Raw genomic sequence first — 72089 nt, 5'->3', positions numbered from 1 at the left:
TTGGAAAAATGTGGAGACTAAGTATGTTCAATAGACGAATGGTCATACTACTCTTGAAGAAGTTCAAGCCTATGAAGAAAATGAAAAGGCAAGGTATGCTACCTTTAGTGCATTATCAAAAATTGAATTGACAAAAGCTATCTCTTTGAATACTACTGAAAGATATCTATGAAGGAAATGAGAGAGTTGTTGGATATTATTGTTGATAGGATATGTTGTTGTCATTGATGTCACATTGAGTTGATATGGATTATTTATCTTCTTGGGATACTGGAATACTTCATTCCTTATTGGTTTTAGTGATCCAGAAGTTTACTTGATCATATTATTTGATCTGGTTTGTAGTTCAGTCTGTTTGTTATGTGGTTGACAGAGTTTGGTGTTTGATTTGGTGAGCTTCGGTATGATCATATCTCTGGTTGCAAATTTGGGAAAATGTTTTGGATGTTCATTTGTATCTTCATTTCAGATGGTTCATGATTTGGTGCTCCACAAGCTATCTTTCTAGTTTAAATTGTTGTTTTTGAGTGTTCTTGTTAGTTAGTGTGTTGATCGATGAAGATTCAAATAAGTGGTGTTGGTGAAGCTATTGCAAATGGTTCAAATGTTCTTGTTGGTGTTTCTTGATCGTGTCCTATTTATCTTGGTGGTCTGCATTGATCCTTGTGCATATTCTTGGTAATTTTATTGATCCAATGATATTCTTCGTGTTATGCAGTATTCTTGGTGGTGTAGAGTGTTCGGTTGATCTTGGCATGATTTTCGGTGGTGATGTGTGTTTGGAGATTTGATTTAGGTCCATGCTATGTCATATATGTCATGATTTTGGTCTAGAGGTTGATTTATGTATCATGAACTTTGTAATTGAGGGTTTGGTCAACTTTGTAGTCAAGGTTGGTGAATTGTATAAATAGGTGGTAAAGTCGTATAATTTAGGTGTTGATGTGGTGTTTGCATTTTATCAAAGAGTGGTGTATGTGTGCATAAGTGAATTTATCCTTCGGTGTGGTGTATTGAGAAGAGATTATTGCAAGGAAGACAAATGTGCTTAACCAAAACTATCATTAGGCATAAGGAGATGCTATTTTTGTAGTTCATGTAGTTTGGATTGTAGTCTGAATCTTATTGTAAGGTAGCGAGCCTTCCCTAAGGGTTGGAGCGTTTTGGGTCATCTTATTTTGAGCAGTGAGCTCTAGGAAATGTGCTTGAATGCATGTGCATTCCCCATTGTAATATTTACACATACTACTATAGAGTATCATCTTATTGTGGGTAGGTTCCCACTATGGTTTTTTCCTTAATTGGGTTTTCCACGTCAAAATCTTGGTATTATGTGTGTTGGTGCTATTATATTTATCTTTATTCTTGTTGTAGTTGTTTAGATCAGAGATTGTGCTTAATTTTTTTAATCTGGTGAAAATTGATTCACCCCCCTCTCAATTTTCCTTCTTGGTTGCTACTAACAATTGGTAACAGAGCTAGATCCTCTGAAAGAAGCTTGACCACCTAAGGAGATCCAGGATGGCAACTTGTGTGTTCAAGAAGGAGAGTCCTAGATTTGATGGAAGCAATTACACTATTTGGAAGGGTTGGATGGAAGTTCACCTGAATGTCCTGGATATGTGTATTAGAAGTTACAAAGAATGTTTACAATGTTCCTCAGGATGGAATGGTTACTGCTGCTGAGATCAAGGATGTTGGGCATAACATAAGAGCTAAGGAGATCTGGAAGAAGCTAGAGACCTTGTATGAAGGAGATGCACAAGTTTAATTTGCTAAGTTTTAGAGTTTGAAAGGCAAATATGAAGCATTGAAGATGGCAGAAGATGAAAATATATCAACCTTTATGGCTAAGGTGAATGCTCTTGTCATGAAAATCAAATGTACCAGTGGAACCCTTGAAGAATATGTATGATATGGTTGTTAAGGTGCTGAGATCATTGCCTCCTGCTTACAAACATATGATAGTTGTTATTGATGAGATCTAGAGTGTGACTATAGTGACTAGATACATGCTGGTTGGAAAGCTTATTGCATTTGAGTTCAGAGAATTTGGAGAATCACATGGAAAATCTAAGATTGCACTCAAAGCCTCTGTATTTGGGAAGAAAAAGTATGATTTGGAAGAAAGTTCATGCTAATTATACAGATTTGAAAGAGAAAAGAGAGATATGGAAGAACAAGAAAGAGAATTGGATTAGCTAGAATCCCTTATTGCCCGAAGATTTCCTAAAGGAGCCGGTAAGTGTGATGAAAAGTTACCTTTGAAATGTTTCTCTTATAATAAGATAGGACATTTTTCTTCTATGTGTCTTGAGAGAATGTATAGATATGATAAGCATGGAAGACATGATAGATCTGACAAGTATGATAGATATGAGAAGCATGATAAGAGTGATAGGCCCTATAAGCCCTACTGGAATTACAAAAATTAGAAGAGATGCTATTATGTTGTTGATGAAGGTGTGACATATGAGGAATTAGAGAATGGGAATTTAGAAGATGAATTTGTATTTATTACTATCAAGGAAGATGATCTGGTATCAGTGAATCCTACAAGTTGCATTGTTGAGGAGAAAGCTTTAGCTGCTAAGATTGAAGAGAAAGATGAATAGGTGATTGATAGTGGTTGTTCACATCATATGAAAGGTGATAAAAACAAATTAGTGAGTATGGAAAGGTATGATGGTGGAATAGTGATATTTGGAGATGACAAAGCTTGTGTGATTCGTGGTAGAGGTTTTCTAATTTTTTAATGGTAAGCATAATACTAATGATATCCTATATGTTGAAGGATGAAAGAATAACCTTTTGAGTGTTGGACAGATGGTTGATAAGGGATATGATTTTCAATTCAAGAATGGTAAGTGTAAGATCCTAAATGCCTCTAGTATAGAGATTGCATCAAGTACTAAGACTAAAGGTAATATCTTTCACTTGAATGCTGGTGAGAAAAGTTGTTTGATTGCTAAGATTGATAAAAGTTGGTTGTGGCATAGGAGAATGTGTTATGCTAATTTGGATTGCATGATAAGGATAAGTTCTACTCAAGCTATTATATATTTTCCTAAGATTGTGAAGCCTGATAATCCGGTATGTAAGGAATGCCAGATGGGAAAGTAAACAAGAAATTCATTTAAGAGTAAGTTGTATTCATCTAATGGATTGATAGATCTTGTTCATACTGACTTATGTGGTCATACTAGAGTAAGAAGCATGTAGGGAGATAAATATTTCATGTTGTTGATTGATGAATATTTAAGGATGATGTGGGTTATCTTCTTAAGGGAGAAATCAGAAGCTTTAGATAAATTCAAGATATTCAAAGCTAGAGTGGAGACTGAGACAAGATTGAAGCTGAAGTGCTTGAGATCAGATAGAGGAGGAGAATTTACATTAGGAGAGTTTTATACATTTTGTGAAAGGAATGGAATTAAAAGATGGTTATTTGCTCCTAGAACCCCTCAGCAAAATGGAGTTGTTGAAAGGAAGAACATAACTATCTCGGATGTTGCAAAGACTATACTGATAGAAGGAAATATTGCACAAACCTTTTAGAGAGAAGCTATTAGCACTATTATTTATACATTCAACTGGGTGCATGTTAAAGGTGATTTCGGTAAGACTCTTTATGGGTTATGGTTTGGTCATGTTCCTACAGTTAAATATTTCAAAAAATTTGGAAGTAAATGTTATATCAAAAGAGATGAGGATATAGGAAATTTTGATGCAAGACATGATGAAGGAATCTTCTTAGGATATTATACTAAGAGAAAGGCCTACCGGTGTTATAATAAGAGATTGAAGAAGATAATTGAGAGTGCAAATGTGAAGGTAGATGAATATCTTGGAAAACAAATCAAAGCATGCACATATGATTTTGATGATGAAGGTAATCCTAAGCCTATGCAGACTAAGATCAAAGCATGCACATATGATTTTGATGATGAAGGTAATCCTAAGCTTGTGCAGACTAAGATATTGAAGCAGAATGAAGCAGAAATTTGAGATGTCTATGATGTTGGAAACATGATGGATTTGGTTAAGTGTTGTCATTGATGTCAACACTATATCCTAGTTGGAGGCTATCCTAGTTAGACCTATCCCAGTTAATCTTGGTGATCATCTTGGTTTTGGCTATGGTTCTGATCCGGTATGATCAGATCTCTGAAATCGGTTTTGAATGCTTAATCTCAATGGTTATTTGTTTTCCATATTCTGTTGGTTCAATTTTTGGTGCTCCGATAACTATCACTTTTGTTCCCGGATGGTATTTCCTAGTACCAGTTGGCTTTACTGGTAAGAGATATTTGGTGTTTTGTTTAGACAATTTTTGTCTGGCTTACGAAATCAGTTTCTATCATTTTGAAGATGCTTCTTGATAATATTCTGAGTGTTTGGTAACTTTGCATTGGCTAGCGTGCTATTATGGTGGTCCTATTTAGATCCGATTAGACTTTTTGTGTTACTTCACTAAGGGTTTCTACCAGTTGGTGAAGAGTGTTGGATTTTGGTCTTAGCGAAGTTTCTGGTGGATGGAATTATTTGGTTAGTTGATTTAGGTCCATGATATGTAATGTAAATCATAATATTTGTCTGGTGATACCGTGTAATATATTTTTTGTTATTATGGGTTTATGGGCTTAGGGTTTAGCCGACCCTGTTAATAAGGTTGATGATCTGTATTTATAGGTGACTTATTCATGTAGTTTGGATATTGATGGATGGGATCGAAGGTTATGTCTGCATTATTAGAGGAAGGTTTATATGCAAATAAGTGATATATCATTCGGTGAAGGTTTTTATATTGTAGGGCATGCATATGTGCTTAACCAGAGTTGTATCAAGCATTAGGAGATGCTACCGATGTTTTTGTAAGTCAATGAGACTACTTTCTTTGTGATGAACAGTGAGCTCTAGGTAGTTGGCTTGATTGCAAGTGCAATCCCCATTGTAATTTTACATACTATTGCAAACGTATTATCTGATTGTGGGTAGGGTTTCCCACCATGATTTTTCCCTTTATTAGGTTTTCCACGTTAAAATATTAGTGTTGTGTGCATTGTGCTTTCATGTTCTATTCTTCATTGTGCTTCGGTTTAATGTTTTTGATATGCATTAGTTATGATTTCTGATGGCAAACTGATTCACTCCCCTCTCAGTTTACTCCCGATATCAGATTTGTCTAACATATGATAGGTGAGATGAAATTCTTCTTAGGATTGCAGATTACTCAAATCGATTAAGCTATTTTCATTTCTCAATCTAAGTATGTGAAGGAATTGTTGAAAAAGTCTGGACTAGTTGATTCTAAGCCTATTGCAACTCCTATGGTGACTAGATGCAAGTTGTCTAAGAATGATGGTTCTCATAAAGTTAATTAGGCTTTGTATAAATGTATGGTTGGTGGATTGTTGATGACTAGAAGAGCACTACCGGTGGAGCATTCTTTTTGGGAAAGAAGTTGATTTCATGGTCAAGTAAGAAACAAGATGTTGTATCTTTGTCTACAATTGAAGTTGAATACATTATTGTTGTTAGTAATTATACTCAGGTAGTTTGGATGAAGTAGATTTTGAAGGATATTAGGGTAATTTATGATGAGCCTACTATTATTTATTATGACAATTCAAGTGTTATCAATATTTGAAAGAATCTGGTGTTGCATTCTAAAATAAAGAATGTGTCTTTAAAATATCATTTCTTGAGGGAGAAAGTTAGTGATGAGGAAGTCAGATTGGAATATGTATCTACAAAGGATAAGATTGTAGATATTTTCACTAAGCCTTAGCTATAGATACATTTGTTTATTTGAGAGACAAATTAGGGATCTTTTCCCCTCCTATTGAGAACTAGATGCATGGAATTGCATCAATCTGGTGGATTTCAGAACCTTATCTTTTTTTCTAGGTTGATAATTTGGTGTTTCTACTCAACCAAAGTAGTCAGTGGCTCAAATAATCATTAGATTGAGTTATGAGTTTATCTTAAGGGGAAGCGATTGTCCTTCTTAGAAGATGAGTTTTGGGGAGAGAGCATAATCTGTATTTCATCTTTGACACTAATGTCAAAGGGGTAGAGAGTCATGTGAAAAATTACTTTATCTTTGGAGCTTTGTGTGCATGATCTTAGGGGGAGTTTGTTGTTTCCTTTGCATTGATTTTTTTCACATTCATATGTTGCCATCAATGCCAAAGGGGGAGATCATTGGATATTGGTGCTGCTAGGATATTTTGTTGTCATTAATGTCAACATATTCTCATGTTTTGGTGTTCCAGTGATTGCATTAAGTTGATATGGATGATTTATCTTCTTGAGATGCTGGAATACTTAATTCCTTATTGGTTTCAGTGACATCTTCTTGGGATGCTAGAATACTTGATTCCTTATTGGTTTCAGTGATCAAGAAGTTTACTTGATCATATTATTTGATCTGGTTTGTAGTTTAGTCTTTCTGTTCTGTGGTTGCCAAAGTTTGGTGTTTGATATGGTGAGCTCCGGTATGATCATATATTTGGTTGTGGCTTTGGAAAAATGTTTTGTATGTTCATGTGTACCTTCATTTCATATGGTTCATGATTTGGTGCTCCGCAAGCTATCTTTCTAGTACAAATTGATGTTGTTGAGTGTTCTTATGAGTTAGCGTGTTGATCGATAAAGATTTGAATAAGTGGCATTGGTGCAACTTTTGCATATGTTTCTAATGTGCTTTTTGGTTTTTCCTAATCATGTCCTATTTTTCTTGGTGGTCTACATTGATCCTTGTGCATATTCTTGGTGATTTATTGATCCAGTGATATTCTTCATGTTATGTGGTATTCTTGGAGGTGTAGCATGTTGTGGTTGATCTTGGTGAGATTTCTAGTGGTGATGCATGTTTGGATATTTGATTTATGTCCATGCTATATCATATATGTCATCATTTTTGTCTGGTGGTGAATTTATGTATCATGAGATATAACTTTTTAATTGAGGGTTGACGGTTTGACTGATCTTGTAGTCAAGGTTGATGAATTGTATAAATAGGTGGTAAAGTCATGTAATTTAGGTTTTGATGTGGTGTCTACATTTTATCAAAGAGTGGTGTATGTGTGCATAAGTGAATTTATCCTTTAGTGTGGCATATTGAGAAGAGATTGTTGTAGGGCAGACAAATGTTCTTAACTATAAGTGTCATCAAGCATAAGGAGATTCTATATTTTCAGTTCATGTAATCCAAATTGTAGTCCAAATATTATTGTAAGGTAGTGATCCTTCCCTAAGGGTTGGAGCCTTCTGGGTTATCATATTTTGAGCAATGAGCTCTAGGCAGTGTTCCTGAATGCATGCACATTCCCCATTGTAATATTTACACATACTACTATAGAGTATCATCTTATTGTGGGTAGGTTCCCACCATGGTTTTTCCCTTAACCGAGTTTTCCATGTCAAAATCCTGGTGTTATGTGTGTTGGTGTTATTATGTTTATCTTTATTCTTGATGCAGTTATTTAGATCTAAGATTGTGCTTAATTTGTTTAATCCGGTGAAAAATGATTCACCCCCCTCTTAGTTTTCCTTCTTGGTTGTTGCTAACAAGAGTTAAATTTATAAAGAGGCTAATAGCTATTTAAATGTATGAAAACCTAAAGATGGATGAAGGAGAAGACATTTTAACCTATTTTGAGAAGGTTAACAATGCTATGAATGAAATCAAAGAACTCAGAGGCACTTTGTGTGATGAAGATTTTGTTAAAAAACTCTTGATGACTTTACCGATGAGTTACAATGATAAGATCTTAGCTATTGAAGAAAGATAAGATCCAAAAAATTTCACTAGAGAACAACTATTTGCTACCTTGACTGCATTTGAATTAAGAAAGTTTGAAAATGACAAAGACAAATTAGAGACAACAATCAAAGCATCTGAAGATGGTCTGAATGATGATGCTGAGAGTCTAGATGAGATGGAAACAAATTTTGTGAGGAGACTAAAAAAAGGCACTAGCAAGTACAAAGGTATGTTACCCTTTAAATGTTTCAAATGTGGAAATATTGGTCATATAGCTACTAGATGTCCAAAAAAGGGAACTAGACAAAAGTTTAAGGAAATCAAGGGAAAGTTCAATAAGAAAGCTTATTATGTTAAGGATGATGCTGGTATGTTAGATGATGAGTCAAACTATGAAGAAGGTGATTGTTTATTTTTGGTAGAAAAGGATGTTCCTAGGTTTAATGTTTATAAAATTGTTGCTACTACATTTCATGATAGAAGAGATAAGAATGAATGGTTGATTGATAGCAGATATTAAAATCATATGATTAGTAATAAGAGTAAGTTCATAAAGCTTCAAAAGTATGATGGAGGTTCTGTTAGGTTCAAAGATGATCAAACAACATAAATTGTTGGAATTGGTTCAATTAATTTTGATGGAAAACATAACATTGACAATGTCTACTATGTGAAAGGTTTGCATCATAATCTTTTGAGTATTGGACATATGTGCAAAAATGGATACAATATTGTTTTTCAGAATAATGAATGTGAGATCCGGAAGGAGTCCGGGATGGTTATTGCAGTAGGAAGGAGGATGAATGGAAATATGTATTAGTTGGAAGGAGCTACAAGACACTATTTAATATCTCAACTTGATGACACGTGGCTATGGTACTAGAGGATGTGTCACATCAACTTTGATAACCTAGTATAGATCGATTCAATGAGTGTAATAAGAGATTTAACGGGATTGACTAAACCATCGAACAACATCTACAAGGAATGTCAACTAGGAAAACATACAAAGAGAACATTGAGAGGAAAATAGTACTCATCCACCAAATTACTCAAATTGGTTAACACATATCTATGTTGTCCGACCAGAACAAGGAGCTTGCAAGGTGAGAGGTATTTCATTGATGATTATTCTAGGATGACTTGGGTTAAATTTTAAGAGAGAAGTCTAAAGCATTAGAGAAGTTCAAAATATCCAAGGCAAAGGTTGAGAATGAGATTGATAGAAAAATCAAGTGTTTAAGATCTGATAGAGGAGGAGAATTTATTTATGATGAGTTCAATGAATTTTTTGACAAACATGGCATTAGAAGACAATTATCTATCCCCCAGACACCACAGTAGATGGTGTATTGGAAAGAATGAACCAAACTATACAAGAGGTAGCTAGAACTATGATAAAAGGAGCATAATTAATAAAAATATATTGGAGAAAAGCAATTCATATAGCAACATACACTCTTAACAAAATTTTGTACCAAGGGAAATATGGGAAGGCATCTTATGAACTTTGGTATGGTAGAACTCCGACAGTGAAATATTTCAAAGTATTTAGAAGAAAATGCTATATTCAAAGATATGAAGATAATCTTGGAAATTTTGATAGTAGAGGAGGTGAAGGCCTATTCTTGGGTTACTCAACAAAGAGAAAAGCATACCGGTGTTACAACAAAAGGCTAAATAAGATTGTTGAAAGTGCAAATATGAGAGTTGATGAAAGTACTTCAAAAGACTCAGAAATAACAGTAGGATATGAATATGACGAGTCGGGAGAAAAGAAAAGGGAATAACAAAACAAAAGTGAAGAAAAGTATGATCAATATGCTCTAGCATCTACATCCAAAACCACAAGGTATGTTCAGAGGAATCATTCAGAGGATCAAATTATTGGAGATAAGAGAAAAGGTTCCATCACATGAAGTAAGGCACCTCATGCATAGGTCTTGTTATGTTTACTATTTGAAATTGAGCCAAAGATAGTAGAAGAAACTTGTAATGATTAGAATTGGATGAAGAATGAAAGAGGAACTAGATCAGATTGAGAAAAATCAGACAAGGGAACTAGTTAACAGAGCAAAAGACAATAATGTGATTGGAACTAAATGGGTATTCCAGAACAAGTTGGATGAAGATGAGAAGATTGTAAGAAAAAAGGAAAGGTTGGTTTGCAAAGGATATACTTAGATTGAAAGAATTAACTTTGATGTGTCTTATGCCCTAGTTGCTTGAATGGAGGCAATCAGGATGTTCTTGGCATTCACAACATTCAAGGACTTCAAGGTCTATTAGATGGATATAAAATAAACATTCTTAAAAGGAGAATTGAAAGAAGAAGTTTAAATTAAACAATTGGAAGGTTTTAGGTTGAGTTGATGATCCAAACATTATTTGTAGATTGAAAAAGGCTTTGTATGGACTAGAACAAGCCCCCAAAGCTTGGTATGGAAGATTAGACAAGTACCTAATTGATCAAGGATTTCAGAAGGGTTCAACTAAAAGCAATCTATATTTAAAGACTAATTTAGGAAAGATCCTAATTGTTGTGGTATATGTTGATAATATTAAATTCAGAGGAAATGAAGATATGTGTAGAAGATTTGCTAGTGAGATGCAAAAAGAATTTAAGATGTCCATGATCGATGAGTTGAATTTCTTTCTTGGTTTACAAGTCAATCATAATGATAAAGGAATTTTCATTCCTCAGTCCAAGTACATCAAAGAGATATTAAAGAAGTTTGGATTGGATAATTCTAAACTAATGTGTACACTTATGACCACCAGATGCAAGCTAACCAAATATGACAAATCTCCTAAGGCAGATGCAAGTGAATACAAGTCAATAATTGGAGGACTATTATATTCGACTACTACTAGACTGAATATCATGTATGCAGTACGTTTGACAACTAGATTTTAACAAGAGTCAAAAGAATCACATGTTGTGGAAGTAAAGAGAATTTTTAGATATCTGAAAGGCATAGAAAAATTTGGTTTGTGGTATCTCAAGAGCTCAGATTTTACCTTGACAACTTATATAGATGCAAATTGGGCCAGAAGTGTTGATGACAAAAAAACAACAAGTGGAGGAGCATTATTTCTTGGCTCCTAGTTGGTTACTTGGTCAAGTAGGAAGCAAGAATACATGTCTCTATCTACAACAGAAGCATAATGCATTGTAGCATTTTCATGTTTCACACAGATCTTATGGATGAAGTAGACTTTCAAGGACATTGGTGTAAAGTTTGAGGACCCTATCTTAATCATGTGTGATAATACCGATGTAATAAATATTTCAAACAGAATCTAGTACAATATTCTAGAACAAAGCATATATCTATTAGGTACCACTTCTTGAGGGAAAAAGTGTTGGACAATAAAGTCAAACTTGAATATGTACCTGCAAAAGAGTAGATTGTAGATATTCACTAAGGTGTTGTGTAAAGATACTTTTGAGTATCTTTGATAGGAGTTAGGGGTATTTCCCCTTCTAGTTTGAATTAATGTGTATTGGTCTAGTGAGCATCTTGCATATTCTTTTCTGGATTGATTCTTGGGTGCTTCCTCTAGGGGGAGAACGAGTGAGTTTCATAGGGGTATTTTTTCCTACCTTTGTCATTGTTGTCAAAGGGGGAGAGAGAGTGTAATGTTTGTTTTGTCTTGATGGCAACATCCATCAACAATATCCATCATTGATGTTAAAGCCTATGGTCCAGATTAGGTCCGAATGTGGTATGTTGAGAAAAAGAATATGTATGAGATGGTATTGAGAATTTGGAGGTTTCACGGATTTCCTGGACGTCCTTGATTTTCAAAAGATGTGTTGCTAATATCATTCAGTTCTATTCTTGGGTCCAGTTTGATCCAGAAGTCGATATTGTGCTATGGCCTTTTTTTAGCATATGGATATTATTTTAGGTATGGCTTCGGTGATGTGTGTAGCATGTTGATATGTTTGATGAAGAATGCCATGATGAGTTCTAGTTATCATTTCTCCCCACCACCAAAATGTTTAGTGGAGACCTATTTTAGATCTTTGTCTTGTCTAACATTGAGGATCATATTTTTCTAGAGATAGTATATATAGAGGTTGATCTAGATGAATTGTAGTGTGGATTTTGTATGTTGAAGACAAGTGAGATTGAAAGAATCAAGTTCATAGTGAGTTGTGTTGCAATCTGATTCTAGAAGCAGTTATGGAAGTGCAGATTATGTTTCAGTGGTGGATTCTCTTGTATCTTTCTCTCTTCGATAGTGAGCCTCTTTTTGGGTAGCGAGCTTCTTTTTGGGAAGTGAGCCTCTTTTTGGGTAGTGAGCCCTTCGATAGTGATCTTTTCTAGTCAGTGAGCCCTCCTACAGTGAGAATCTTGGTAGTGAGCCATCCTTTGTAAAAATCACCTTAAATGGTGTTACCTTAACCAATGTTTATATCTTGAGAATTATCATTATCCATGGCTTTTCCTTCTTAGGTTTTCCACATAAATTGTGGTGTCTCTTGTGTTTGATCTTTTATGTGCATATGCTTTCATGATTATCTATTTTACTAATTATGTTAGTTATTATGGATCTCTAAATAAAGCTTAAAAGGAATTTTGGTTGTCAAATTCTTCACCCCCTTCTTAGTTGCCTAGATATTTAACAGAGTTTACTCAAAATCATGTATTCATTAGAGATATGGAGACTAGAGATATCATTTCTACAAGTGCATTGGATCATGCATCTCAATTGTATTCCTTTTCTCATTTTATTCTTGGTGATGATGTTTCACTGGTTGATGTTTACACCCTTCCATCAAGGGTGAATCATGTTTATGAGGAGAAGTTTGGTCACTTGAATCTTGGTGTTCTTGAAACTAGTGTTGAGCTTCCTTGTTCTCCACCTTCTACTTCTTGAGATTTGGAGATTACTTCTATTGAACAAGTTGCTCATTTTTCATCGGGTCTTGCTTTATTGGATGATTATTTGGTAGGTATATTAGACATTTTTTTGGAGTCTCATCTTGTAGATTTGGGAGACATGATTGAGGATATTTTAGTCCTCTTTGATGATAATTTTATCATGACTGTTGATTCATCTACATCTTCTTTGGAGATTAGCATTCATGAGTTTCCTCCTTCACTTGATTTGTCACATTTCTTGGTTGAGTTTGATCATGACCATGTGGTGGATTCCTCAAGCTTAGAGACTTCCCTCCTTTTAGGTGGGCTTGGAATGGATTCATCATCATTCGATGGACTTGTTTATTCTTAAGGGAAGATGTTTTTCATGTAGGTATTGGAGGATCTTTTGTTTATAGGCATACTTCATTAACATTAAAGCTTCTTCATTATGGGGGGTATATAATATCTCTTTTTTTACTTCATATGGGGGGATAATTATTTGTATATACATGATGTATGTGGTCCTTGGGGTGTACTAGTGAGTCCTCCATGCATCATCTTGTTTGTTTATTTTCTCTTTTGGAGAGAAGTTTTGTTCCCATGAGGTTTTCTCCTTTTCTTTGGTTTGTGAGAGATTTCATTTGCATTTGTACAAGGGTACCTAAATGGATTTGTTGTCGAGACTATAGCATCCTCAAACTGCACCCCTTGCAATTTTAATCACATTTTGGGCCCTCACCTTATCAGTCTCATCCCCATGCTTGATCATGACCCATTTATGCCTCTCCTATGCAGCTAAATTTTATTTTTATATCTTACAACTTGTATATCCCCTTGTCCCTAGCCTAAATAAGGGTAGGACCAGGGCACCATGCCCTGGTCCCCACCAAGACTAGAGCATGACACCCTGGTCCTCCCTAATTAGGACCTATTTTGGCCCCTAGGCCCTATCTCAAATGTGAGTGAAAAATTACTTCCCAATGTTGGCCTATGTCAAAAAATTAAACAATTAATGACAAACAAGTATATAAGGAGGTTTTCCCCTCCCATTTGGCATAAGATAATATACAATCATAAGAGATAGCATGACAAAGTGGAGAAGACAAGGAGACTACATTCAAGCATCAAGCATTCAAGTATTCATCATCTTGCATTCCTCAAGGCTGCATACTCTTCATTCATCCATTGGAGCATCATTACATCATTCATTTGTAAGCATGTTTGTGTGTTAGGGTTTTTCCATGTTCATGCCATTTCATACAACATATGTGATTACATCTAAGAAGTAAAGCATCATCATCATCTATTGCAGATCTAAAGGTATACCTTTCCATCAATTATTTCAAGCATTTGCAGTATTTCTTTCAAGGTTGAATCCAAACTAGGGTTTAACTTAGGCAAACCCCTATTCCCAACCCATTTTCTTCTTCTTTATGTGTGTAGGAAGTAGGTGTGTAGGTGTACTTCTAGAATTAAGCTTTCTTTGTAGAGACAAAAAAACCCTTTTTGACACGTGGAAAGTTCAAAGGACCAAGTTGGGGGTGCCCCTGTCCAGACACATGGTCCCTGCAACTTTTGCCCGATTTCACAGATCAGCTCTGAATCATCTCAAACTTCTAAGATCCAGGTGTATGACTAAATCTTGAATCTGTAGCTCACTGTTTCTACCTATTTTGTCTTCAATTCCAACACTTTATCTATTCAACTTACAAAAGAGGGTCAACCACATCCCAATTCCAATCAATCTACTTAGTATTTAGTCCTTATGTCATTTAGGATTGGATCTAGTGGATTCATCCCATCTTTTGAATGTAAAGTTTCTCCAAGTGAAAATTGAGCTTAGTGAATTTTCCCTTCTAAGTGGAGAATTTGCTAAGCTCCCAATTTTCTACTTTACAAAGACCCATATTGCATCTCTCTCATATTTCATAATAATCTCCTTAAGTTGAACTTAAGGGATGCATTGGAGTAAATGAGGTTCTTACACATTTACCTATGCTTAAGTTTTACATAGGAAGCCAATTATAGTATCATAAATTGTAACATTATATAATTCATACCTCATATTTGTGCTCCTACTTTAGCATGCCCTATCTTCATTCCTCTTAGGCCTATTTTGGTCCCTCCTTATTCCAAATCTAATGCCACCTATGTGCATGATTGGGTGGACCCCATCTTGGGGCAATGCCCATCTATTTGGTGGTCTTCTTGTCCTACTTTTGGAGGATAAGGGTGTTGTGGTACCCCTGTCTAGGTTAGGGTGCCATATCGCCCTGGTCCTCCTTAAACAAGACCCATTTCAAATATGGTTGGGCATTTCCACTCCCCATGGATTTTGGCCCTCGTGGCTTCATTTTATAGTTGTAGGTGATCCTAATCTGTATTTTACCTAGGGATCATTTGTGCATCCAATATCAATCATTTGCGGTACCATTCAAGGTAGTATTTAATCTCAACATATCCTTCATGCATCATGGAGAAAAGTCACATCAATCTTCATGCAAGCATGTGTGTTTGATTAGGTTATTCATGTTCTTGTTTTTTTCATGTTATTACATTCATTATACTTTATTATATCTAAAGAGCATTGCATCATCAATCTACTTATCAACCATTGCATATTTGAGGTACATCTTCCAGCATTTACTTTAGTATTTACATGTTCTACTTTAATTCAATCTAATTATAAAGCTAAGCTAGGGTTTGACCCAAGACAAACCCCTATCCACTATTGGCATTATGGATGAATTGATTGTGTGTGGCATTGATGTTTTGTAATTGATGTCAACACTAGTTGTTACCGGCAAATAGGTTTACACTGGCTGATATGGATGGTTACCGACATATAGGTTACCGGTATAAAATCTAGTGTTACTAGCAGAAGAGATTATTTGATTGGCACTTCTAGCATGTTTGGATCAGTGAAGTATATTGGATTTCATGTGTTATATGCTCTGTGAGCATGTTATGGTCAGTTGGTATTGGCTTGGTAATTGGATGTTATCATACACACTGGCAAACCCTTACCAACACTGGTTTACAGCTTTACTGGCAGAGCTTTCATTGAGGAATTATGACAGAATGCATAAGTGGTGTTGGTGCAACTTCTTGATGGATACTATGATACTGAAGATATTCGTTGATCATGTTTCAATTGCTTGAAGATGTTGCTTTGGCATGGTGGACCCAAAATAGGTCTGATGCCTATCTAGGTTATGGAACAGTATCATGCTAGCATGTACTCTATTGGTTCCCAAAACCACAAATTGGAAAACCAAAAGACGTACCAAATCCTCAAGTAGTCCAATCTGCCTTGGCCAATGAACAAGGATATTCAAGGACTATATCCCTCTACACTTTAGGCTCCACTGAACCTAAGGGTGTGCTCCTCTTCCTCTCAAGCACAAAAGAGGTTATTTATAGTGGATTTAAATATTTTAGCAAGTTTACACAACTGAAAAATTATTGTTCTACAACTATGCTTTATTATGTGCTTTAACTGAATGCTTTGAAAAGAAATGATTTTGAATGTATATTGAAAATGAGATTGCTTTCAGGACTTAAATGAAATCTACATAGATCAATTCATATAGGATTTGCGAAGAATGTTTCTCTATCAAGGACCTTGAATGCATACAGATCAAAACCTTAAAAGATCAATAATAGATCAGTGCCTCTATCGAGGGATATATATGACACTTTGTGGACAAAAATTCTTATCAACTCAAGAGACAATTTCTCATCAATTATGAAGGTTCAGTATGCATTACACAAACAATAAGAACTCAATCTTTCACTTAATGCAACAACATGTGATTCACATCATAGCAAATCTATAAACAGATTTATCAAGAGGACAAAGATAATCATCAACACCAAAGTGTACATAATATTTGGAAAAAGAAACAACGAACCTTGTATATTAATCTTCAGGAAATAATTGCATCCATAAGTTGCACTTGCAGATACTCCATTACAAATTTCTTGCACAAAATTATACTTCTTCTTCCTATAGACTTCCCTAATACAAAATGACATCTAGTCCTTATAGTAGTATGTTGTTCTCATGATTCCCCTCTGATTGTCCTCCCCTTGTTCTGGATGACTTCCCTTTTATACACATAAAGGATAGTTACAGACAATTGCTTCTGAAAGGACACACCCTTTGGTTTAAGCAATGATTACAAATGAAACCCTAAAAAATACTAAATGATGCTTAATAATATTATTTCTAATCTTTCACTTTGATAAAATTCCACTTCCGCTCTTGAACTCCTTGATATTCCTCATCACCAAACTTTGATAAAATATCCTGCACATAAACTAAACCAATCAAATTCATCGATTTAAAAAATTAATTACTCTTGATTAGGTTTTGCTTATGAAAGATTAATAATCCCTTTCCCTAATGCAAGATTAATTCTCCTTAATCAAAGTATATCATCAAGAGGATATTTTGCAAAGTGATATTTATACTTGGGACTTTAAAAACATTAATTCATATAATAAAATTAATATTTACCCTAGTATATATTTCCAAATAATAACAGAAGGTAAAATACTTTATACTAAATAATAATACTTCCCTTGGAAAATGATAACCATGGATAAATATTCCAACTTTGCAATACCTTTTCATCCTTTTAGGGCAACTTCATCTTTCTTGGGAATATTTTATCATATAGGATAAATACTTTGCAAAAATCAATCAAACATTAACTATATGATAAAAATAATTTACCCTAATGAACATATTCAATTTATTAACTTAGGAAAAATAATATCCATATGAAAAGATTGCCTCAAAACACCAAAATCCATTTTAATAAATGCTATTCATCATTTTACCTTGGGTAAAAAGAACTTTTCAAAATACATTTCTTTCTTTGAATAAAATATAATATTCACAGTTTGGTCCTCAAATACATTATTTATACAATCAAGAATAATATATACCCTAGTATAGATTTTCAAATAATAACATAAGGTAAAAGAGTTTATATCATATAAAGAATATACTTCAATATAGGTCTTTTGATTTTCACCTTTTTAGGGCAACTTCAATTCTTTTTAACATATTTTATCATATATAGAACATGTACTTGCAAAAAACCAATCAAACCATTAACTATGTGATATAAATAATTTACCCTAATGTACATGTTCAATTTATTTACTTAGGGTAAACACAAAAATCACCCATTAAATATCAAATACTATTCATTATTTTATTTGAAGTAATGAAACATTCTAAAATATAATTCTGAATAAAATATCATTTATCCTTTTAACAAAATATTTCTTTTACAATTCAAAGGATAAAAAATAAATAATATTGGAATATTATTTGCAATGTAAGAGTGCGATTTTCAAAATAATGATTTAAAATATTAAATAATAATATAAAAAAATCATTATATTGAACCTCTAGTGAGATACACTTACTGCCCGGGAGGAAATAAGTATAATCTTTCTGCACACAAAATGGCATAATCAATATATTGATGAATGAAAATTTACATTAGGGATAATTAGAAAAATAAAAATTTTAACAAAATAATCTCTTATGCAAATCTTAATAAAAATAATCTTTTCCCTTAGATAATTATGTTTTCACCTCCGTATATACATTAAAGCAAAGCTAAAATATCATATTTCGTAATGAAATAATTAAATTAATAAAACTGCTATAGTAAAGATTATAAAAATATCACTTTAATAATTTACAATAGTCAAGATATTGCTCTAAGTAATTTTTTGAATTTTACAATTTGAAAAAATCAAAACGTAAAACATTTAATTAATAATACTTACCTAATGGCAAAGAAAATTAAAAATAATATTACCTTAATGATCTCCATCGGGGTAGCATACCTTCTCGGGATACCACATTATATCCTACACCGATACCCGATGGCAATGAAGACTTCTCCTTTGGCTTTGTCAATGCTTCAAACTATGCAAGAAAATAAAAAAATTAATGTCTCTTGCTGCCTATTTTGGAGTAATTTGATTGCCGACTAACCAAGCATTTGATTACCATGAAACTTGGCCAAAAGTTATGATAATTTAAATAAAACATGGGTTTTATTTCAAATTTCAATTAGCTTGCCAAATTTTGATACTTGCTTTCTAAACTGGCCTGTCGAAGCTAGTCGCGGGCAATATAAATTTTAAATTAATAAATCAAATGACCTCTCAGCTTTGTGAAAATTAAAATGGAAGGAATTGACATAAAAATATTAGGTGGGTTGTCCTCCGATTGTTCAAATTCAAAAAAAATTCCGACGCATTTTTATGTCAAGATCAGTGAGGAAACAATTAAAAAGCATATCACAACTTCTTTGATCCTTGTGAAATCGCTCTGGGTCATAATCCCATATACCAACAAACCTTTCACCAACCGGTTTCTTGAAATCATTACTGAGTGCAAATATTTTGATCAACAAAGTTGACAACTTTTCATTTCTAAAAATTTCATTGGCGTAAACATTTGAAAACCGCCTTTGGTCTTGCTTTCAAAAACATATCAGATGGGTTGATGAAGGTTTGAAACCTCAAAATTGACCACCTTGTTCATGCATCAAAGTAGGTTGCAGGGAACTTGGAGTGGAATACATATTTGATCTCAATAATTGTAGAGAGAGATTTGCTTCCTAGTATGAATCTGGAACCTTAACTTTTTTTAACGGTCCAACAGTGGCTTTGTAATGCCTCACCAGAAACCCTAAAGGAAAACAATACAACTAGGGAACTAAAAGGATGTAATAATTTTTTTTTAAAGAACAAGTGCACTAATTATAACCATTGCACGTCTAATAACACAACGGAAGACTAACACATGATTTCCTAAGGGTTACCAATGAAGATTAATTCGCAAATTATGTTAACACCACAGTTAATCCAATTGTTCATCTAAATAGGAAAATCAAATGCTTAAGACAAAAACTACACATACATCCATATTCCATAATGAAAGAATCAAAGTACTCCAATGCATTCATTTCTCATAGATCATATATACAAAAGATTAAGGCAACTAAAATAACAAACATTCCAATGATTCCCTTTTACCGCAAATATCAAATAATATATGGTTACCGCAAATACCATGGATTACAAAGTTACAATATTAAGGTTACATAAAAGTTTGATACAATGACCACAAGGTCTCAACTGAACAATGATCACGAACATGAGCTGGTAAATGAACCACAAACCAAGAACACTAGCGAAGCCCTTCCTCACCTGAAGATACATTCCAGAACATCCGATGAGAAGTGGTACTACCACCCGACCATGTGATCCCGAAATGGAACCACCCCACCATGCTAGGAGATAGTAGAAAACCCTCAAGCAAGAAAAGTAAGACAAGTACGAAAGGACTAAAAGACTCCACAAACATCCATGTGACTCAACTCACAAACACTAGTGACTCTAAGGAGAGAGTGTCATTGCATAGCTTAAGATGGATACCATGGTACAGCCTCCTAGGTCTCGACTCTCTATCATGGTAACCTCTCCCAACTTTTGGCTCCAACTAAGTCTCATGCGGACCCTACCAATCCTTTCATGAAGACAAGGTGGTAAGTTTTCCATTCCAGGCCTTCTCGTAACATTATGAGCCCTCTACAAGCACTACACCTATGCACGAGGCACATCATCTTAATTAATATTTATTCTAACCACCCCTAATCAATTATTAGGTTATCACTTTTTATCTAACTTTCGACGGGTTATCTTGTCATTCACTTCAGGCATGGCCCCCGCTCAAAATCCACTCTCTCTCATAGGACACTATAGGAAAGGTCTCTCTATGAGAACTCTATAGCAAAACAGACAGCCATACCTAATCCTGACAAACCACAGGTGAAGGATACAAAATCACTAACCAAAGATTGACCATTTGGACAAAACACACAATGGCTCACATCAATAAGGTTATACATCAACACTTGACCAAGGAAATATAATAACATAGGACACAATGACAACTCAACCAGAATTGCAATGAAATTTAAACTTGACTAAAAACACCATTTACACAAGATCCTAATATAGGCAATCTTTCCTTAAAATAGTCAAAATGCATAAATAGCTTTTGATTTAAGACTTCCAGAAAATAAGAATTACAACTATATTAATACACTATTTAATAAGTCATAAACCTAATGTTTCATCTTCTCGTAGTTCAATTTCAGAGTTTCTCTCTCTATCCTCTGACTCTATTTCTAAAGGATTGGGTGATCTAATTTCCTAAGAGTTTCACTAAGTTTAATCTACCAACTTTCATGAAATATATCATTAATGCATCTATACTTTCATGATCGTAATAAATTGATTGATATTGTGACTCTAACTATTTCATAAATATAAATCTAGATCATTCTTAATCTCTTAAATCCTTTCAACAAAACATACTAGATTTGAGCCTACCTCGAGAAACATGATCCATGGCTATTATGATCCTTGATAACTTCAAACTATCCACAATATGTCTGGGTTCCAATACTTTCCACCTCGGTGCTCTTCTATCTCACGAGATCTCTATTACGAGTCCTTACCCTTTCTATATTTTGACAATTTCTCTGATAATAATAAAGTAATTAACACTCATTCAAGAGCGTAACCCCTAAGTTCGACACAAAATCGGAGATGATCATCGTTGATCTTTTACGACTTGATCGTAAACACATCAAAATCTCCACTATTCCATTCTCCCTAATCTCTTGTCACTCTTCTACATTCTTTCTCTCCTCTATCTTTCTCTCTTTTTCTTTATTTCTCTCTGCTCCAACTTGTTATTTGCTATATTCCTCTATATCTTTTCCTACCTTCTCTTCTTCATTTCATTCTCTAATCCTTCATTGCATCTCACCTCCCCCTTCTCTTCCAACTCAATGGTCTATATATAGTGTTGTCATCTACCCTCATTCCTACTTTCAGCTATCTCTCTTAGTGGTGGACTGATTCTAAATGACACCACTCATGGTTTTATTGCAACATAATAGTCCCAAATGGTTTTGAATTATTATGTGTGCATCATGTAACATTATCCATTACCTACTTCGTGACACCAAACCACTAAAGTTGTTAAGTCCATAATTATAGATTATCCATGTGGCCTTTAACTTCAATACTAAGTCGACTTTACTAAAAATGAATTCTTTAAAACATGCAAGTTATATAACTAACTTTATACATGTCGATCATGGTGGATATCGATGGGTTTACGTGGGCTGGTAAACCACATTATCACTAACACATGCCACATGTTTGGCAGCTTGCAACGTTGATGTCCTTTCATTAAAAAATGAGTGATCGGTGTTAATATTGCAATGTGGTTGGTGTTTGTAGAAAAAGGAGGAGTGGTCGGTGGTTGTAATCAACCCCACTCCTAGCTATTTTATTTGCAGTGATGGAATGCCAGGTTAGTCACTTCCTACTAAGGGTCATGGGAGAGTTAAGTCAACAATTGACTTATCTACTAATTCACCGAGGATCGGGGAGTAGGGCTAAGTCGACTACCTACCACAAGTTTCCTCTGCCATTTATTGCCAGTCATGGTGCCAGATCGACTACTTCTTTCTACACACGTCATTCATGGCATATATCGGTGGTTTATGTATTTTGGACATGGTTTATGTTTTAATAGTAGTGGTAATCAGTGGTGTTTCCCTTAAACAATGCCTATCTTAATTCAAACAGCTACCTTTGAACCTGCCTACTACCATGAAGGATCTACAATGTGGTAAGTGATTGGGGAAAATATTTCCCATCATGGTTTCTACTTGCAATAGATCTGCATTTCCTAAGTCTTGGTGGCTTCCCAATATATCTCTCTACTCATCGATTTCTGCATGCAAGTTGGTTGTTACGTGGGATAGCCATCATGGTGTCACACAATCCTTATTTCTTTGGAACTCTCAACGGTCTAAGCATATGTCTAGCCAACATACCATGATTCATAAGGCATTCCTTCCCTAGTTATATGACATAAACTTGGTGATGTAGGATGGTCGAGTCCCACTCGGGCTTCTTGAGCCCCACTCGAACTGCTTGAGCTTGATTAAATACATGAAGTTAATAAATCCCCCCCACCTTATGATATTTGATGCATAAATATGTAAATTGGATAATAATATAATAATCAACTATATTATAAGTTGCAAAGTAAGTCTAAACTTAAATGGTTTTAGATATAATATATAATCATAGTTTTTATATATGTATATTCATAAATACTTTATTATGAATATTCATGTTTATATAATAAGGAAATAATCACTTAAGCGTAATTTCAAATAAGTACACATAATTCATAGTCACCTACATATACATACATATGTACACACACACACACACACACACACACACACACACACACCCACACACATATATACGATCGAGTTCAAAGTTATCTAACTAATATTTATATAAAATTTGTATTATTGTAAACAAAACGATCCTTAAGAAAGATGCATTTTTTGTACAAAAGATAATAACCATTCAATATATGGTACATTAGGTCGTAAAATCCAAATTATTCAACTTATAAATAATCATATTAAGAATAATCAACATAATTAAACATGAATCATAATTACCTACACATATATATATATATGTATATGATCAAGTCCGAATATACATATAAAATACATATAACTATAGTATAATTTTGAAAACCAACATTGAATATAGTTTCGATAATTCACCTACTTCTACACGAAGGATGTTAAATCATAGAGTCACTATTTAATTCCCATTATTAACAACTTTTCACCCTTCATAGACAAATAAAATATAACATGCAATAATTAAAATCACTAAACACACAAATTGAGCAAACCTCAAGCAAAAACTCATAAAAGATCAAACAACAAAATACGAAAGCTGAACAAACTGATAGGATGACCAATTGATGACACTCACCCGAGTGTAACTGAATAAACTAGGGTCAACTACTATCTCCTCCACTTCCATCGGACAATATAAGGCACACTCAGACCTGTGAACCCAGGTGGAGATGATACCCCATACCTACTCGGTACTTGTACCTGCAATATCATGCATCACCAAACCACACATGCATATATACAATATAGAAAACATGGCATACACACCGATGAAGGAGAATCATGACGTTCCCTGACTCACCGAAGTGAGTGAAGGAAAATCGTCCCCTTGCATCCAATACACTTGCAGACACACAACTTATAATTCCACATTGCATAGATAAGTAAAGTGTCAGTACATAGCAGTAATCCATAAAATGCCATAAATCATAAGTACTAAAATACTGCAAATAAGTTATGCATCTCATATCCAGATAAAGCATGAAATAATGTCATATAAGTCTGAATAACAAATCATGGTAATGTATCCATTGAAAACAACCAAGAATAAAATATGAGTCCAAACGAGTAGGGGTACTACAGGCTCTTTCTGGGGACGTATGCTCCCTATGAGCATAGCAAAATCTTAGTTATCTCTGGAAAAGTAGACCACTAAATATCATTCACTTTTGTAAGTCATCATCTAAATTAAATTGGGTGGTTCAAAGCCCCCCAACACTTTACATCATTTCTTCCCTCTGTCAAACACTTGATTCCGGTCATGTAGTATATACATCCTCTGAAAACATCATTACCTTCTTTACCGTTTCTTAATGAATTATTCCTCTCCTCAAAATAAAACTCTTTTCCATTTAATTTTCATTTCATATTGATTGGAAAATAACACATGTTATCCCCTTGGCATTCTTTTAATAACTTTAATTGAGATAAAATAAAAGATTCACTGTTATATCTCAATAATATTTCATCTCCATTATGAAACCCTAACTCTTCATTATATCCTTTCTCCTTTGGAAAATTTTCAAAATCAACCTTGTTATCACATGAGAAATTTACTCGCATATAGTATTAAAAATTTTCAATGTCATAAATTCGATTACCCTCTTCACCAAGGAACCAATTTTTTGCCTGTGCATACTTTTGTAGGATAGATCTTTGGCACGTTTTCTTTACAACCTTGTTCTTGGGAAATATTTATGCCTTCCAACATAATATCCCAATTGTATTGCACATTATTTATTTTTACCACCTCCTCATTTTTTAAACATATTTTATATTTCTCAGATAGTGAATTGGGGCAGAAATAAGAATTCTTTTCACATATGATTTTATCATAATGTAAATTTGAAAAAACTTCCATGTTTTCTTTAGACATATTTTCTTCTTCCTTATGGTTAAAGAATATTTTACTTTTTTCACATAAGGATTCGAGACATGTATCCTTCTCAGTAATATTTTGCAAAAATATTATCTCCTTTTCACCCATACTTTTACTATATGATATTTCTGGAATATTATTTATGGATGTATTTTCCATATCCCCTTCAAGTAATGGACTTGAAATCATAGAACATGTATGCATATTTTTTGAAAACCCTCTTCTAGTTCATTACACAGAATATTATCATACTACATACCTTTATTGAAAGTATTCTCCTGATAATTAATATCTATCTCATTGATAGGAACAATATCTTCATTATTGCTATTTGTTGAAGTTTCTTCATGTCTGTATACTGAATGTAAATCTATTTTGCTTTCACATCCTGGATGATCAATGTTAATTTCATAGGATGGACTAAAAAATGATTCACATTTAAAAATCATTTCCTCATATTCATGTGGAGTTTCATGATACTGAGGATTTAAAATTTCAATAGAATTTTCAAGCACACATTTCCTATTACACTCCTCACTGTGTATATATTTCCTTGATGTATTATTTTCCTAGGAATCATCATTTTCTTCATCAAATAGACCCTGAATGTGCCCTAATCCATTAAACTATTTATTCTGAAGAAAAAAATTGGATCATTCTTCTAAACATATCTTTCATATTCTTTATCTAACAAATACAAAATTTCTTCTGGACCGAGGACTTTTCTTCTTTATTATTTATGTCTGTACCTACACATATGGATTCTTCCCTACTTAAATCCATAATTTCTTCATATAGAATTTCAAGTAGAAGCCTTACCTGTGGATCATGATAAATCCGCAACTCCCGCATTTTTTCTGACAATGAGGATCTGACATCCAAAGGTATTTTTGTGTATATGTTGAACATTCTCAAGAACAATTATGTTGCAAAATTCATCCTCATACCTTTTCAGATTCAATGGAGCCTAAAGTGCAGAGGGATCTAGCCCTTGTGTTCCAAATTCATCCTCATACCTTTCCCGATTAGATCAGATAGAAAAGAATGAAACTCAGTCTTTAGTTCCCCGACCTACAAATAAGAATGTTATTGGAACTAACTGGGTTTCAGGAATAAATTGAATGAGGATGGTCAAGTTATAAGAAACAAGGCTAGATTGGTTTGTAAAGTATATTCTCAAATGGAAGGAATTGATTATGGTGAGACATTTGCACCTGTAGCTAGAGTTGAAGTTGTTAGACTATTTCTTGCCTATGCAGCTTATAAGAACTATAAGGTATATCAAATGGATGTCAAATGTGCATTTCTGAATGGTGAGCTTAAGGAAGAAGTTTACATTGAGCAACATGATGGATTTTCATTGACAAATGATAAAGATATGGTTTGCAAATTGAAGAAAGCTTTATATGATTTGAAACGAGCTCCTAGAGCTTGGTATGCAAGGTTGGATAAATACCTTTTGAAGCTTGGTTTTCTGAAAGGCAGTGCTGATAGTAATCTATACTATAAGATCACTGATAATGATATTATGATTATTGAAGTTTTTGTTGATGATATCATTTTTGGAAGAGAAGATAAATTGTGCATGGAATTTGCTAACAACATAAAAAATGAATTTGAAATGTCCATGATTGGTGAAATGAATTTTTTTTTAGGTTTGTAGATTACTCAAACTGACAAAGGGATTTTTATTTGTCAAACTAAGTATCTGAGAGAATTGTTGAAGAAGTTTGGTATGGAGAATTCTAAACCGGTAAGTACTCCTATGACTACAAATGAGAAATTATCCATCAAGGATACTTCTACATCGGTAAATCTGACAAGGTATAAATCTATGATTGGTGGTCTGTTATATCTAACTCAAACTAGACTTGATATTATGAATGCAGTAAGTATCATTTCAAGACATCAAAGTAATCCTAAAGAAAATCATGAATATTCAGTAAAGAGAATATTTCGGTATTTGCAAGGAACAACAAAATATGGTTTATGGTATTCCAAAAATGATGATTTCACTTTATGTGCATATATTGACTTAGATTGGGCAGGTGATACTAATGATAGGAAGAGCACTTCTAGTGCTTTCTTTCTTGGAAAGAAACTCGTTTCATGGATAAGCAAAAAATAGTCATGCATTTCTTTATCTACTGCAGAAGCTGAGTATGTTGCAGCAGCAACTAATTGCACTCAAGTTTTGTGGATGAAGCAAATGTTGAAGGATATTAAGGTAAATTGTAATGAATTGGTAGTGATCTATTGTGATAACTCTATAGCTATTGACATGTCTAAGAATCTAGTATTTCACTCTAAGACTAAGCATATTTCAATAAAGTATAACTTTCTGAAGGACAAGGTAGAAGCAAAGGAAGTCAAATTGGTTTATGTGAACACTAAAGAACAAATTGCAGACATATTCACTAAACCATTGTCTAAGGAATCATTTGAATACTTGAGAGACGGGTTATGGGTTTCTGCCCCTCCGACAGAGACTTGATTGATGAAATTTGTCATCAGTTGGGTATGCATTATCAAGAACATTATTCATTCTGGCATTGATGACTAGTGCTACTACTCAAGGGGAGTAGTCGGCTTTGAGATTCAGAGGTTTATATAATTGCTTTGATATTTTTGTCAGGTTTTTGGCATTGATATTAAAGGTGGAGAGATATTGATGTGAAAATAAAAGAAAAGTTGTATACATTGGGGAGAGAGATTTGTTTTGAACCTTACAAAGATATCATTTACAGAGGGATATCTATTGATTGTTGGTTTTCTCCCATAGGGGGAGACTTGTTTTGGCACTTTTTGGTACTTATATATTTTTCACATCTAGTGTTATCATCAATGCCAAAGGGGGAGATTGTTGACATTATGGATGAATTTATTATGTGTGGCATTGATGTTTTATCATTGATGTCAACACTAGCTGTTACCGACAGACAAGTTTACACTGGCTGATATGGATGGTTACCGATAGACAGGTTACCAGTATAAAATCTATTGTTACTGGTAGAAGAGATTATCTGATTGGCACTTTTGGCATGTTTGGATCAGTGAAGTATATTGGATTTCATGTGTTATATGCTCCATGAGCATGTTGTGGTCAGTTGGTGTTGGCTTGGTAATTGGATGTGTAGCATAGAAATTAGGAATCATCAAAGCATAGATAGATCAATCAATCAAAACACAAGACATGCTAGCTCAATCAAAAGAACTCTCATTGAAATGAACCTAATTCCAAAGCACATTCAATAGAGGCACAAAAACAAAGCATTTAAAAGAAAATGTCATGCAAACCATATAACAATTCAGATGCTTCTTCCATGCGGCTCCGTTGTTGTTCTTTCCTCTTCAATGGGTTTGTGGATCTCACCTACAAGTGCTCACACAATTGAAAGCAAAAAGCTCAAGAGTACTAGAAACAAAAGTTCGGTAGTTTGATAGAAATTTGGGATTAAGGATTCGAAGGATTTGATTGAAGAAATTCATCCAATTTATAGAAGAATTGGATAAATGACAAGATTAGCATGATGCAATTCAAATGGAAATTGCAAATCAATATGACAAATTATGCACTTTCCATGCACAATTTGATTGATTGATAATTGATGACAAATTATGACACATTCTATGTCAAAATTAATTGATTGTCAATTATGTCAATTTATGACAAATTGACATGCCATTCCCATAGAATTAGGAGAGAAATAGGAGGAATTTGAAATTAGGAAATTAGAAAATTAGAAAAATTGAAATTGATGACAATTAGGAATTAGAAATTGATGGAAAATTAGAAAATAGAAATTGATGGAAATTAGGATTTTAGTGAATTAATCAATAATTTTTCATTTATTAATTAATTCACTCACAAAGAGGAATAATTAGCCAATTAAATAAAGATTTAATTGTAAAGAGAGGACTTAGGATTAATAAATAATTTAGTAATCCTAGAGGAAGAAATGACAAATTAGGTTAAATGACTAAATCATAAAACCCTAGAAGACGAATTAGAAATGCGAAAATGACAATTAGGTCTTGATTGAAGATAATTAATATCATGATTTTGAATTGATAAATGACCAATGCGACAAAATGATTTGATTGGTAAATGTGCCAATTGACGAGGAATAATGACAAATTGATCCAAATTGACATAATTGAGATAGACAATGATCGATAGCGAAATGATCGCAAAATGACAAAATCGACAAGAGGACAAGGATCGGCAACAAAATGGATTGCAAGATGACAAGATTGAAAATGACCATGGTCGATGACAAATCGATCACAAAATGACAAGATTGAAAAGAGGACAAAAATCGATGACAAATAGATTGCAAAATGACAAGATTGATAACGACCATGATCGATGACAAATCGATCGCAAAAATGACAAGATTGAACATGACAACGATTGATGACAAATCGATTGCGTGATGACAAGACTGAAAAGAGGACAAAACCCTAATTAGGATTGACGATGTCCAAAATGATGACATTGATGATACGATTGATAAGATTGATAGGATTGATGATAAGATTGATAAGATTGACAGGATTGACAGGAGGACAAAACCCTAATTAGGATTGACGATGTCCAAAATGATGACAAATGAATACGCACATTGATGTGACAGGGTAAAATTAATCAAAATCATGATTGGATAATGTTATCAACAAGACCAAATTCGAAGATGAGATGATTGAAGAATGTAGAAGAATGACTCGATGTTCACAAATGATAAAGACCAAGTGCGTGACATAGGAGAAATGTTAATGCGATGCAAAAACCTAAAATGAGGCAATGCGCAAATGTTAAAGTATGACGTTGCAAGCGTTGACCATTTTTGGGTGCCTACATTTTGCCCCTCTTTGAGACAATGTGATTCTGAGCGTTGTTTCAAAGAATAATAATGAAAATGCCCCAGACAATAATAATGACATATGCATGCCCCCTCGAGGAATTGGCCGAAAACATGCGGAAAAGAGGCCAATTGATCGATAAAAAAAATGATAGGATCGAACGGACTGAAAATCAGATATCAGATGCATGAAGGACAAGCAATTTAAGGTGCACAAGACCGCGACCAACATAAGATGGAGAGGACGCACGTCCATCTATGCAATGACAAAGAGCTATAAATGAGACCAAGAGGGTGAAAATGACTCATTTGCACTAGCTAAAGAGGAGGATTTGTTGCTCTGGAAAAGGACACTTGCAGAGAGATGGTGAACATTCAAATGGTAGATCAGCTCGGAGAACATGTACGCATGTACAAACGATCGGACGATGTGGGAGCAGCGATATGGATCTCAAAAACCCATGTTTTCAATTTGATGAATTTGACTCGTTTGCGGGACATTGCGGGGATGAGGAGGACGAAAGGAGCACCCAGTGACAGAGGCACGTACTCCTTATGACAGATAGTGGACATATGTAGTTTGACATTTGTAGTCAGCCTGCGGGCCATACTTGGGACGGACAGTCTGATTTTGTACTCCGATATTATTATGATATGTGATATGAAATGCATCGATATGATGGGATGCAATGTGTTATGACTTGTAGTTATTTTTCATGTATGGATGACTTATGCACTTTGTATGAACATGTATGGATGTATTTTTATGTATTTTTGATGCATTTATGAAATGAAAAATGCTTGATGTAATATGTGATGGAATGCAAATGTACTAACCAAATGGATGCAGGATGCAGCATATGTGCTTGGATATCGGAGCACTAGACCAAACTGACTAGCCGACCAGACGAAAGAAATGTTAGTAAGAAATGAGATAGAGGACAGTGAAAGATGACAAAAAAATTTGCTTTCAGTAATGCACTTTGTAGGTGAGAACCTTTATTTTTATTTAGCAAAATGGATGCGTAGCATCGTGGCATTGAAGGCCAGAGCTGAAATGCAACCCTATTTGCGAAAGACAGACACATTGCAGACCAACAATCACAATCAAAAAAAGAAAAGGACCATGAGCCATCCCGATCACTCTAAATCACTTAGTGACATCATCGAGCAACATAGGAACATGATCGAAGATAAATCAATAAATGATAAGACGCACAAATTCAAGCAAATCAAACAAACATCTTGATCTTCATTGTCAAAAGTTGAAAGTGCTGATAGGACGATCATGCTGTCTGGTTTCAGGAAATGCGGTACCCCATCTAAGACAGGACACAGTCTGGTTTCGAGTATACCACACCCTGTATAAGACCCATGATAATGTGACAAGGATGAATGAATTTTGATGCTGATATTCGATTGATAAGACAATTTGGATCAGTTTGAATGTTTGAGTTGATTGAAAAGGTTCATCTGTTAAAGCATGATTTCAGTTAAAGCACAATGTGAAATGGATTGCGAGTGTCGTTGGATGAATGCTCAGTGATCTTTCAATGCGTAAAGGGAATACTTTATTGCAAAATGCGTGTTTTTGTTTTTTTGCTTTGTTTTCGAGTTTTACAATTTTTTTTGTGTTCATTTTTTTTTAGGACTTTTTATATGATTTTTAGGGATTTTCATTTTTTTCAGGACATTATTCAATTTTTTTGGATTATTTCAGGACATTTTTCAATTTTTTTGGATTATTTCAGGACATTTTTAAATTTTTATGATTTTTTAAGACTTTTTTAAATTTTTTATGATTTTTGCCCCAGTGTCTAGCAAGGCAAGGAATATGACAGGTGAATAAATAGGCTTGCTGAAATGATGGTGGATAGGGGGAAGACAATGGCCTTTTATCATGGAGACAATATGGATGCAATTTCCAAGGGCTATGGCGTGATGGGACAAGAGACTGGATATGACAATGTAAAGCAGGAACATGGCATGAGGGACATGTCAAGAGGTGTTTGAAACCATGTTTAAATTTTGCGTCCTTATGTCAGATCAAGATCAAGGAATGAAACAGAGTGTATGGATAGTGATAAGAGATGGATAGGATAAGCAAGACCAAGAATGGATAAAGGACATGGATAGAAGGTCGGGGTAGGCTAAGGGATAGTGGTAGAAAGTCACAATAAGATAGGGAATATGGATGAAAGGTTATAATAAACAAATGGATAAAGACCAAAAGCTATGATGGACTAAAAGCTGCAAACAAGATGCATGATGCTCATGACGATCCTCAGCCTTGTCAAGATCAAAGGTGGAAAGAGAAACTGGACATGAGGGAGAATAGGATATGAAGGGTAATGACATGGTGTGATAGGATAATGAAGGGCAATAGGATATGAAGGAGGAAACCTGCCCCCAAGTGTAGTGTGCAAGAAGTTCATAAATTACGCATGATGCCTGTTTGCCAGGTTTTCATCACGGTACTTGCCCAAGGCGCCTGTTTGCCAGGTTTTCACCAGTGGACGAATTATTTTTCTTTATTTTTTTCTTTTCTTTTTTTGTCTTTTTTTTTTTTTCACTTTTTTCTTTTTTTGTATTTTGACTTTTTCAGAAGAAGATGGACACATGATAGGGGATGGAAGAAGGACTCAAGTGTCTTTTTATTTGGATAGTAGCCTTGAAAAGAATGGACCATGACCTTTAAAAGTATGCTCAAAGACGTTGGTAGGATAAGGACATGGAAAATGAGATAAAACTAAGGCAAGGATTTATGCAAAGGATTGGATCAAAGGGATCGAAGGATGGAAAATATGCATTGGATAATAGGTAGGGTATTGGAAGAATTGGGCTTCAGTGGATGGAAATGAAGGCAAGATCGACATTGGCACACACCTTGAGGGGTGATGGACTGATGGAGGAAAAATGTATTTTGGATATTGAGATTTTGATGAAGGAAAGGCTATGGATTTTGGGACATAAGGGCCCAAAATGGATGAAGGAGGTGATGGAGAAATAGACTTGGAAGGTTTGGATGGAGGAATAGCAATTTTGGATGCCAAGTTTGATGTTTCTCTTTGTGCTTCAAGGAGCTTCTTGGGAATCCACATGGTTTTTGATGTTTCATGCTTTTGTGGTTCCTTGGAGTGCATTACTTGCACAAGGGATTTAGGAACCCATATATATTTTGACTTTGCTTTATTTTTCTCAGTGGGCCTTTGTGGCCTTTTGGAAATTTCTTTTTCTTTATAGATCATATTGTTCTTTGTTTTGACATGTCGATTATATTGGACATGTTGATCCTTGAATACATGTGGATTTCTAGACTTACGACTTTTATGCTTGGCATCCAAATTTCTTGGAAGAGGGAATGAATGTTGGTGTGGATGGGAATGATATGGAGGCATGTGGGATGGATGAAAAGTTCTCCAAGATGTGTGCATTTTCTGATGTTGCATAGGAGATGGAGGGATATAGGGACCTAGAATGGATGGAAGCGATGATGGGGAAGGTGGACATTTGGATTTTGACTTTGAAGGGATACCAACGCCTTGAGTGTGAGCTCTGTAGCCATGACCATTAGTATACTCTTTGATATGAAGGGGTTCTTTCTTGTGAAGGTCTACCCCTTTTCCTTTATGAATATCTTGACTTGTAGGATACTCTTTTCTTTGGGAAGAAGATGTGAGTCCATTATGAGAAATAATGAGATCTTGAAGTGGATCGGATTGCACCAAAGTGGAAGAACCCATTATGCATGTCAAGGGTTCATGAACATCTTGCACTGACATGTTAGAATCATGAGGGGGATCAGGATCATGAGAGGGACTAGGATTTTGTGGTGGACATGGTTCAATGACAAGCTCTTCAAGAGATGGAATGGGAGAAATAATGGGATCGTCAAAAGAAATACGATCTTCGAGTGGATATGCAGGATTAGGTTAAGGAGATGGAGGAACAAGTGGATCTTGTGGAGGATCTGAAGGAATGATTTGATCTTGAAAAGGAGGAAGATCATTGGAATCTTCTTTAAAGGTGCTTTGCTCTTGACTTTCAATGGGATCGTCAGAAAGAATGGAAGGGATATCTTGATCTTGTTTAGGAAGTGGAATGTCAATGGGATTTGAAAGGACATTTTTTTCATGAAATGGAAGGGGATCGTTTGGGATTTGATGGACTGGAATATCTTGATCTTGCTCAGGGAATGGAGTGTCAATAGGACTTTGGATAGGATGGACAAGAATAGGGGAATCATCGTGAGTGTCTAGGGAAATGGGATCTTGGTCAACAATTGGATGGGATGATAAGGTTTCAGGATCTTGATCTTGATCTTCTTCAAGACATGTTTCTTCATGCTCTAAATTATCCTCTTGACATGAGGTTGGACTTTGGATATGCATGGGGGATTTTGACAAGGAATCAATGTTTTGGGATGAAGGAAATGCACTTTGAACATTTGTGATGGATTCTGGCAAGGAATCAATGCTTGAATATGAGGAAGAGGGACTTGGAATGGGGTCCTCTAAAATAGGTAATGGCAATAAAGTGCATGGTGGCATTGGGTCTTGTATTTCTAAAACATGACAAGGATGTGCATCATGAATTGGATTATCGTGGCAATCAATTACAGATAGCCCTTGGGTAATTTCATCCTTGGGTGTATTGTTTGATGAGGACAATATAGAAGATTCGTGTGAATCTTCTAAAGGTGTAGGGATAGATGCCACTGGAGAGTCAATTTGCTTGCGAGGGGATGAGGCATTGCTAGACATAAGTGTATTATTTTTATCTTCCTCAATAAACTCACTTGGTTGGTTCCTTAAGAGAATTGCAATAAAGCCACCTTTCTTTCGAGGTTTTGACATGATTGGACTTGGAATTTGAACTTGTTTTTGATTTGATGTCATGCTTTGATTTCGAACTAGATGTTGATCAGATTGTTTTGACATGTTCAAAATTTGGCTTGGTGCATGTTGCAAGTTTTGTTTTTGAATTTGTGAATGTGGTTGTTGACATTGATATGTTGATTGAACTTGTTGATATTCCACCAGTGGTTGAACTATTTGTTGACATTGTATAGTTGGTTGGACATATTGTTGAAATTGGACCATTGGTTGTGTCTGTTGAATATGTTGGACCATTGGTTGTGATGGTTGAAAATCTGATTGATAGAAAACACCTTGTTCTTGTTGTGGAGGCACATAATGTTGAAATTGATGTTGTCTCCTTTCTTGTAATTGTTTCATCATCTCTATTTGGGAGAGGAGAGCTGGTATGTCTGATCGTTCAAGAAGAGATCTTACATCAATTGGCTCAAACTTTGGATTTTGACCTAGAAATTTTTGAAACATTTTGGACATTTGTGATCTATTCTTCACAATGTTTTTCACTCTTTGTTCCAATATCTCTTCTTCTTGACCTAGTTTCTCCTCTAGTTTTTGTATTTGGAGACTTGTTTCATCATAAAGAGTTTGATCGATATTGCCTTGTTGTTGGGTTCGATATAATTGTGATTGCCTTGGATTAAAATTCGATTGCATTGTCGGTTGATATGTCAAACTTTGTTGCATCATTGGTGCTTGGAACCTTGTTTCAATAGACATGTCACTATGCAAATGCAATATTTTTGGAATTTTTCAAGGATAATGTATGATATGCGACTAAATGTAAACTAGATAGATGAAAATGCAATCTATGGCAAGAATGCAATCTATGTTTTTGGTGTTTTTGAAGACTTTGACAAACTTATGAATGCCAATCTAAGAGATGGACCCTTAGAAAATTGGAATGATATTTAGACCTCAAAGGACAAAAGGACTAAGTGACAAAGGACAAGATGACAATGTCTCCCCTATATGCTTGGATACTAAGCTAGGTTTGACAAAATGATATTGATGACAAAAAGGACAAAAGACTTGATAAGGTCTAGACTTCTTAACAATGACTTAGGGTTTATCAAAGATTTGGATTACTCAAGTATGACAAGACCTGGTTTTGACACTATATGCAAAAGGACAATTACTATGATATGATAATGACTTAAGCTTAATGAAGAGATGTAGGGTATGCAAGTGCAAATGTATGACAATGGTATGGCTTTGATGCAAGAGGACATATGCAAATGGATGACCCTTATTGAAAAGAGTATGACTTAGGTGAAACCTAACCTTGGTACTTGACAATGACTTTGAAAAATGCAACCTAGGATGAACCTAAATGTAAGTGACATGAATGTTGAGACAAGATTTTGAACAATATTTGACAACCATGTTTGAAGATGTGTTTGAAACTTTGTTGAACCTTTGTTGGATGAATGTCTCTTGTGTTTAAATCTTATGTTTGATCAATGTGTTTTGCTTTTGAAAGGGGATGCAATTCAACTTTTGACAATCAAAGAATACAAGATATTGCAACTTAGACTCAAGACAGTCATGCTCATTTCCACATTCCTTATGGTAAGCAAAGACATTAGGTACTTGAGAGGTAGACTCATTATGAGATTCAAGGAGAATACATAGATGCTTGACCCCACGGGCTCCCCTCCACGACACTCACTTCTCAGGGCAGCCAAGCATCAGTCCCCATGGAAATCTCCCCATGGCGAACTTAGTATCTCTTCCAAGTATCCGAATTTGTCCTTCTCAAGCAACTAGAAGGGTTTTTGGCCTCTAAAAATAAGGTATGTAGTAAGGATTTCTGTTAAGCATTACTCCTTGATGTCACACAAGCGTGATTGAGACATTAAGCCCATCAAGATACCAAACAAATGTAGTCACGCAAGCATGATTTAGACCAAAAGGCCCTACTTAGATGTTGATATGAGAAAGAGATCAAGGGTCATCACTTCCCAAGTAACTGCAATTCCCACGTAACACTTCCTTCAAAGCTTTCGCTCATCGGGTATTTTTTTATAGTGAGTTAGAATGCCAAGGAATTCTAGCCATACTCACTTTGGGTCATCCCCTTCTCACGATTATCACTTGCTTGCTAAAGCAAAGTGGTCGGGAAGGCAGGCCCTCTAATGGAGACAAACAATCAACAACACAAGCATGGTATCGAAGATCTAGATTTCTGATCACCCTTTGAAGGATGAGAGCATACTCTCCTACTCCAATGTCATACTTAACAAACAAAGCAAACAAAGGTTCATTTCCACCTATTTATAAATCACTAAGTGCCTAATAAAAAAACTCAAACACACAATTTGGTTGTTTCTCCAAGGCAACCTGCAAAACCCAAGTTAGATGTTTGATTTATTGTCTTTGACCATCGAATCTGCATAACACATGTTAGTAGTTTGATTTTTAGTCTTTGTCATGCATATGCCAAGATCCTACACAAATAATCAGTACCAAAATCCAAAGCATAGAAAACAGAATGCAAAAACATCAAAGACTTCAAGTAAAAACTGCATTTTTCACCTCTGATCTGGACTTTACACAGGTGTAGAAGTCAGGACACAAGCGCAGGATGTCTAACACAAGAGTAGAATGTTTTAACACAGGCGCAAGATGTCTCAACACAGGCGCAGAATGCTTCACACAAGCACAAAAGTGTCCAGAATGCACTGCACGACTCTGTTTTTGAGTTTTTGACCTGCAAATCAGCTTAGAAGCACTCCAAAACACAGTAAGATGGTTAGAAGGTTAGTATTCATGTCGGGTTCACCAGTTAATGTAGTGTAGAAATTAGGAATCATCAAAGCATAGATAGATCAATCAATCAAAACACAAGACATGCTAGCTCAATCAAAAGAACTCTCATTGAAATGAACCTAATTCCAAAGCACATTCAATAGAGGCACAAAAACAAAGCATTTAAAAGAAAATGTCATGCAAACCATATAACAATTCAGATGCTTCTTCCATGCGGCTCCGTTGTTGTTCTTTCCTCTTCAATGGGTTTGTGGATCTCACCTACAAGTGCTCACACAATTGAAAGCAAAAAGCTCAAGAGTACTAGAAACAAAAGTTCGGTAGTTTGATAGAAATTTGGGATTAAGGATTCGAAGGATTTGATTGAAGAAATTCATCCAATTTATAGAAGAATTGGATAAATGACAAGATTAGCATGATGCAATTCAAATGGAAATTGCAAATCAATATGACAAATTATGCACTTTCCATGCACAATTTGATTGATTGATAATTGATGACAAATTATGACACATTCTATGTCAAAATTAATTGATTGTCAATTATGTCAATTTATGACAAATTGACATGCCATTCCCATAGAATTAGGAGAGAAATAGGAGGAATTTGAAATTAGGAAATTAGAAAATTAGAAAAATTGAAATTGATGACAATTAGGAATTAGAAATTGATGGAAAATTAGAAAATAGAAATTGATGGAAATTAGGATTTTAGTGAATTAATCAATAATTTTTCATTTATTAATTAATTCACTCACAAAGAGGAATAATTAGCCAATTAAATAAAGATTTAATTGTAAAGAGAGGACTTAGGATTAATAAATAATTTAGTAATCCTAGAGGAAGAAATGACAAATTAGGTTAAATGACTAAATCATAAAACCCTAGAAGACGAATTAGAAATGCGAAAATGACAATTAGGTCTTGATTGAAGATAATTAATATCATGATTTTGAATTGATAAATGACCAATGCGACAAAATGATTTGATTGGTAAATGTGCCAATTGATGAGGAACAATGACAAATTGATCCAAATTGACATAATTGAGATAGACAATGATCAATAGCGAAATGATCGCAAAATGACAAAATCGACAAGAGGACAAGGATCGACAACAAAATGGATTGCAAGATGACAAGATTGAAAATGACCACGATCGATGACAAATCGATCGCAAAATGACAAGATTGAAAAGAGGACAAAAATCGATGACAAATAGATTGCAAAATGACAAGATTGATAACGACCACGATCGATGACAAATCGATCGCAAAAATGACAAGATTGAACATGACAACGATTGATGACAAATCGATCGCGTGATGACAAGACTGAAAAGAGGACAAAACCCTAATTAGGATTGACGATGTCCAAATTGATGACATTGATGATACGATTGATAAGATTGATAGGATTGATGATAAGATTGATAAGATTGACAGGATTGACAGGAGGACAAAACCCTAATTAGGATTAACGATGTCCAAAATGATGACAAATGAATATGCACATTGATGCGACAGGGTAAAATTAATCAAAATCATGATTGGATAATGTTATCAACAAGACCAAATTCGAAGATGAGATGATTGAAGAATGTAGAAGAATGACTCGATGTTCGCAAATGATAAAGACCAAGTGTGTGACATAGGAGAAATGTTAATGCGATGCAAAAACCTAAAATGAGGCAATGCACAAATGTTAAAGTATAACCTTGCAAGCGTTGACCATTTTTGGGTGCCTATAGGATGTTATCATACATACTGGTAAACCCTTACCGACACTAGTTTAAGGCTTTACCGATAGAACTTTCATTGAGGAATTATGGCAGGATGCATAAGTGGTGTTGGTGCAACTTCTTGATGGATACCAGGATACTAAAGATGTTCATTGATCGCATTTCAATTGTTTGAAGATGTCACTTTGGCATGGTAGACCCAAAATAGGTTCGCTACCTATCTAGGTTATGGATCGGTATCATGCTAGCGTGTACTCTACACATTACCTGGATGATTTGAGATGGTTTATGGATTTTCTATTATTGTTTTGATCTTAATCTGACATGGCATATCATTATAAAAAAGAATTATGTAATGATCTTATTGTAATATCTTTAGGTGGCCGACCTAATTGGTTGAGGCTTTAGGGTTTGTATAAATAAGAGGTAGGAACTCTTTGTAAAGTATCATGGTTATTGGAAAGGTCATGGTCAAGGAATTGTTGTCACTGAGGGTTGCACCCATGATGCTAAGTTCAAAAAAAGCAATCCTATGAAACATGGAAACACCTTCAAGTCTGTGGGTTGCTCGAAGTGAAGGTGAATCTCCGGAGATCAGGCCAACTTCCTCTTCTGATGGATCTCCTACACTAAATTTTTGTGGGAAAAGGGTAAAAATCCCGTATGTAATGAAAAAAACCTATCCTAATAGAGGTGACACACCAAAATGATGTAGTTCTACTTGCTATCCTAAAACTATAACTAGCTGCAACAAGACCCAAAAATTATCTCACGAATCCAATAAGATCATGAAATTCATAATCATTTCATGTGAAGGCTCAAAGTTATCTAACTTCTGCATGTAGGAAAAGTAATTTTTCACAAACATGCAAAGAGATAGAAACCAAATGAACACAACCCACAACCTAAACTTACTATGAAAGTTTCCTATTTCTGCAAAGCATAAATGAGACAAAGATAAGGATTCAGAATTAAATCACAATAACTTCATCAAATCATTCATCTGACAATGGAAAAATAAGAAAAATTGACTAGGAAACTGAAACTCTCTATTGTAAACTAAAAATAATCTCTATTATAATGCTGAAAACTGAAAAAAGTATTGAGATACAATGCTTCTTTGCAAAAATGTGAATGCAAAAAAGAAAGAACTAGAGGGAAAAAAGAAGGAGAGAAGGAATATATAGAAATCATGATGAATTTCCTTAAAAAACCCTAAAACCACTGCATGAGAAAAGCCTTGGGCAAATCTGCCCCAAAAATGGCATAAAAACTCATGCATAATATGTAAAATAATAATCTTTTCTGCTCAAAAGAACTATCACAGATCCTCCTGTTTAAAAATATGCATATCTAAATGCAAAAAATAGCTATCCCCATGTGAAAGTTGCATGATGAACTGAACTATGACTATATTAAAAAGAAATCCCACTAAGAAAATCTTATGCATCCATTGGCAACTGCTCTTTGTGTTGAAAACTTCTATTAAAAATGGTTGTGGAAATGATCTCCTTGTTTTGCGAGCTTTCCAACAATTTGTAACACTTACATATTCAAATAATCATTTGCATTAATCTTTCATGTAGAAATCATCCCCTTGCTTGGCGGGCTTTTCACTGTTTGAACAACCAGTTCTGAGTCCACCATGCAATTTAATATTATTGCCAGCCACTAGATCATCTGCATTGACCATGGCCGCTTGCATTTAAATTTTTTCATTTACTTCTTAGCAGGCCCCAATTGTTTGTCACCAAGTCACTATGATTATCCATCGAACATTTTTATCTTGCGGTATAGCAATGGCCATTGATCTGTCAGGAACCTACTTACTTTTAGTTTTCTTGTTTGCTTTTATCTTCCTAGGCCCACAGGAACAAGCGATGCTAATGAACTTTCAAGTATTGAACCATTTAGAAATGGTGAACCACTTTGAACCGGTGAACCATTGAACCATTTTGAAATGGTGAACCACTTTGAAGTTCAAGTTCAAGGTTGACTTAGACATTAGCTCATCTATAGATTTTCTGCCACATGTTAGCCTCTAATTTTCTTGCGGGTCCACTTTGTCTTCCATTTGGACCACCATCTGGACTGGACCCATCTTGTCACCAAGTCACGGTGATAACCTGGTGTGCATCTTTCATTAGCACCTTAGCGACCACCGTCTGATCTTTTGCCTGACTATTGGGTGTGATCAATCTGCTCAATCTTTACTCTTGGTCTGCCCATGGTTCTTTGTGTTCTATCTACCATGTGGCACATTCTTATTCATTCTGACTTCCACCTGGATGGCCACATCATCAGTCGCCAAGTAGCATGAGATAACTAGCAAGCATTTATATCTTGCGGTATAGCGACGACCATCGATCCGTCCTCAAACTGCTCAATCTTTAGCACCTCTTAGTATCTAGGCCACATGTCAATCTCCGGTTTGCGATCTGATCTAGCTGAGCACGGCCTCATCTGCCACCTTAGCACCACTTGGCCCACCATTTTACTTTGGTTTGTTCGGCATCAGTCTTTCGGCCAAACTACCTCCCTCGGCAAACATATTTTTTGTCTTATTGAAACTGCTGTTTGATCTATACCTATTATTTTGATGAAACCAATGCATTTGGTGAAACCATTTAGAGATCTATCACAGCCAAGGTTTGTTCGACATTCACCTTACTGATATGCCACCTGTCATGAGGGTATTTGTTCTGGGCACTTCACATCTGCAGTACATCGATAGTCATGGATTGCCCCAAAATGTCACTCCACCATCTGAACTTCCTTGATCTGTCGTTGATCTCAGTGATCTGCTCAAGCTTTAACTTTCCCTTTTTGGCACATGCTTTATCACCAAATTGCAGGGAGTATTTGGTGATTATCTTCCCATTGTGACATAGCAACAACTATCAGATCTTTCTTGATCACCGTTGATCTACCTCAATCTGCTCAGTCTTTAACCCTGACTAATCTTCTCTCTTGTATCGTGTGTCACCCTCTAATTGGCTCATGAGATCCACAAGGGAACCACATGTCTGTCGGGCTACCACGCATCCTACCCTGTCAGATCTCATTCTTTCAGCCAAAGTATTCCTTTGGCGAGCGGCTTACCAATTTCATCGATATTATTATGTCGATGAAACTGAGCCTTCGGTGAAACTTTTTTGGGACTCATCACGGCCAAGATCTACTCGATGTCGATGGAACTGAGATTTTGATGAAACCTTTATGGGATTCATCATGGCCAAGATTTGCTCGATGTCGCCCATCTGTGTCATGTCACTAGCCAGTGGACCACCACTTGTCCTTGGTCATATACTCTTTGTTCTGCCACATCATCAGTCGCCAAGTTATGATGATAATCCAGTGTGCATCTTTTCATTGTGACATAGCAACAATTGTTAGATCTCTATGATCACCATTGATCTTTCTTAAACTTGCTCGCTCTTTAGTCTCTTCCTACCAGTCGGTCACAAAATTAGGATGCCTTGAAATGCATGCACATGGGGTCCACCAAGCCATGAGCTACCTCTTCTTGCCAAAAGCCCATAAGCTTTGACACTATATTTATATGTGACCTTATATTTAAATATGATAAAATCCCTCCACGCGGCCAATGTGGGATAAAAGGTTCTCCTACCTAGTGACTGAAAACTGCTTGGAAACTCTAAGGCCTTTCAAAACCCTCTTTGGTGCCCAAGTAAAACTTTACACAGGCCAACTGCATTTTTCTCTGAGTTTCTTCTGGCCTTAAGGTTTTAATAGCCATGTAATTTCATTTGCAATGGAGCATAGATGTTTATGTGATCTACAACATATATTTTTTCTGTGATCTACTGCATGCTGAGCTCAACCCTCATGGGAGCCACATTTTAACCCACATGTTGTCTTACTTTCCTATATCTACACATGAAACAAAAAAGTTAGAAAAAATAGTGCATTTCTTCTTGGTTCATGATTTGGACCTTTTCAAAATGAATGCAAGGCTTCATTAGGGCACCAAATTTGGCATTGTCCAAAATTTTGGTAACATTTTTGGTGATGTCTTAGGGGTGTTTTCCTTCTAAATAGTAGAATCCAGTAGCCTAGCATACCTATTGGGCATTGAGTCAATTTTGCCTTTCTCAAAATCTGGAACTGCATCTTAGCATTCTAAACAAAATTGAAAAGAAAAATACAAAGGCTCTGCATATAGTTGAGCCTGCACACTATGCAATCAACACTTAAGGAAAGTAGAAACAAAAAATGGTCTAAAAAAGAAAACTGTGATGTGCTTGAAAGCACTTATTCAATTTAAACTACTACAACTTTGCTTATAGCTGAGCTTGACAACTGCTGAAAAGAAAAAACTGCAACTATTCTACTATGTACTTATGAAAACTGTTAGTACTCAATAGGATAATTTGAGGTGAACCCCACTAATAGGGATTGGCAACACTTCTCCATCCAATTTATCAAGCTGGAAAGAATTATGTTGTTTGCATTCTATGATAACATACAGACCATCCCACATGGTATCAAACTTGGTATGCCTAGGAGGTTTGTTCTTTAACTCATCCCACTTGAAAACAAGATCACCTTGATTAAATATGCATGGTATAGATTTTCCATCAAAGTTTCTCTTCATCTTAGCATGGTGAATTTCTAATTTTCTGTATGCTTCTCTGGAAGTTTCTTCTAACTCCATAAGCTGAGAAGGCCTAATCTGCATAGGTTGTTCTTCAAGTAATTCAAATTCTTTTACATAATTCAAAGTTGGCAATTCAACTAAAATAGGTAACTTGGCTTCTTTGCCATAAGTTAAAACATAAGGAGAGTTACCTGTTGATCTCTTTGGTGTAATTCTATCAGCCCAAAGGGCTAACTTGAGCTTTTCATGCCAAGTTCTTTGATTCTTAACAATGGTCTTCTTAATGATGTTGATCAAGTTATTGTTAGTTGATTCTACTTGTCCATTTCTCTAAGGGTAATAATTGGATGAAGTATTGAAATATATATTATTCTTAACTGACCAATCTAAAACTCTAATACTAATGAAAGCTAAAGCATTATTAGAAATGATTGATTATGGGGTACCAAACCTGGACACTAAGTCTTGACAGAAATTCAGAATAGAAGATTCACTAGATTCTTTCAATGGAACTTCTTCTGTCCACTTTGTGAAATAATCAGTTGTTGTAAGAATCCATTTGTGACCTACACTTGATGGTGGATTAATAGGTCCTATAAAATCAAGCCCCCACTTTGCAAAAGGCTTCTCTACTTCAATTGGTTGCAAAGGCAAGGCTGCCAGCCTCTGTTTGCCGGCAAATAATGAATATTTTTCACATTTCTTTACCCATGAGTGAGCATCCTTAAATATTTTAGGCCAATAATAACTATCTCTCATAATTTTTAGGGATGTTGTTCTTGCTGCAAAGTGATCTCTTGTAGGTCCTTCATGAAATTCTTTTAGAACTTTTTCTATCTGATCTGGCTCAATGCATCTTAATAGAACCCCGTTATAATATTTTTTGAACAAAATACCATCTATTAAAGCATAAGGAATGACTTGTAGTCTAAAATACCTTTGTTTTGATCTATCTAAGCCTTCTGGACAGTCACCAGTTTGTAAATAATGGGAAATTTGCTGATTCCAAGTGACTGGCAAAGCTGGTGTAGCAGGTCATTCTTCATTATTAAGCACCACTTCAACTTGTTTCTCCACTTCTTTACTATTTTGTATACTTCCAGCAAGTTGTTCACATAAACCCTTGCTTCTAACTAGCTTGGTTACCTTGATAGATATGTCATATTCCATTGCCTTAGTAATCCAACCCACCCTTTTGTCATTTATGTCTTTGTTGAGCAAAAACTCTTTCACTATATGATGAGCAACCATAGGCTGAATATTATTGTTAGAGAGCATGTGCCTAAATTTCTTAAGGCTACTTATTACTGCTAACACATTTTTTTCTACAAATGAGTATCTAGTCTCATAATCATGCAAAATGTGGCTAAAGAAAGCAAGTGGCTATTCTAAGGCTTCATCATTTTGTTGACACAACATTGCAAAAATAGTATCTTCACTCCCAAAAGAATATAGAATAAAATCTTTATTAAAATAAGGATTAATGAGAGTAGGGGCTGCTGTAATTGCTTCTTTAATTTCTTCAAAACCATTCTTACCTTCCTTAATCCATTGAAAAGGAATGTTTTTCTTAGGCATGTCTATAAGTGGTTGCATCAATGTTCCAATATTAGGAATAAACCTTCTGATAATGTTAATCCTACCTATGAAACTCTAGAGTTCCTTCTTATGTGCTAGTAATGGCAATGCAAGTATGGTTGTGATCTTCTTGGGATCTATTGAAATCCCATGCTTTGAAATAATATATCCCAACAACTCACCTTCATGAACAAAAAATATGCTCTTCTTGGGATTTAATGAAACTCTATATTCCCTACATCTCTCTGATAACTCAATGATGAACCACTAGTTCCAAACCGGTACTGAGAGGGGGGGGGTGAATCAGTACAAACACAAATACAGTCCAAAACCGGTTTGACAACAAATACTCCAAATGACTGACAAACAGGGATACCGGTAAAACAGAGTGCAACCGGTAACATCCAACACATCTCAATCAGTCATGAACCGGTCACTCAATAAGCTTTCCTCTTAGCTCAATACTACAGTATCATTATATTCTCATGCATAAACAGGTAAGCTTAATCATCAGATCTTCACAACAGTGAGTTCAATATGTTTTATAGACAGGCATAAAACATAGAACCTTCATGTGCTTAACAGGTAAAACAAAGCATCACAAGACAAAAGCATTTCACATGACACATATTTTTCACGTGTAAACCCAACTAGGAAAAACCACAGTGGGGATGAATACCCACAAGCTTCTTTTTGAACTCTTTAGAAGTCCGCTCTATTAGGAGCCTTGTCCGGTTAAGGCCATTACAATAGGTTCTTGTAGGAACCAATCCTGTTAGGGATCACCCAGTTAAGGGATACCCTGTCAAGGGTTAAAACTGGTAGGGTCACCTTGTTAGAGGATTTCAAGAACTCAATAGCTGAAAGGATCTCCTAAGCTCTATAGCTTCTCAGAAATCATTAGCCTCAAGTTACCTGGTTAAGGGATTTGAATCAAGCCTGTTAGGACCACCTGATTTAAGGGATTTTGAATCAAGCCAGTTAAGGCTACCCTGTTAGGGGAGTTTACAACTGTTGAAGTGGTTAGAGATCAACAGGTATTACAATGATCTGTTAACAACACTCAATGCTAATGCAGATCCATTTAGGCTCCTCTTTTCCTTCTGCACATTCACTTTGCATGTATCTCTTCTCTCCTTTGGTCTGGCAAGAATTATGTATCACTTCCTTTGGATACACACTCACAACTTTTGCCAACAACCTCAGAAACAAACACAACATCGACCTTATAGGAAACATACAGGTCGGTAGAAAAAACCCTCAACCCTCAACTTGTTAGGTTAAGCAATTCAAATGGTTCAATCTTGACCGTTGAATCATACTGCATTAAATGCAACAATCCTGAATCAATCTCAAGACATTCTCCATCGTCCATTATCCACCAATTTCATGGTGGCTGATAACCCATCATACGTTATCATCATTTGATAGACTTCGCACATTCCCGAGGTAGATAGTAATAGTCATCTTCATGCAAGATCCTTCATGCACATAGATCTTACGTGGCAACATGATCTATCCTCCATCATACTGCTAACTCATCACACAAAGATCACCGATTGAGTCACACAAACTTGAGGTACTCCAACTGGAAACCCTGAAGTGGAAGCTACCTACCAACCGGTAGTCATACAATGCTTCCATGTGCCAGTTCCCATAACTACATGCCAGTTCACCTTTAACAAATATGCCGCTTCACTCTGGCATATAAACCGGTTCATACAAATGTTGGTTCCTCTCTCTCTTCACTTATCACATGTGCCGGTTCACACTATGTTTCATATTGACATCAATGACAACATACAATATCATTATGTCTTCATGCTGGTTCATATAATGCCAACAATCTCCCCCTTTGGCATTGATGACAATATACAAAAGATATCTTCTCTGTTCACATATTCTCCCCATTTGCTGGAGATATCTTTTTGCTTCACTCCTTCTCCCCCTTTGACAACAATGCCAAAGTGGAGGTACAATCATTTCTGTTTCATCATGCTGCTCCCCCTAAGGAGTAGCATCCTTCAACACACCAATCAACCAAAATTTGTCTTTCCAGTCCCTAACTGATGTGGAACAATTACTTTTAGTTCACCTCCTGAAGGGGCAATACCCCTAATTCACCTCTCAAATGCACAAATGTTGTCTTTGGGAGAGGCTTGGTGAATATGTCTACTAACTGCTCCTTACTAGACACATGCTCCAGTGCAATCTCTTTATTCTGAACCTTTTCCCTCAAGAAATGATACTTAAGCTCAAAATGCTTGGTTCTAGAATGTAAAACTGGATTCTTTGATATATTGATAGCACTTGTGTTATCATAGAATATACTTACTGGTTCAGATACAGGGATCTTGAAGCCTTCCAGTACATGCTTCATCCAGATTGTCTGAGTGCAGTTCATGAAAGTTGCAACATACTTTGCTTTCATTGTAGACTAAGAGATACAACTCTGCTTTTTACTCATCCATGAGACCAGTCTACCATCGAGAAAGAATGCACTACTGGTTGTGCTTTTCTGGTCATCCACATTACCTTCCCAATTAGCATCTGTGAACACTTTCAGATTGAAATTATTGCTGTATGGGTACCATAATCCATAGTTAATTGTTCCCTTCAGATACCTAAGAATCTGCTTGACTACAATCAAGTGAGATTCTCTTGGACTCTTTTGGAATCTTGCAGTAATGCCAACTGCATGTGCAATATCCGGTCTGCTATGCACTACATAATGCAACTTACCAATCATTGATCGGTATTCCTTCTCATCAACCAGTGTGGTATCATCCTCTTTTGTCAATTTGCAACCGGTCACCATCGGTGTACTAACCGGTTTGCTATCTTCCATACCAAAAGTCTTCAACACCTCTTTGACATATTTGGACTGAGTGATGAAGATTCCATCTTCCATTTGCTGGATCTGCAGTCCAATGAAGAACTTAATCTCCCCTATGAGTGACATCTCAAACTCTTTCTTCATATCATCAGCAAACTCATGACTCATCTTGTCATCTCCACCAAAGATGATGTCATCAACAAAAACTTCATAGATCATGATCTGATCTCCTTCAGTCTTCAAGTAGATATTGCTATCTTCACTTGTTCTCTCAAATCCAATCTTCACAAGATGGGAATGTAGGCACTCATACCATGCCCTAGGTGCTTGCTTTAGACCATATAATGCTTTATGTAGCCTACATACCATGTCACTGTCTTCAGATAGGGTAAACCCATCTGGTTGCTCAATATACACCTCCTCTTCAAGTACACCATTTAGGAATGCAGATTTTACATCCATTTGATATACCTTGAACCTCTTAAAAGCTGCATATGCAAGAAGCATACGAACTCCTTCCAATCTAGCCATAGGAGCAAAGGTTTCTCCGCAGTCTTCTCCTTCTTCTTGAGCATATCCTTTGCATTCCAATCTGGCTTTATTCCTAATCACTGTGCCATCCTCATTCAACTTGTTTCTGAACATCCATTTGGTGCCAATGACATTTTTATGCTTTGGTCTGGGTACTAAGGACCATGTACCATTTTTCTCTATCTGGTCAAGTTCTTCTTCCATTGCCTTGATCTAGTCTTCATCTTTATGAGCCTCTTTGAATGACTTAGGCTCAAATTCAGAGATCATGCATGAGTTTTCTCTGATCTTTCTTCTAGTAAGGATTCCTGCATCCTTATCACCTATGATCTGCTTGGGATCATGATTCAACTTGACATATCGAGGAATGGTCTTAACTGGTTCTTCTTGCTTTTCTTCTTCATCCTCATCTTCATTAGTATCAACATTCACCGGTTTAGGGACACTATTACTGGTACTTGGTTGGCTAACAACTAACTCCCAGAAGGTTGCAACTAGTTCATTTACAGCTTTCTCACTACCAGTTTCCTTAGTCTTCTTAGAGGATTCATCAACTCTTGCATTGATGCTTTCCATAATTCTCTGAGTCCTATTGTTGTAGCACTTGAAAGCTTTACTCTTGGTGGAATATCCTAGAAATATTCCTTCATCACATTTAGCTTCAAATTTACCTTGATGTTCACTCCTCTTGATGTAACATTTGCTACCAAATACCTTAAAGAGTTAACCATAGGTGTCTTAATGGTCCAATACTCATAAGGAGTTTTGTCCTTACCCTTTTTGATGAGTACCCAATTCATAGTGTAGACTGCAGTGCTCACCGCTTCTCTCCAAAAGGTGTGAGCTACCTTTCCTTGGATCAACATGGTTCTAGATGCCTCAACCACAGTCTGATTATTCCTCTTTGCTAGGCCATTCTGCTATGGAGTCTGGGGGGGTAGACAGCTATCTCTTGATGCCAAATTCTTCACAATACTTGTTGAATTCACCGGAAGTGAATTCCCCTCCTTGATCAGTTCTGAGACACTTGATCCTTTTACCGCTTTCCTTCTCCACCAATGCTTTGAAAGCTTTGAATTCCCCAAAAGCTTCAGACTTGTCTTTCAAGAATGTGACCCACATCATTCTTGAGCAGTCATCAGTGAGAATCATGAAGTACCTATCACCCTGCACACTTCTAGGTTTCATAGAACCGCATAAATCAGTATGCACAAGATCAAGCAAGTTGTCAGTAGTGAAAGATTTACCTTTAAAGGTTGAGGAAGACATTTTCTCCAATTGACACTCTTTGCATAGGGTATCATCCGGTTTTCTCAGCACCGACAACCCTCTAACTACCTTGATCTTACTAGCCTTCACAATGTTATCAAAGTTCACATGGCAGAATATCCTATGCCATATCCAACTATCATCAAGATTAGCCATAAGACATGTACTTATATTTGCATTTAGTTGAAAGAGGTTACCTTTAGTCTGCATGTTAGTGGCCACCAACTTACCATCTTTTCCTTTGATTCTGCAAACTCCATTTTTGAATTGTAGAGTGAGGCCACTGTCATTTAGCTGGGCAACACTTAGAAGGTTGTGTCTAAGACCATCAACTAGTACACATTGTCAGCACTACTCTTTCCATTCAAAGAGATGGACCCTTTGCCTTTGACCATGCATGGTGCATCATTGCTAAAGCGAACCACACAACCATCATACTCCTCTAAGGATAGAAACTTGCTCCGATCACCAGTCATATGGTGAGAACAACCACTGTCAATGATCCACTCATTGGAATCATCAAACTGAGAGACAAGAGCCTTCTTGTCTGCCACATCTTCCTTTATAGCAACAAACACAATATCTTCATTCTCTTCATCTTCTGATTCCTCATCTGTGACACCTTCATCAATTGCCACAAAACAATTTCTCTGGTTTCCTCCTTTGAATTTCTTGAACCTTTCTGGTTTATCCTTGTTGTCACTATTAGGACAGTTCATAGCAATATGTCCTATCCAGTTATAGGAGAAACATTTCAAAGGTAGCTTACCTTTGTATTTACTAGTTCCTTTTGAGAATTTCCTGGCAAGAAGTGCTTCAAATTCCATCAGAAACTCTTCATCATTCATTTCTCTACTCTGATTAGGTTCTTCACTAGTGCTAGCCTCTTTTCCTTTTCTGGAAGGTATAGCAGAGGCTCTAAAAGCTGATTCTATCTTTTGAACACTGTCTATTGATCTCAGCTCCTGAATAGCAGCGACCCTTATTGCGTAGACTAGCAACAGGGATCTTAGGACTTTACTTACCATAGTGGAATCTTCTATTTTGCCACCTGTACTCTTTATTTCTCCAATAACTATTTTGATTCTTATTCCATACTGCTGAATGGTCTCTCCTTCAACCATCTGCATGTCTTCAAACTTCCCTCTCAAGCTTTCTTCCGTAGCCTATTTTACATGCTCATCACCACCATAGATATTTTTAAGAGCATCCCATACCTCTTTGGGATTTGCCTTGTCCTAAACATCAATAAACTCAATGTTAGATAGACTACTAATGAGGGCTTCCATGACTTGCCCATTTTCTTGTATCTCTCTCTTTTGGTCATCGGTGAGAGTACTGGTAGGAACAACATATACATTTTCAACATAACTCCAGTGTTGAACACCCATGCTTTTGATGAATATCTTCATCCTATCTTTCCATATGCCAAAATTTTCCCTGTTAAACTTTGGACCTTCCCTCTTCATCATTTGACTAGGATCTTTTCCTCAAGCGGTTAAGCTTACAATACAAAGGACCTGGAGGGGCTCTGATACCAATTGATAACTCAATGATGAACCACTAGTACCAAACCAGTACTGAGAGGGGGGGGGGGGGGTGAATCAGTACAAACACAAATACATTCCAAAACCGGTTTGATAGCAAATACTCCAAATGTCTGACAAACAGGGATACCAGTAAAATAGAGTGCAACTGGTAACATCCAGTACAGCTCAATCAGTCATGAATCGGTCACTCAATAAGCTTTCCTCTTAGCTCAATACTACAATATCATTATATTCTCATGCATAAATAGGTAAACTTAATTGTCAGATCTTCACAACAGTGAGTTCAATATGTTTTATAGATAGGCATAAAACATAGAACCTTCATGTGCTTAATAGGTAAAACAAAGCATCACAAGACAAAAGCATTTCACATGACACACATATTTTTCACATGGAAACCCAACTGGGAAAAACCATGGTGGGGATGAATACCCACAAGCTATTTTTTGAACTCTTTAGAAGTCCGCTCTGTTAGGAGCCTTGTTCGGTTAAGGCCATTACAATAGGTTCTAGTAGGAACTGATCCTGTTAGGGATCACCTGATTAAGGGATACCCGGTTAAGGGTTAAACCTGGTAGGGTCACCTTGTTAGAGGATTTCAAGAACTCAATAGCTGAAAGGATCACCTAAGCTCTACAGCTTCTTAGAAATTATTATCCTCGAGTTACCCAGTTAAGGGATTTGAATCAAGCCTGTTAGGACCACCCAATTTAAGGGATTTTGAATCAAGCCAGTTAAGGCTACCCTATTAGGGGATTTTACAACTATTGAAGTGGTTAGAGATCAATAGGTATTACAATGATCTGTTAAGAACACTCAATGCTAATGCAGATCCATTTATTCTCCTCTTTTCCTTTTGCACATTCACTTTGCAGGTATCTCTTCTCTCCTTTGGTCTGGCAAGAATTACATATCACTTCCTTTGGATACACACTCACAACTTTTTCCAACAACCTCATAAATAAACACAACATCAACCTTATAGGAAACATACAGGTTGGTAGCAAAAACCCTAAACCCTAAACTTATTAGGTTAAGCAATTCAAATGGTTTGATCCTGACCATTGAATCATATTGCATTAAATGCAACAATCCTGAATCGATCTCAAGACATTCTCCATTGTCCACTATCCACCGATTTCATGGTGGCTGATAACCCATCACGCGTTACCACCGTTTGACAGACTTCACACATTCCCGAGGTAGATAGGAATAGTCATCTTCATGCAAGGTCCTTCATGCACACAGATCTTACATGGCAACATGATCTGTCCTCCATCATACTGCTAACTCATCACATAAAGATCACCGATTGAGTCACACAAACTTGAGGTACTTCAACCAAAAACCCTGAAGTGGAAGCTACCTACCAACCAGTAGTCATACAATGCTTCCATGTGTCGGTTCCCATAACTACATGCCGGTTCACCTTGAACACATATGCTGCTCCACTTTGGCATATAAACTAGTTCATACAAATGTCGGTTCCTCTCTCTCTTCACTTATCACATGTGTCAGTTCACACTATGTTTCATATTGACATCAATGACAACATACAATATCATTATGTCTTCATGCCGGTTCACATAATTCCAACACTCTCAAATACCTATTTGAGATGGTCAAGATATTCAATAACCTTTTTAGAAAAAATAGTTATATCATCTAGGTAAACCAAAACAAACTTGTTAATCAAGCCTTGAAATGCCATATCCATTGCACACTAAAATGTTGCCCCTACATTGGTTATTCCAAATGGAATTTTATTATAAGCCATTGTACCCCACTTGGTGGTAAATGTTGTTTTGTACTGATCTTCTTCTTTGACCAAAATTTGGTTATATCCTGAATAACCATCAAGTAATGAGAATCTCTCTGATCCTGATGTAACCTACAAAATTTGCTCCATTGAGGGCAGTATGTTTCTTTCAGGGATGCTCTATTTAGGTCTCTAAAATCAACACATAATCTCAGTTCAACATTCATTTTCCTAATGGGAACTAGATTGGACACCCAGGATGTGTGTTTGATTCGAAATATAATGTTTCCTTCAATCAACTTATTTAACTCAGTCCTCATAAGATGTTGTAATTTTGGATTAAGAGGCCTTTGTTTCTACCTTAATGGTTTTGCATTATCTACCATCTCTATGGTATGTTGAGCTAAATGAGGATCAAATCCTTTCAAATCTTCATACCTCCATGAAAATATGTCATTGAATTCTTGACAAAGTTTTACAAAAGCATGTTTTTCTTCAGGGGTACATACCTTGCCAATTTTCAGTAGCTTGTTTTTGAATATTTCAACAGGTTCATAATATTATTCCTTCACAAACATGTTGACTTTATCCTTTCTAACTTGATCATCTTTATTAAAATAGATTCAAGGGTTACCAGACCCTTGGGAAGCTTGTTAGTTTTCAATTGGAGAAACTGATTTTCATATTGATCATTGAACTTATGTTGATTTCCAGTAGAAAACTCAACTTATTCAATTAGGAAATTGGTAATCTTCTCATTTGAGTCAAACCTGCCAATTAACAATGTTATCTGGAACTGAGGGCCTTACTACAACTTTAACATACTATTGTCTATCAATATTTTCTAGTTCTTTTGGAATATTGAACTGAGCTCCTAAAGCAACAAGCCTATCCACTTCTTTATTTTGACTTCTAGGTATGGACAACAAATTAAATGCATCAAAATCTTCAATTAAATCCCAAATTCTATGCTTGTACATCTTCAAAACATCATTTTTGGTGACATGGATATTCCTTACTTGGTTCACAACTAGTTCACTATCACCAAAAACTTGTAAACATTTAACTTTTTTCTGCCTATCCCATTCTAAGCCACGTGCTAATGATTTATACTCAGTTGTATTATTTTTATAGCTAAAACAAAATTAGAAAGAAGTATATTATCTCATACCTTTGGGTGAAACTAGCATAACATCACCTCTGGAACCATTCTTACCTCTTGAACCATCAAGATAAAGCTGCCAAACCTGATTTTGTTGTTGTTCTGACTGCTGGTCAAGTGAAATATCCTCTTTTTCAAGCTTAGGAATAACATAATCCTCCTCATGAATCATATAAAAACCAAGACCTATTTCATTCATGCTGATGAAATGATCTTTTGTAGTATTCTAAGTTGCCCACTCATCCAAATTCACATCAGGTATGCCTTGAATAGGTGTCTCTGGATCCTCAATAGGTGGTAACTCCTCATGGTCTCTAATGGTAAGATCTGCATTTATAGGACTTGGGGTATATGGTTCTAAGTGGCAAGTGGCTTGGGGTTCTGACTTAATGGTAACCTTAGTACCATACCAGGTTCTAAAAAACAAGTGTGAGCAATCAGCAAAAAGGTATTCTCCTAATTTTGTTGTGAAATCTCTAGATAGGTAAATATTAAAGTATGAAGGTAAGTCAGCTATGTACATGTCCTAAGGTATTACAAAATTAGGACAAGCATGCAAGGTCAAACCAATATTTTTGACCAATCCAACTAACTTAACTGTTGTTCCATCTAATTGTACAACTCCTCTAGAAACAGGCTCATAAATTAGACCAAGTTTATCTGCAAGTTCTTTGGGCATAATTGAATTACTGGCTCTTGAGTCTATCAAGCAATTGTGGACTAGATGGTTGTTGTATACACCTAAAAATGGTCTGAAGATAATTAATTAAATAAGCAATTATTTAATTAATTCCCTTTCCCAATTTAATTGAATTCACTAAGTAATTTGATTAAATTCCCCCTTTCATCTACTTATTAATAAATCTAAGGATTTATTTAATAGGTTCATTTCAATAGTCCTCTTTGATTAATTAACTCTAATTAATTAATTCTCCCCCCATCTTCAATTAATTCTTCTAATCTTCTAATTAATTAAAAAAAAATCAATTTATGAGTTGTTGAGAATTAATTAGTCTTATTTGAATTTTTAAATTCAAATTTACCCACATGCCTCCTAACTTCTAACCACCTAACCTAACCCCTTCTAAACCTAACTCATTTCATCTAACCTTGGGTTTAATTAAACCTACTCTCCCCTTGAGACACATGGAATTCTTGCGCCACATGTCCCCTTTCCTTAGACACTTGCTCTCTCATGAACAAAACCTCTTGACACTTGTCACCATAGAGATGACAAATGTTCCCTTTCATCCAACCTCTTCTAGAAGCCTCTTGACACTTGTCACCATAGAGATGACAAATATTCCCTTTCATCCAACCTCTTTTCCAACCTCCTCCAATTTCACCATTGATATCTTCAAACTCAATCTTGACCGTTGATTCTTGCCATCTCACCCCTGGCCTTAGAAATCCAATAAATAGACCTCATTTTGGAGCAATAATCATCCCATCTCATTTTCATTTTGAGCATTGTTACTATAGGCATATTAATCTTAGCATATCATTTGAGCATTGTTATTATAGGCAATTGCATTCTTAGATCTAGCTTATTTTCTAGCATAATTGTTGAATCATGTAGCTTAATCTTCTCTTTTCTAGATTAAATGCATCATTATCATCTTAAATCCTCCATCTAGATGTAGTCAAGTCACTGGAATTTTCTTATCCAGATTTGAGAGCAAATCTACACTCACATTTATTAGGAGGCAATAGATCAATTAGCCATGGTTTTATCTTTATTTGTTTTAAATTTGCTAACCATGCTTGTAATGATCTATTGAGTGTTTTGTGTTGCAGCTGCAGATATACATTTCACAGGCACAACATTTTGGTGCCCACCGTGGGGCCAAAATTATCATTTTTGGCCTCTTAAGCTTCATCAACATTCATCTCTGCCCGGGTTTGGTTCTGAAAATCGTATGATTTCCTTTGTTGGCTCGTACAAACTTCTTTGTGAGATGGCACGATAATCATTCTTTACTCATCGTATAAGCTCATTTCTGTGTCATATGAGCCTATTTTTGCTTTCACACGAGATCTAAAGTTTTGTCGTACGAGCTGGTAAAGCATGTCGTACGACTTTCTACTTCTGTTTTTCTTAAATAGACTGCATTTCAGGGTGTTTACATTTTAATCCAATCATTATTAATGCTAACCCTGGTTTGTTTATGAGATTTTTGGCAGCCTAACTAGTTTTGCAGGATGATTATCAAAGATGCACTAGCCAAAGACTAATTTCAACTAAACATATCATGATTACTAATGGATCTATTTTGCAGGTTGCCTAAAAAGAATTGAACAAAACTTTGTGTATTTCTTAAATATTTCTAGGCACACTTATCTTTTGCTAAAGTAATGAACAATCATGTATTTTGTGTTTTTGATGATACTCGAGTATGCTCTCACCTTTATTAGGTGATCAGAAAGCTAGACTCATATTTTACTTTCATTAGTGCATTTCTTTAGCGGGCCTGCCCTCCCGAGGAGCTAATAACTCTTAGCCATTAAGGCCAGTGAGAGGGGAACGACCTAAGTGGGAATGGCTAATGCCAAGTAATCCTACCCACTATAAAATAAATGTGATTTGATGAAAATCAAGTCAATGACAGTGCTTAGAAATAGCTCTCCTTCATACCTTCGGCTATAGCAAACCTTGGTTTTTAAGGCTAGGAGATCTCTTAATTGAGCATTATACCCTGACGCAATGAACATATCCCTTACTACTTCCGGTTAAATTAGAAGCTACCTGATTCACCTCTGAAAGGGTGATAATCTTTGTGCAAGAGAGATAGTAACTCTCCCAAGATACTTGCCATATCATGCCCCTATTAGTGTTTGGACTCGGATAATACGACATTGAGAATCCATTGCGTGACTCAGCGACCATATTCTGATTAGTTATTGGGTGTGTACCTAAGTTTGAAAGAAAAGGTTTTCTCTCCTCAGCCAACTTCCTTAGGGTTTAGCATGCTTGAGTTCATTTAACATATCGCATGTTTATTGTGTATTCATCCCTAAATTGAAAAATCGGACATCTAAAATTGGAAAACATAAGCAAAACATCAGACTTCAGTGATCAAAATTTGACCAAACAAACACATTTACCTATGTTCTGTTATTTGTCATACGAGGCATTTATCTTGTTGTATGGTTTAGAAAAGTCTATTGTACAAACTGGTTATTTGTCGTATTGCTTAATATTCTTTGTCATATGAGGAATCTATTTTATCGTATGCATTAGAAACGTTTGTCATGCGAGCCTGTTCTTTTGCACATGAAAATTCTAGTTTGTCATATGTCCTAGTATATTTTGTCATTTGGGGTTGTATAGTCTATCGTACAAGGCTCTGGTTTTTCACGTGAATATCCTATTTTGTAATATGGCCTTGTACCTTTTGTTGTTTGGAGTAGTATAGTTTGTCGTACGAGTCTCTGTTTCTGCTAGTCTAGAGTTGTGTCTTGCATGCATTTTTGGGATCTTTCATTTTTTCTTGATCAATTTCTCGTAATCATAAACGCTTGTTCTCTGTCATTCTGTGCTTGGATTGTCTCCTTTGTTCACTTGATCATGTTATCATCCATTGAAATCAAACTTTAGAACATAAACACCTCAAGGTTTTCAAGTACTCACCCCCAACAAGTTCAAGATCTAAACATCTCAAAGTGCATTATCACCCTCTTTGGTAAAATGATCACTCAAACATAGTTTTTCATTAGGATCTACCATCCTTTCTCACAAAACTAAAACATTTGGTCAGGATAATCTTGTCCCACATCAAAGGATATATCGTTCCTACTGGACTTGATTTTTATCAAATCATCATCATTGCACTCCAAAACCAAAGATCGAAATACTTGCAAACCTTTAAACACTTGAACCATCTTTTTGTTTCATATCACGCTATCACATTTACATTGACAATTGATCACTTATCGAAACAAATTTTGGACAATCGAATTCTAGCACAATATCTAACACACATGTATGCCCATTCCAACTAGAGATCAAAGACGAAGAATCGTAGAGATAGATATCAAAATATTGGAAATAATTGAAGAGCATTTAACCACGGAACATGAAGATGAAATACAAGTTGAAGAAGAAATAACATAACAAAATATCTTAGACATAAAAAAAGATCCTCAATTCGATAAATTTATGCAAAAATTATTGGAGGGAGAAAAATAAAAATATTTCCTAATGTTAGCAAAATCTGGCGCTACACTCCCCCAAGATTTTGATGTGAAAAAATTGACACAAAATAAAAGTGACCCTCCCCCTAATAATGAACAATATGAAGATATTTTTGGTCTCCACATGAATGACACATGAATTTCTAGTAACACCAGAACCAATGAAGAAACTTACATACCCAAAAGAGATGAAGTAGAAATTCTGAATAACATTCAATCCAATGGAGATACAAGAAAGACTAGAGATAAAACAAGAAGAGATCCAGATCCTCCTAGAATATAAAATCATGGTTATGCAAGAACAAATCATGTTGATAATCCTATAACAACTCTCACACAACAACTACAAACACTATAAACACAAATTCAAGATATGCAAAGAGGAAATGTTAGACGATACTCACTTCAAGAAATTTGTCTTTATCCATTTGACAAAAACCTAAACATGATACCATTTCCTATAGGTTTTGAAACACCTAGATATGAAAAATATGATGGAAGCATTGACCCTCAAGATCATATATGAGAATTTTGCATAATGAGTATGGAGTTTGCACATGAGGATACTTACTTGATGAGATTATTTCTGAAAAGCTTAACTGGACTAGCTATGGAATGGTTCTCCAAACTTCCACCTGGAATCAGATCATTCTCAGAGTTGGTGGATAAGTTTGTTTCACAATAATCTTACAACATGTAACATGAAATAACAATGCTAGACCTATGTAATGCCAAAAAAAAAAGTGGAGAACCTTTCATGATATTTTTACAACAATGGAGATGGTTAGCTTCACGGTATCCTCATACAATGCCAGAGTACAAAAAAATGGACATATTCATCAACAACTTGAATGATCAAATGAGTTATTACTTAAAAATGCAAGGAAATCAAAGTTTTAGAAAAATGATTGATAATGGAATCAGAATGGAAGAATTCATGATAAATAAAGGTGAGTTGGAAATATACAAAGGAGTTCATCCTCCTAATAACAAAACCAATAACAATAATCACAATGATAAGCCAAAATTTTTGAATAGAAATTGAAATATCATCAATGATGGAATAGTGGATAACAACAATGTGAAACCAAAGCAACCGGTCTTTAATTTATCCACTCACTCAGCAACGGCTCAGCAAAACAACCATCACCAAAAAGAAACTATCAAAACTTTCTTTTGAAGACAATTTACAAACATTGGTGAACCCCTTGGGTTAGCATTAAAGACACTTCTCACAAACAAATTGATCACTTTGCTAGAAGAAAGGAACTATGAACCTCAAATAAAACCACCTTGGTGGAATGATAACCATTATTGCGATTTCCATCGAAACAAAGGACATCACATAGATAGTTTTCAGAAGTAGAAACATGTCATCCAAGATTTGATTGATAATGGAGTAATAACTATGGATGGACATACAACAAATGAATCTCATACAACTTTTAAGACTCCACTTCCAAACTATGAGAAAGGTGAATCATCAACAACAAATAATGGTAAGGGTAAAGCGAAGGTAAACTACACTCATACATATGACAATGTGGTAAATGTGATTGTAGTTAAAGAAAAGCAAAATCAAGAACAAGCTCATGCTATCACAAGAAGCAAAGCCAAAGTTGTTTTTCTAGGTCCTACTATAAACATGTCATCTATTGAAAAACAATACAATCTAGTGAAGCAATTACATAAAACAACCGCACAAATATCCATCTTAGAACTTTTAAAGCTTTCACCTGCACACAAAGAAATTATTGAATGAGCATTATTAGATACAATAGTATCCAAAGATCTTGATATCGATCAATTCCAAACCATGGTGGGACACCTAACAACCCCTCACTGCTTTTCATTCACCGAAGAAGATGACATGTCCCTACAACATCCCCATAGCTCTCCCTTGCATATCAAAGTCATCATTCATAAGACATGAGTTAAATGTGTCCTAATAGATGGAGGAGGTGGCTTAAACATCTTATCTTTGAGTATTGTCCGTGCTCTAGGTTATTCAGAAGATGTAGTTGATCCCCGGAAAGAGATCACCATTAAAGCCTATGATAAATAAGAACATTCCTCTAAAGGAATTATGATGTTACCCATCAGAGTGGTGCCTTTGTAGAAAGACACAACATGCCAAGTTCTAGATTTAGATTTATCATACAACGTACTCTTGGGAAGACCCTAGATACATGCCATACAAGTTGTTCCATCAACATACCATCAGTGCTTAAATTTTCCCTATAGTGGGCAAGAAATCATGATCTCAACAGATTCAAATCCATTTCAATATTGTAGTAATCTCAAACCAATTCAAGAAGTCATTGTTCCTCATAATAGGGAGGCATCATCTTCGACCACACAATCCAAGGAACAATCATTTGCCTCTATCTTGTCAAGTATGGAAAAACAAATGCAGCTAAGAGATCGAGGGAATGAAGAATATTCAATATCACAATTACCACTTTCTCCTAAATCCTTTGGAAAACCATCAAACTTTAAACAACAACCAGTTCTAAAACATCTTCTGATAGTTGATGGAGCATTTGTTAGTGCCAAAACCTTATCAAAAGAAACAAAAGACAAAGATGTGCTACAATGGCTATACAAGGATGAATAATTTCAACAAAAGATCAACAATGTCCGCATACCTACAAAAAAGTATGGATTTAACATTCTTAGAAAAATGGGATACACTGGAATAGGTCCTATAGGAAAAAGAAAAGAAGGTATCTCAGAACCTATCCAACCTCATACTCAATAGGCTACAGACAAAACAGGCTTAGGGTATGGACAAGTCACTTTACCAGAAGACACATATTTTAGTCAACAACAAGAGGAATATGAAAATAGACAAGAACAACTGGAAATTGAAAGAGAAGAAACATCAGCTAAGCAACAAACACCAACAAACATGAAATGGGAAAAGAAGAAAGCTTCAAATCAACAAGAGAAACAAACTAAAAGCACCTCTCAAGCAGCATTAAATCTCAATCAAAACAAGAAAGAAGCTAATATAAATCTAGGAGAGCTCATAGAAAAGTTGACAAAACTCAATCTCAGTCCTAAAGAAGTTGAATATGAAAGAAGTAAAGATATAGTCATAAAAGTAGAAGAAATGCTATATGACCAAATCTATAGATTGCAAGTTTCAAGTGATATAGATTCTAATGAATGGGAATGGGATTACTATCACTCTGAAGAATCAGCTGAAGAAAATTTCTTTGAAGGAGATGTAGGAGTTGATGTAGTTCACACGTATGCAGGACAAATGTCAGGAACTAGTTCACTTGAATTAGAATCACAATCGGCTGACTTGGACTTAATTGAGGACGATCAAGAGTTTCTTATGCGAGGTCATTTTGATGAGAGTACCATTCTAGACATTGACATACATATTGAAAACTTTGATACATCTATCATGACCCTTGAAACCCTTGAAACATCCCAACCTGAAGACCCCTTACCTCTAATCCACCCCGAGCTTATTGATTGGGAAAATGAAGGACATACCGCCATTGATACCTTTCTGAACGACCATGCCATACTTGTATATCTTAATGCAATTGAACCTGTAACAACCTTCACCAGGAATTTCAGCAATGCAACTTCCAGTCAAGTGGGTGCCAAATCTATTTGTCACAAAAGTGAAAATAATGAAAAGAATATCAAGTCTAATGCTAAAAACCATTTCTTGGCAACATTAGATTAGGAAAAAGTAAAAAGAAAGGATGCATCTAATGGTGAAAACCTCCTCGAGGCACCGAAAGATGGGAGAATTGACACTTTACCTGAGCACAATCAAGAAAGATCATCCATTTTGATCGAACCAACAAAGGTAGTTAACATTGGCACAATAGAGCAACCAAAGATTCTTCATCCAATGACTTCTCTATCTGAGCAAGAAATGCAACAATATGTGGAATTCTTCAAAAGATGATAAATTAATTTCACCTGGTCTTATGGAGACATGCCAGGGTTGGATCCAGAGCTTATTATGCATCACTTAAATGTTAGTCTAGGAGCCAAACTAGTTAAACAAAAGTTAAGGAAAATGCATCCTCATATTGCCCTTCTAGTCAAGTCAGAACTAAAAATTATTGGATGTCGGATTCATCAGACTTGTAGCCTATCCTCAATGGGTATCCAACATTGTTCCTATTTCAAAACTAGATAAAAGCATCAGAATATGCATAAACTTCAGAGATCTTAATAACACATGCCCAAAGGATGACTTTCGTTTTCCTAACATCGACATCATTGTAGATTTAACTGTTGGACACTCCATGTTTTCTTTAATGGATGGTTTCTTCGGATACAATTAGAGAAAAATAGCACCCGAAGAACAAGAAAAGACAACTTTCACATGTCCATGGGGTACTTTCTGTTAGAACGTCATGCCTTTTGGATTAAAGAACGTAGGTGCTACACATTAGAGAGCTATGACAACTATATTTCATGACATGATGCATACATTCATGGAAGACTATGTGGATGACATATTGGCTAAATCATACAATAGAGAAGAACATATAGAGATACTAGAAAAGATCTTTGACCGGTTAGAACAATACAAGCTACGACTAAACCCTAAAAAATGCACCTTTCGTGTTACTTCAGGAAAGCTATTGGGATAGATTGTTTTAGCTAGAGATATCAAAGTGGATCCAACTAAGGTTAAGGAAATCATGGAAATGGCATCTCTCAAGAATATCAGTCAACTAAGATCACTCCAAGGAAGACTCCAGTCAATCAGAAGATTTGTTGCTCAACTAGCAGATAAATTTCAACCATTTACTCATCTATTGCACAAAAGTGTTCATTTCAAGTGGGACCACCAATGCGAGGATGTATTCAACAAGATCAAGGCATATCTCATACAACTACCCATCCTAATGTCACCAATTTGAGGAAAATTGTTGTTACTCTATGTATCAACTACCGAAACATCATTAGGAGTTTTGCTTGCACAATAGGATAATGAAGGAAAAGAACGAATTATCTACTACATTAGTAGAACAGTAGTAGGATACGAGATCAATTATTCACCAACAAAAAAAGCATGCTTGGCTATAGTTTTTGCTTCTCAAAAATTATGACATTATCTACTTTCTCACTCCATCGAGTTAATAGCTAAAATTGATCCTCTAAATTATTTACTCAGTAAGGCAACATTAACAGGATGACTAGCAAAATGGATCATGATTCTAAGTGAGTTTGATAGTGAGTCTGTTGATAGAAAAGTTATTAAAGGACAAGTAATTGTTGATCAACTAGCAAAGGCACCACTTCAAGATGATCATCCTTTACAGATTGAATTTCCCGATGTTCATATCCTAACAGTCACCACAAAAACATGGCAATTATACTTTGATGGTTCATATACACAATATGGATCAGGAGCAGGCATTTTATTCATCATACCACAGGGTCATACAATCCTAAAAGCATACAAATTAAGCTTTCCATGCACTGACAACACCACAAAATATGAAGCTTTGGTTACAGGTATCAAAATGGCTATAGAATGGAACATTACACAACTACAAGTCTTTGGAGACTCTCAACTCGTCATTAATCAAATCAACCATGACTATCAAATAAAGGACAAAAATTTAATGCCTTATAAAAAGATGGTTGATGATATCAAGAAATACTTTGTAGAAATAAATTTTCAGCAGATTTCAAGAAATGACAACAAAGAAGCAGGTGCCATGGCTACACTTGCTTCTCTCCTTCAGACACAGGAAAATCAACAACGTTATGAATTCCTGGTGGAAGAGTTGTTTTACCTTGCTCATAATTGTCTTGATTCCCAAACTATCTGTCACCTTGTGGGGCATGATTCATCATGCTATGGCCAAACTTACACATACCTGAAAGATAACACCCTACCTCCTGACTTATCGAAGAACCAAAAGAGAAACTTTATTCGCCAATCCTCCCATTTTACTCTCATCGCGGATACCTTTTTTAAACAAGTTCTAGACGATACTCTTCTAAGATGTCTCGAACAAGAAGAATCTAAGAAGGCCTTACATGAAGTCCATAACGACATTTGTGGTACTCATTCAAGTGGTCTTACCCTTTTGAAAAAACTCATACGCTTGGGCTATTATTGGTCGACTATGGAACGAGATTCTTTTCAGATAACTATAGCATGCATATAATGTCAGATCCATGGGAATTTGATTCATGCTCCAGCACAAGAACTTCATGCTTTGGCAACATGTTGGCCTTTCTGCCAATGGGGTCTTGATCTCATAGGAAAGATAAATCCTTCTTCATCTAATGGTCACAAAATCATCCTTGTAGCAACAAAATATTTCACAAAATGAATTAAGGCAGTACCTCTCATAAATATCACAGGAAAACGAATTGCTGCATTTATCTTGAACTACATCATCTATCACTATAGAATACCAATGACCATTATCACTGATAATGGGAGACTATTCAAGAATCAAGATGTACAAGAGCTATATGAGAAATTCAAGATCCAACATAGATTCTCCACACCCTACTATCCACAAGGGAATGGGCAAGCAGAAGCATCAAACAAAACTATTCTGTAAATCCTCAAAAAGACAGTGAATGATGCTGGAAAAGATTGGCATATTCAATTAAACCCTACTCTATGGGCCTACCATACTAGTATCCACACAACAAAAGGTGCCACACCTTTCTTTCTTATTTATGGAACAAAAGCAATACTGCTAATAGAAGTAGAGATACCTTCTCTATGAGTATCATTAAAAGGTCTCATCCCAGATGAAGAAGAACGAGTATCTAGACTGTAAGAGTTAGACTAATCCATGAACGAAGACAAAATGCCTTTGATCATTTAAAGGTATATCAACAAATAATGTGTCAGAGTTATAATCACAGGGTCAAACCATGAGTCTTTCGAGTAGGGTAACTAGTACTAAAAGAAAATCCATGCAACCAAACAGATCAAGAAAAGAAAGGAAAATTTGAACCAAACTGGTTAGGCCCGTTTGTGGTCACAATAGTATTTGGATCAGGAGCATATCTGCTATCAACACAAGATGAAGATCAACTCAAAGAACCCATCAATAGAATGCATCTAAAGAAGTTTTATGTCTGAAAAAAGCAGAAAAAAATAAAAAACAGTGAAAACAAAAAAAAAATCAAATATGAGAAAAAGTGCAATAAAAACAAATGGTGAAAACCTGGCAAACAGGCTCTATCTGTCTGCTAGCTCTTCCATCTATTAGTTCATGCATCATTCCTATTGCATTCATTCAGCACTATCCTTATCCATCATGAAGCCTTTGTACATATGAAGACGTCCCCGCTAATCTCTTGCCATGGTTTGGATCATTGAGTATATCATAACGACTTTTTTTCTAGGCTTGGGGCAAAATCCTGCACTTAGTTGGGGGCAAACTTCTTGATCATTTTGAGCTTAATCAAACAAGTAGAACAACAATTAGACAACTTTTAACATGCAAAAAGTGAGACATATTCAACATTGAACACGAGTTCAAATTATCAACCATAAAACTATCACAAAGTCAATCTAAGAACATCACACACTTTTCAATGGATGATATCTTTTGGATAATGATTTTAACATGATTTTTCAACTTCTTTTCTATATTGATTTTCACTATCATGATTTTTGAGTGACTCGAGGATGTCTTTGACTAGAGGAACAAGGAAGAAACGTGATATTTTTCTTGTTTGTTGTTTGACAATTAATCATTAATATGTGCAAATTTGTCTCAAGACATGATCATTGGAGTATCATCGAAGACATTTCCGATTTGCATATTAAAATAGTTAATACTGCATGTTTTATGCAAGCAACACTCATGTCATCTCAGTTCAATTATACCTCGATGCTTGTGCTAACTTGCCATATCAAAATCTAGGAAAGAAGTGCTCAGGTCATCATGGTTCAATTATACCATCGATGTTTGCACTCACTTCCCACATTTCAAAAGCTCAATGTTGACAAAAACGCAATAATCCAATGACTGATCTAGTCATAGCTTTGCATTTGCATTTGCATTTTAGCTTGCATTTCATTCTTGCATGGGATCTCACATGCTCCTTTTATACAAGGTTAAATCTATCACAGGAATCACAAAGGTATCATCACAAGAGTATACACAATCAAAATAATGACTCATATCTCTCCAGATATTTTTGACTTAGCGAAAATCTTATGCTATCCTCTCAACAGAATCAACATTAGCATATCTGAATCTTTCTGCAACTTGATATCAATAAACTGTCAGTTCTTTATCTAATCAATCTTACCAATTCTTTTAATCAATCTAATCAATTCCATCATGTCTTATATAGGATGTATCTTTCTTGAAACCATACATTTTGATCATGTCTTATACAGGATATATCGTTCCAAAAACTAGACGCTTTGATCATTTTTGTCTTATACAAGAGGTGTCATTCCTGAAACCAGACTGAATCTCAATCTTATCAATCTAACCAATCAAACTTTATCAATAATCAATAACCACATCACCATGATTGTAGAACTCGCATTTTTATCAACCAGGGTTGCAAAAATCAAATGGAACACCAATAACCAATCATGCAACTCTGGTTGATAAAAATGGAACACCACTAACCTTATGTTGTACTTTTGGAACAACGGGCTCTTGATGAGCTAGTTTTGACTGAGATTGAACTTTCTACTATTCTTTAGGTGCTATAGGTTGTCATTTTGGTAAAATCTGCACATTTTGGATAGGTGGAGGTGTACTAACAGCTTGCTGACTTGTAGAAGCTTGTTGTTTTCCTTTATCTGGCTATTGTTCAGATTTATTTTGTTGTTGTCCATTATTCATAACTTGTTGTTGATTATGTGCATCTTGTTGTCCAATTTCAATAACATGTTTCTTTGACCTTGTATTTTCTGCAACAGGTGAAAAAGGTCTATTTTGTGCTTGCGGATGATTAACTCCACAAAATTCCTCACCTTGCCAATTCATCATAGCCACCTCAGGACCTTATGTTTCTTCATTTGTACCTACATCCTGATATGACATGTTATTCTAAACCATCAAAGCCTGCGATTGAGAATTCATTGCATTTTGACATGATGCTTGATTATGGGGTTGTTGGCAAGGAAAACACCACTCTTGTGCCATATTGTTTTGAGTAGGAAATATTTCTTTAGAATTGCTAGTAGTATTTTGATTATCCTGCTGGTTTTGCCTATTGTTTTAGTTCCTCCTTTGATTTTGAGCACCAACTTGGTAGATAGGCCTATTGGGTTGATAAGGAGCTTGATATGGGGCTTGATACCTTTGATTTTGGTTCTGTTTTTTCTTGATGTTGACCAATTCATTGCCAAAATTTTGCATACCCTACTGGATTTGTTGAGTTGCTTCAACATTATTTATAAACATCTCTTGTAATGCCTGTAATTGCTTTGACGAGTCTACTACAACACTATTTTGAACATATTTTTGAAAACCTAGTGCTGGAACAATAGGTATTGTGGCTATAGGGGGTACTTGTAAAGGCATCAATCTCTGTATATCAGGAAAAATAGGCATAGGATGCCTAGGGGCAATTTTACTAGTTTGTATAAGGATGTTCTCTACTCTAATAGATATATCATAAGTTGTTGGTAATGTAACCCTACCCATAGATTGAATCAAACAATATCTCTATTGAAAGCTCTCAAATAATATAAAAATACATGTTCTGGAGAGGGTTTTATCATTGTAGGAATTATGTTCCAGGTTCACTCAAAACAGTAATTAAAATCAGCCATCTTCTCTTGTAGTGCCCTCTTGATAGTGGTCATCTGCTCAACCAATGATAGGTGATCAAATTTATCTACAAACTACTTTGTTAGCTTATCACCCAAATCATCCCAATCAATAACTAAATTAATTTACAAACCCCTAAACCATTGTAATGCTTTGCCTTTGAATGATGTTTCTAGTAGCCTGAGTGCTACATTCTCTTGGGTTATATGGTGAACTACACATAGAGATACTACATCTCTTATGTGCTCAATGGGTGTGACGTGGTCTTCACTAGTGAAAATAGGAAGACTTTTTAGAGTTGCCCCTAGTATAGGATCATGTTGGGTTAAATTCAAAGAGCTGCCTCCATTAAAGGGTACAAAAGCATGTGCTCTTGGTATGACCATTGTAAATACTGGGGAATTTACTGGTGGATTCTGGGTAATAGATGGCTGAATTGGAGTAGTTGCAAAAAGAGGATTTATATGGGTGGCAAAATTAGGATGAGTATTATCAGGTGGAGGAAAAGAATTAGACAGAAGATTAGAATCTGGAGTTTCAAGAAAAACTTCAACTGACGAACTTTCTGGAAACTCAACTATTGAATTTGTTATTTTTTCTGTCTTTTTCATTTTCCATGACCTTTGTGATGGTGGGAGCTCAATATTCTCAACCGGATCCTTGCTATGTCTGGTTTGATACTTTTTCATATGCTATTAAGACTTGTTTTGCACATAAAACTAGAAAATAGAGTCACCAAGTACTTAGAAAAAATAACCTCAATAGGCTGAAAAATTGTTGTCAATATCAAAACAACAACAAAAATGGATTTCCTTTGAGCTGTGATAGCTCAAACATGTCCCACCGGGCATGCCAAAAACTATTGTCAATACCAAAACAACAACAAAAATGGATTTTCTTTGAGCTGTGATAGCTCAAACTTGTCCCACCGGGCGTGCTAAAAACTATTGTCACTGAGGGTTGCACCCGTGATGCTAAGTTTAAAAATAAGCAATCTTGTGAAACATGGAAACACCTTCGAGCCTGTAAGTTGCTCAAAGTGAAGGTGAATCTCTGGAGATCAGGCCTACTTCCTGTTCTGATGGATCTCCTACACTAGGAAAAGGGTAAAAAGTCTTGCATGTAATGAAAAGAAACCTATCCTAATAGAGGTGATACACCAAAATGATGCAGTTCTACTTGCTGTCCTAAAACTATAACCAGCTGCAACAAGACCCAAAAAATATTCCATGAATCAAATAAGATAAAAAAAATTCATAAATATTTCATGTGAAGGCATGAAGTTATCTAACTTCTGCATGTAGGAAAAGTGATTTTTCACAAACATGCAAAGAACTAGAAACCAAATGAACACAACCCACAACATGAACCTACTATGAAATCTTCCTATTTCTGCAAAGCATAAATGAGACAAAGAAAAGGATTTAGAATTAAATCACAATAACTTTGTCAAATCATTCATTTGACAATGAAAAAATTAAAAAAATTGACAAGGAAACTGAACTCTCTATTGCAAACTGAAAATAATCTCTATTACAATGTTGAAAAACTAAAAAAAGTGCTGAGATACAATGCATTTTTGCAAAAATGTGTATGCAAAAAAGAAAGAACCAGAGGGAAAAAAGGAGAGAAGGAATATATAGAAATCATGATGAATCCCCTTCAAAAACCCTAAAATCACTGCATGAGAAAAGCCTTGGGCAAATCTACCCCAAAAATGGCATAAAAACTCATGCATAATTTGTAAAATAATAATCTTTTTTGCTCAAAACGACTACCACTGATCCTCCTATTTAAAAATATGCATATCTAAATGTGAAAAATAGCTATCCCCATGTGAAATTTGCATGATGAACTGAACTGTGACTATATTAAAAAGAAATCCCATTGAGAAAATCTTATGCATCCCTTGGAAACTGCTCTCCGTGTTGAAAAATTCTATTAAAAATGCTTGTGGAAATGATCTCCTTATTTCACAAGCTTTCCAACAGTATGTAACACTTGCATATTCAGATAATCAATTGCATTAATCTTTCATGTAGAAATCATCCCCTTGCTTGGCGGGCTTTTCACTGTTCGAACAACTAGTTCTAAGTCCACCATGCAATTTAATATTATTGCCAACCACTGGATTGCATGCATTGACCATGGTCGCTTGCATTTAACATTTTTTTTATACTTCTTAGCGGGCCCCACTGTTTGTCGCCAAGTCGCTATGATTATTTATCGAGCATTTTTATCTTGCGATATAGCGACGACCGTTGATCTGTCAGGAACCTACTTTCCTTTTAGTCTGCTTGTTTTCTTTTATCTTCCTAGGCCCATGAGAATAAGCAATGCTAATGAAATTTGAACTATTGAACCATTTATAAATGATGATCCACTTTGAACTGGTGAACCACTTTGAACTGGTGAACCACTTTGAACTGGTGAACCACTGAACTTTAAACCATTGAACCATTTTGAAATGGTGAACCACTTTGAAGTTCAAGTTCAAGGTTGACTTAGACATCCGCTCATCTGTAGATTTTTTGCCACATGTCAACCTCTGATTTTCTCATGGGTCCACTTTGTCTTCCATTTGGACCACCATCTAGACTGGATCCACCTTGTTGCCAAGTCGCAGTGATAACCTAGTATGCAGCTTTCATTAGCACCTTAGTGACCACCATCTGATCTTTTGCCTAACCATTGGATGTGATCAATCTGTTCGATCTTTACTCTTGATCTACCCATGGTTCTTCATCTTGTCTCTACCATGTGGCACATCCTTATTCATTTTGAGTCCACCTAGATGATGATATCATCAGCGGCCAAGTCGCATGAGATAACCAGCGAGCATTTTTATCTTGCAGTATAGCGATGACTATTGATCTGTCCTCAAACTGCTCGATCTTTAGCACCTCTTAGCATTTGTACCACATGTCAATCTCTGGTTTTCCACCTGATCCACCTAAGCACGGCCTCATCCATCACCTCAGGACCACTAGGCCCACCATTTTACTTTGGTTTGTTCAGCATCAATCTTTTGGCCAAACTACCTCCCTCGACGAACATTTTTTTTGTCTCATCGAAACTGCAGTTTCATCGATACCTATTATTTTGATGAAACCATTCAGAGATCTATCATAGCCAAGGTTTATTTGACATTCACCTTGATAACATGCCACCTATCATGAGGGTATTCATTCTGAGCACTTCACAACCACGATACAATGATAGTCATGGATAGCCCCGGAATGTCACTACACCATCTAATCTTCCTTGATCTGTCGTTGATCTCAGTGATCTGCTCAAGCTTTAACTTTCCATTTTTAGCATGTGCTTTGTCACCAAGTCGTAGGGAATCTTTAGTGATTATCTTCCCATCGCAACATAGTGACAGCCGACAGATCTTTCTTGATCACCGTTGATCTACTTGAATCTGCTCGGTCTTTAACCTTGGCTGATCTTCTCTCTTGTGCCACATGTCACCCTCTAATTGGCTCATAAGATCCACTTGGGAACCACCTATCTATTGGGCCGCCATGCATCCTTCTTTTTCGAATCTCATTCTTTTGGCCAAAGTATTCCTGTGGTGAGCTGCTTACCAGTTTCATTGAACCTACAGTTTCATCGATATTATTATGTTGATGAAATTGAGCCTTCGATGAAACTTTTTTGGGACTCATCGGGGCCAAGATCTG

The sequence above is a fragment of the Cryptomeria japonica genome, chromosome 6 (assembly GCF_030272615.1).
Source record: "Cryptomeria japonica chromosome 6, Sugi_1.0, whole genome shotgun sequence".
Taxonomy (NCBI): Eukaryota; Viridiplantae; Streptophyta; class Pinopsida; order Cupressales; family Cupressaceae; genus Cryptomeria; species Cryptomeria japonica.
This window is presented reverse-complemented; position numbering follows the sequence as displayed.